General features: G+C 39.4%; 3 protein-coding genes across 7 annotated transcripts in view; all 3 read left to right on the forward strand.

Moving 5' to 3' along the window:
- Paip1 (poly(A) binding protein interacting protein 1) overlaps positions 1 to 738 on the forward strand; it is a 49,058-nt gene extending 48,320 nt beyond the window's left edge. The window contains exon 10 of the mRNA XM_013018511.1: positions 459 to 738. Coding sequence (XP_012873965.1) covers positions 459 to 552 — 94 coding nt within the window. The 3' untranslated portion in view covers positions 553 to 738. The remainder of the gene's footprint in view (positions 1 to 458) is intronic.
- Positions 739 to 7,079: 6,341 nt separating this feature from the next.
- On the forward strand, positions 7,080 to 34,096 carry LOC105987332 (chromosome unknown open reading frame, human C5orf34). Of its 5 annotated transcripts, none has more exons than XM_013018550.1 (13): positions 7,080 to 7,383; positions 9,203 to 9,434; positions 9,582 to 9,671; positions 14,075 to 14,715; positions 15,466 to 15,564; positions 17,520 to 17,643; positions 20,093 to 20,184; positions 23,033 to 23,102; positions 23,965 to 24,135; positions 25,948 to 26,042; positions 28,187 to 28,282; positions 32,297 to 32,337; positions 33,777 to 34,096. In XM_013018550.1, exons 2-13 carry the CDS (start codon positions 9,240 to 9,242, stop codon positions 33,959 to 33,961), a joined length of 1,899 nt encoding a protein of 632 aa, XP_012874004.1. In that variant the 5' UTR covers positions 7,080 to 7,383; positions 9,203 to 9,239; the 3' UTR covers positions 33,962 to 34,096. The 5 variants fall into 5 exon arrangements, with proteins under 5 accessions (XP_012874004.1, XP_012874005.1, XP_012874002.1 ...); XM_013018548.1 differs by having other exon boundaries at positions 7,082 to 7,383; positions 33,768 to 34,096; XM_013018549.1 differs by having other exon boundaries at positions 7,082 to 7,327; positions 33,768 to 34,096.
- Positions 34,097 to 35,813: 1,717 nt separating this feature from the next.
- On the forward strand, positions 35,814 to 44,486 carry LOC105987336 (chromosome unknown open reading frame, human C5orf28). Its single transcript, XM_013018561.1, has 3 exons — positions 35,814 to 35,943; positions 39,993 to 40,378; positions 43,528 to 44,486. The coding sequence occupies exons 2-3, from the start codon at positions 40,067 to 40,069 to the stop codon at positions 43,861 to 43,863; spliced, it is 648 nt and encodes a 215-aa protein (XP_012874015.1). The 5' UTR covers positions 35,814 to 35,943; positions 39,993 to 40,066; the 3' UTR covers positions 43,864 to 44,486.
- The last annotated feature ends 20,244 nt before the right edge of the window (positions 44,487 to 64,730 follow it).

A 64,730-nucleotide genomic window follows, 5' to 3' on the forward strand; every position in this document is an offset into this window, starting at 1 on the left:
GCTGTAGCTCAAGTGGTAGAGCGCTCGCCTTGAGCTGAAGAGCTGAGGGACAGCGCCCAGGCCCAGAGTTCAAGCCCCACGACCGACAAAAAAAAAAATAATGAAATAGTAAATGGGGAAATGATTTCACCAGAGGAAAATGGTATGTCTGAAATTATGTTCTAGTTACAGTGTAATTGTTTATTGGGAAGGTTCAAATTTATGATAAATCAATCTTCAGGTCCAAGTATACATATATGTCAAATCTTTGATTAGTAACAGACTCCTCCGACAATTCAAATATTTGGTTTTCAGAGGACTGCCTCTTACATTCTTCTAGAATTAGCCTTCTGTTTACTATAGTTAAGTCAAAGGAAAGTCACAAAATTGTACATGTCTATATGTATATAGCTAAACACCTTAAGGCAGTTTCTGAATTGAAAAACATTAAACTCATTCATATTTGGTTTGTTTTGTAGATATTTGGATGATATTGATGATGAGATGGACCCAGAAATTGAAGAAGCTTATGAAAAGTTTTGTTTGGAATCAGAGCGTAAGCGAAAACAGTAAAGTTAAATTTCAGCATATCAGTTTTATAAAAGTTTAGGTATGGTGATTTAGCAGAATACAGGAAAGCAAGAAAATATGTTACACTTATACCAAATTAAGGATGTTGAGTTATGTTACTAATGTATGCAACTTTAATTTTGTTTAACACCATCTGCCAAAATAAACTTTATTCCCTATAACTTAAAATGTGTATATATATAAAATAGTTTATTATGTACAGTTAATTCCACTGTTTTGGCTGCAATAAAATCGATTTTGAAATAAAGGAAATGTTGAAAGTAAATTTTGCTAGCTGGGTTAGATGCTTATCCTTTAAATTCTCCTTTCCTTGAGAGAAAAAGTCTTAGCCTGGAAATACATATTACTGTGAAAATGTAGCATTCTTTTTTAGATATGACTTACAGCTTTTAGTTTGACATTTGTGTCTCAATTGAATTTCAAATACTAATCATAATCATGAATACCTTTAGCCGTAAAGTCTTGGAATATATCAACAACTGATTTACTGATATAGATGTTAATTAATACCAAGGGCTTTTGAAATGTCCTAAATATAGGGAGGGGAGGTGGAGAACTTAGAACTCCCACCCAAAAACCAAGACTTTGCTGAAGACTTATTCCAATTCAAGAATCATTGTTTGTTTCACCTGACTAACTTCATGATCCTCAGCCTTAGAATGTTACCTGCTTTATTTATATGGCTTTCTCATTTTTTATTTTGTAGCATGGGTTGCATTAACTTTTTTACTAGAGAATTTTACTAGATACTTGTCCATTCAAGTTTTCATCTGCTTTATAATTGATACACCTTGAGGATGTCTTTTCTAATACTTTTACTATAATGTGGTACCACCTCGGCCCTATGTAAGTAATATTTTTACCTAATGTCAAATCTTTTTCCAACTAACTTAAAAATAAAACATGTATAAAAGGGTTGCTTGTAAATATGCATGTAAATAGTTCTGTTAATAACCCATTATTTTACATCTGGTACATCTGTGTCTGCTAATGCTGTTAGCTTTCTCAGTTTTCTGCTTGTTTGTTCAGTCTGAATTAAAATAGATTTTGAAAATAAAACAGTAGTTTTCTTTCCTCTTAAGTTTTTAAGTGGTATTCTGGTGTTTTAAAGAATTATTGTTGAACTTTGTATGAAATGAATTTATTTGAATGTTTAAATTCAGAGAAACCATAGGATAGGCAACACTAGGCTTACTGAATAAATGTTTACTTCAGTAGCAAATAAATCTACACAGGAAAATGAGTAAATATATGACATTGTAACCTGAGAGTATTGTTATTGGAGGTTTTAGAAGTTAGAATAGTTAGAATATTTTTTTCAAAATGGGTCCTGAAACAACGTAAGCTATTAGCATAACTTGTAGTTATGCTAATAACAGTCCTTATGTTAGATGCACACTAAGAAATGCTAACTCCATATGCTTTAGACTGTTCAGTGATCCTCACATCTCAGCCTCCTGAGTAGGATTACAAGTATGAGGATTACAGGTGTGAGCTATGGACAACTGGATACATTTTATTTTATTATTTATTTATTTTGATGCTGGTACTGGGGCTTGAATTCTGGACCAGGACAGTATCCATTAGTTTTTTGTATTTAGTTCTGGTGCTCTACCACTCCAGCCATACCTCCACTTGTAGCTTCTTGCTGATTGATTGGAAATAGTTTCATTCCTGGACTGGCTTCAAACTGCAATTTTCAGATTTCAGCCACCTGAGTAGGATTACAAGTGTGAGCCACCAGAAGCCAGCTGTGTCTTGTAGGAATTGGGTAATACAAGTCTCCAGTGAGCAAGGATGAGTGCCAGTAAGTACCACATGTATTCTGGCAACAAAGTACAAACACTGGTCTTGGCAGTCATGCCATCAGCTCAGATGCTGTCTCTGCCAGTCCCTTCCAGCCAAAATCTACCAGGCATCCAACTGAAACCTCAACATATGGGTTTGTGGCGCGGTGGAATACATATTCCTAAGGGAAGTATTAGGGTTAACTCAAAAAGAGTGTGTTGGAACTTCAAGGGCTTTATTTAGGTCATTTGGTCTAAAACACAGGAAGGTCACGAGATTGAGAACTGTTAGAAAAAATAATGGTAGGTGGGAATTGGTGGCTCACACCTGTAATCCTAGGTACTCAGGAGGTAAGGGAATTGCAGTCCGAAGCAAGAGTCAGGACAGAAAAGTTAATGAGATTCTTCAGTTAATCACCAGAAATCCGGTAGTGGTGCTCTGGTTCAAAAAGGTAGAGCACTAGCCTTGACCCAAAAGAGCTCAGGGACAGTGCATAGGCCCTGAGTTCCAAGTCCTATGACCAACAAAAAGTAAAATGCTAAGTCTATACTTTCTTAAATTTTATATGTAGGAGGGACAGATGAGTGAGTTAAGTTGGACTCTTTTTTTAAATCAATTTAGCGAGAGGAAACTGTTTGGTACAAAAGTAAAAATGTTGATGACTGAAAGCTTAAATTTAAAGGAAAAAGCATCTCAATATCAGGACAATCGAGCTGGCTACAAAGTCCAGGAGTCATTTTCTTGCAAAGTTTAATATCTGTGAAATGCCATCAGTGAAATCAACTGCTTCATTACCAGTGACACTTCAGAATTGCCTCTATTCATTACTGATACCTAGTTGCTAAACTGCCCTTGACTCAAAGCAGCACCTTTTTTTTAAAATTGTGATTAAGTGATTACATAATTTCCCAAATTTCACAACATTGTGGGATAGTGATGTTCAGTTAAAGTCACAAACACATTTTAACTTTCCTGGAGCAAATTATCACAGTCTATAACATTTATGAGTTCTATGAGCTTTGCGATACAGTTATTTCTTCCACATTGGGTGGTATATACATTTGTTTTGCATCAGCTGTTCCCTCTTTCCCATTTGTTCCCTCCCTCCCATCGCTGCCATTAAGTTGCTTAGTTCATTTTGATCAATGTCCTGTGCAGCTAATGGGTCCCGCTGTTGTATGTTTTTCCCTGATTCCCTCTAGTTCTGTGTCGTCTTCTTGGTGTACACATATATACCATACAAGTGATCAGCAGCATGGGGTTATTTAATAGTGGTTCGACCAGATGAGTGAAAGTTCTTTGTTTCTTAAGTCCTATTTTGTCTTATCACCTAACATTTTGGATTTAACATCCACTTATCAGGGAGACCATATACCGTTTGTTTCTTTGCTCTTGGCTTACCTTGCTCAACATGATTTCTTCTAGCTCCATCCATTTCCATGCAAATGTCATTATTTTGTCATTTCTAATGGCTGCATAATATTCCATTGTGTATAGATACCACAATTTTTGGATCCATTCATCTGTGGTGGGACATCTGGGTTGTTTCCATATCCTAGCTATTGTGAACAGTGCAAAGCAGCACCTTTTTTAAAGTCTTGTTACAGGACAGCATTCTACTCAGAAGTGGTCACTTTAGAACTTCTTGGGAATCCTTGAGCAGAAACTAAAACCTGATAAAAGATTCTCTTCCCAAGTTCTTTGTAGAGTGTACCATATTCCAGTTCTCTTGGTGTGTGCTTTTTGTTTGCAAGTCTATAGATGATTTTGCCAGATGAAGGCTTGCGCAGGGTGGTCTTGGGTTGACTAGACTTCAGCAAATGTCAATAATGTAAGCTCATATGCTGTTGCCTGGGTGTCAGCCTGGCAGATATCAACCTTGGTGAGCCCAACACTACTATTGCATCCTAACAGCCAAAATCATGTATCTGCGTAGGTTTGTACCACTGCAGATTCACAATTACCTTGAATCAAGCACTCAACACTGCCAGCGATCATATTTCTCTATTCAGTCCTTTTCGAAAAATTGCTTTATACTCTCACTCTATTAACCCCATCATCACCTGATTGCTTCACAGGAAAATTAAAAGCCAGACATGTACACAAATACATCTATATTTGTCTCCTGTGTAGGAGGCAATGCTCCTATTAAGACCAGTAATTCAGTTTGTGCTAGATCCCTCTCCTCTAACTTGTTCATGAACTTTTACTTGGTGTTTGCATTTTTAAAAATCTGGCTCTTAGTATTACCTGATGAACATGCTATTCTCATCAAATGGATTCTGGCTCCCATATTTCTCCTTAATTACCATCCTATATCTGTTTCATAGGCAGACCTCTCAAATGTTACTCTATTTTCCAAATTTCTTTATTTGCTTTTCAAATCCATTGTGACTTCTGTATTATATACATACTCTCACTAGATTCATTACTGACCTCTATATGTCAGCACAGTAAATCCAGTAGGGGATTGATTTTTGTCAGCTTGTCCTCTAGCAATATGTGACAACAAAACTTAAACCTAGCTATACAGAACACAAGCAGTGGCTTTTTTTGTGTGCTGTTCCTCTTCAATGCTTTTGTGGGTTCTCTTTCTTTCCCTAATCTGTAAGTACTGTTCCTTTCCAGGCTCAGTCCTAAACATTGCAATTTCCGAACATCACACCATTCTAAGACTTTTCAGAATCCTGAAACTTCAGTTAGCAAATCACAATCAGTAAACTCCGGGCTTACTTCAATCTCTTGATTCCAGATTTTATTTTTTTTGCCAGTCCTGGGACTGTACACTGTCTTTAAGCTCCTTTTGCTCAAGGCTAGCACTCATCACTTGAGTTACAGCTCCATTTCTGTTTTTTTTCTGTGATTAATTGGAGATGAGTCTCACAGACTTTTCTTGGCAGGCCAGCTTTGAACGTCCTCAGACCTCAGCCTTCCTGAGTAGGATTACACATGTGAGCCACCAGTGCCCAGCTTGAGTCCAGATTTTTATTACCCATTTCCACCAGGTGGACTTACAAAATTTAAGTGTACATTACATCCTCTGTACTCCTCAGTACACTGCCACCTTTCGACTTGCCCCAACCAGAAACTGGCATTTTAAACTCACTTTAGGTCCAGGTTTAATAATCCCCAAGAATAGTTGTGCTCCTCATTACTTCTTGGGGCTATGCTCTTTCCTCACTGGTGAGAGTCCTGAGTTCCAGCTGCTATTTTCTTCCTGATCACTGGAAAGCCAAATGAATGCTCCATATCTGCTCTTGAGATCTACATTCCATTCAACAGTTTGGGGAATCAGTCAAAACTACAAATAGTATCACAAAATCCCTCTGTGGTAGAACTGTAATAGAACTTATGAAGTTCTTAGATAGTAGAAGAGGGAAAGTGGAGGCAGAATAGAACTAAGCACTGTATAGTACAAATATGTCACAGTTAAAAGAGAATATGGTTGTCTAGGGATGTCTTTACACTTTATGTATAATTGATACCAATTTTCAGCCTTTTGTTTTTGTTTTGCCAGTCCTGGGGCTTGAACTCAGGGCCTGGGCACTGTCCCTGAGCTCAACTACCGCTCTACCATTTGAGACATTTGTTTATGTGATACTGAGGAATCAAACCCAGGACTTCATACATGGTACATTAAACTACATTAAACCACATCCCCAGCCAGGCTTTCTTTTTCTTTTGAAATGAAGTTGAATTGAGCTTTAGATGTCTTCCTACCCCTTGCTACTATCACCTATAATAAACAAATATACTTTTTTTTAACTGTTAAAACAGTAACGAAACACTTGGCCACACAGAGACTTCATCTCTTCTTAATTTGGTATCAGAAAATATGGCTTAAGTCCATAATTCATCTACTTGGCCACACAGAGACTTCATCTCTTTTCTTAATTTGGTATCAGAAAATATGGCTTAAGTCCATAATTCATCTAAAATGATCTGGCCCCTGACACACTTGATCCACACTCCAGGCTTCTCACCCCCTTCAGGCCTCTTTCAAGCCGGAGGAAGGAAAACATCTTTTCCTTGGATCTCAGAGCCCAACAGAGGCCTGAACCTTTACTTTTTTCTGGCTAACACCCACTTATAACTTCAGATTTCAGTGGAAATATTTTCTCAGTCTGCCTTCTATATGCTCCCACACATTTCCATATTTTATCTTAAGAACTCTTACGATAAACTGTGACGAAAGTCTTAACACAGTTACTCCATAGCTCCCATCTTCACCCCCAGGGAGTGTCTTCCTACCTCGCTTCATCCCAACGTACTTTGCCTATAAGGTATCTGTAAATAATGGTTCAGTGGTAACACATTAATACTGTTAGTAGACAGTTCCTGGCACCACCTTAGGAAGAGGCCTCTATTACTGGCCATTTGGGGGGAAAAAAAGCTCACTGAAGTACAGCTGTTGTTTGGTTTATTTAAACATCGCTCGGCCAAAATCCACCCCCGTGGTTTGTGCCCCATAGCAATCAAAAGACCGGTTTTCACCAAAAGTGATTAACCAGGTTCCACCTTTTCCCATAAGGCACCGGAACGAGCACTCGGAACCAGGAAGAGACCAGGGTCTATTCTGTCCAACTTCCGGACTCTTCCACGGCCAGGCGCGGAGGGGCGGGGCCGGGCCGGGGCGGGGCCAGGGCGGGACTTCCGGACTTCGTTTTCCGGAGACATGAGGCGGCTGCCTCCGTGACCCGGGAAGTTTGAGCTGCCTCTGTCGGCCTGGTCTGCGCGTCCGGCTCCAGCGTTCCTCTGCGGTCGCACTTCACCCATTTGACAAGTTCAAGAAGTAACCCTGGAGCAGGATTTTCCGGCAGATCTACACCCGGGCTGTCGGTTCGCCTGGCTCCGCGCTGCGGCTCGCTAGGCCTCTGTGGAGCTGCCCGGCGGCGGGGCCCCGGCCCACCGCGGCGGGCTGTGGGGAGAGCCACCGCGGACGCGGGCCTTCCGGGGCGAACCGTACCAAGTACGCACAGGAACGCTGCTCTTGAAATACCAGGTCGATGTGTGTGTGTCATATAGGTATATGGCCGTCTATTCCCAAGAATTATTGCCACCAGTATTGAATAGTTATTGCTATTTAACAAGTATGTAAGCAAGAGTTAGAGCAGTTAGTATGGCCCAAGTTGTGGGACATGACCTATGACTATAGTACTAGAGGTAGAGAAAATTAGAGAATGGCCTTAGACAATTGTAGGAATTGAAGATTTGATCGAAGAAGAGGTAAAGACAGCCATATTCAAGAGAAACTAAGTTAACAAGACTTGTTCGAGGGGTATCTAGGTAAACAGTGTTGCTAACATTGACTAATAACATTGCAATGTCTTTAAATTAGCAAACTCAAGAGGAGCAATAATTTAAAAGAATTATCCTTTCATCACTTGATGGAGGTTGTTGCACATTTATGTATGTCAGTCATGGGGCTTGAACTCAGAGCCTGGGTGCTGTTCCTGAGCTCTTTTTGCTCAAGACTAGTGCTCTACCACTTTGAGCCACAGTTTCTGGTGGTTAATTGAAGATAAGAGTCTCACAAACTTTCCTGGCCAGGCTGGCTTTGAACCTCAGTCCTCAGATCTCAGCCTCCTGAGTAGCTAGGATTACATGCGCTTGGCTTTATTGCACCTTTATAATCTGTTGAAAATTCTTTTAGGTTTCAGATGCACATCTGTGAGTAAGATAGGTAAAGTTCCTGCTTTGAGTTTATATCCCAATGGGAGAAGACAAAAAGCAAGCAATTTTGATAATGGTAAATTCTATGGGAAAAGATTTTAATCTTTTGGATTGGAAGCAATTTAACTTAGTTTGTCAAGTTAAGTCTTTTGGGGACTGACAAGGAGAGAGCATAAGTCTTTGGAAAGACATTTTACCCTCTCTTATTAATGATGGCTAAAGTGTGAATGTACTTATGAAAGATGAGAAAGGATCTTTTTTTGTATATTTTTTATTGTAAAAATACTGTACAGAGGGGTTAAAGTTACATGAGTAAGATAATGAGTACATTTCCTGTTGACACTGTTACCTCCTCCTTTGTTTTTCCCCTATGGTCCCTTCCCTCCCCACTTCCCCAACTCCTCTCCTCCACCTCCCAAGTTGTAAAGTTCATTTTCAGCATAGTGTCTTGTACATCTCATTGTTACAATGGGTCAACGTGTATCCTTATTTCAGCATTTTATTATTTCTCTTCCCCTCATTGTATATGCAAAAATGTATATGCAAGATACAGGGCACTGGAATCAAATCCAGTGAAAACAGGTTATACCAGCGGGGAAGAACATACAAAAGAAACAAAAAAATCACATGGTATATTATAAATACATTAAAAACAACAGCAAGAAAGATAAAACCACTTATGTTCCTATCTTGGGGTTCATTTCGCTTAGCATTTTCTTGTATGGTCATATGTACATAGCTTTTAACCTTTTCTGCTTGTCCTAGATGTATACTAGTTATTGCAAATAAGGGAAACCATGGGAAGAATCTGTTTAAAGAACATAGAAAATTCCGTTGTGACTAAAGTGTCCAGAACAAAGAGACAGAGCTGATCACACTCAACAAAAGCTGAATTTTTTACTAACAACTAGTCCAACTAACCCAGTCCAACTAAACACAGTAGACAAAGGATTTAAGGAGTTAGGAAATGACATTTGGAGAGAGAGAGTCAGTTTGTGTAGCCTTTATAACTTCTAGATAGGAGTTTGATTTCCTTAGTGCAAATGTTAGGTATTAGTAGGTTAAGTCAAGGATGATATGACCTTTGTTTTAAAATATCCTTTGTTTAACCTGATATGGTTAATTTGAGGAGCTCTTGTACATTAAGAACTGTCTGTATTCTTTCCTTCAGTCTTTGCCTTGGAAGGCCATCTTACCCTGTTCTAGTAATGGCAGCTGAAGTGCAAATGGTACTTTATGAAGATGATTCTGTGCAAGTACAGTATGATGATGGTTCCACATTGCAACTTTCTCCCTGTGGCTCTGAGTTTTTGTTTGAAAAGTCACCTCCTGTTTCAGCACATCCTTTAGAACAGCCAGAAAGAATTCGTCAACGGACACACTTTGTTATTAGCACTTATAGAGTAAGTAATACCATGCAAACTACTGATTTAAATGCTAAGATATTGTTGAGATGGTTTAGAATAAGAAAAGTAGTATTCTGGATTGCTGTCATTCTAAACTAATTTTCAAATCCTTTTACCTTTTTAAGATTACATTTCTTTTCATAGGAGCAACTACAGCGAGCCCTGGATTTTCGAAACTCTTCAGCAACTTGCCCTTTTTTATCTGAAAGCATAGTACCTTCTGAAAGAAAAAAGGTGATTAAAAATTGTTTTATAAGTACTATTTGAAGATAAGTGATTGGAAACATGTAGCTTAATTAAGGTTTAGTTCTTACCCCTCTCCCCATGTCCCCTCTTCCTCCTGGGGAACTTGAGAGTTAATAGTTGGTGTAGAAAGCATTAACTTGGGGGCTGGGAAGGTGGCTCAGTGGTAGAGTGCTTGCTTTGCATGCATGAAGCCCTGGGTTCAATTCCTCAGCACCACATAAGCAAAAAGCCGCAAGTGGCGCTGTGTCTCAAGTGGTAGAGCGCTAGCCTTGAGCTGAAGAGCTGAGGGACAGCGCCCAGGCCCAGAGTTCAGTCCCCACGACTGGACCCAAAAAAAAAAAAAGCATTAACCTTGTGTATTTTACCAGACTAAGGTACACAGAAGCTATATGGTTCACCTCTGTGCTGTTTTTTGTTTGTTTGTTTGTTTAAGTTGGTCACAGGCCTGCCTGAACTCTGAGCCTGGCCCTTTCCCTCAGCTCAATGCCCTAGCGCTTGAGCCATAGCACTACTTCCAGCTTTTTCTGCTTATGTGGTGCTGAGGAATCAAACTCAGGGCCTCATACATGCAAGACAAGCGCTCTACCACTGAGCTACTGTCCTAGCCCCCTGTTGTTTTTTAAAAAAAAGAATTATAATTAGATTTCAGATAGGTAGCTTTTTCATTCTCAGAAATCTCAGAATTAGGCAATTACATGAGCATTTTCAGTAACTTGTGTTTAATTATTTGTTAATATATAACTAGCATATATTTAATTATGAGAGGGATATGTAATTATATATAGATATAAAATTTGTTTATATTTTATTTTGAACTTTGATAAATAATAATAGCTGTCTTTTGTTTTGTTTTGGGTCCAGTCGTGGGGCCTGAACTCTGGGCCTGGGTGCTGTCCCTCACCTCTTCAGCTCAGGGCTAGTGCTCTACCACTTGAGCTACAGTGCCACTTCCAGCTTTTTTCTTTTTGCTTATGTGGTGCTGAGGAATCGAACCCAGGGCCTCATGCATACAAGGCAAGCTCTCTACCACTGAGCCACCTTCCCAACCCAATAGCTGTCACTTATTGAAAGTGTACTATGTGCCAAGAGCTAGGAATAATATTTAGAATACTTAAAAGACTGAGGTAGAAAGACCAGCCTGGACAGCATGGAAAACCCTAATTCAGAACAAATAAAAATTATTTAGTAGTACCATTATAGTATAGGCACCTACTGATAAGAATAGATGTCTAGCCTCTCAGAAGAGATATTGGCTGGATTTCATCCACTGTCTCCTCCCCACTTCCTGCTTTCTTTTCCTTCCTGCTTTGTTTTTGTTCTGGTCCTGGAGCTTGAACTCATGCCCTGGACATTGTCCCTGAGCTTTTTTGATTGACTAGAGCCCCAGATACCACTTGTGGCTTTTTTGATGGTTAATTGGAAATGAGTCTCATGGGCTTTCCTGCTTGGACTGGCTTTGAACCTCAGATTGCAGCCTCCTGATTAGGTAGGATTATAGGCATGAGCCACAGTTGCCTGATTTATAATCCCCTTTTAATAGTCAGGAGAGTTTACCTGATTTTTCTATGGAAATCTTCTAAGTAGTAGCATCAGGATTTGAAAATTTCTTAGTGTCTGTTTAACTCTGAAGACTGTTTTGATAGTAGCGGGGAAACCCAAGGCCACACTTGTGTTATCTATAGTCCCAGCCCAATTATCTTTTAACTACTTTTCTGCTACCATTTTTGGTAGCAGATGCTTCTTGCCTACTGAGTAATTTTCTATTGCACTTGTATTGTGACTGTTGGTCAATTTTGTGTTGTTGTGACTAAATTCCTGAGAAACAATTTAAAGGAGAAAAATTTATTTTGGTTCACAGTTTAAGAGGTTTTGGTCTTTTACTTGGCCCCATCACTGCGGGTTTGTGTTAAGGTAGGGAGTAATGCAGAACAAAGGTGCTTAGCAAGTAGAGATAGTGAGAAAGGAAGGGTGTATCCAGGCACAAATTACTCCCTTCACAGTAAATCCATAGTTACTTATTTCCTCCAGCCTGTCATAACTGATTCCCAGTAACCCATTCATCTGTTAATTACTCAATTATTTATGATCCATTCATCTTTCAAAAGCATTATCAGCTAGGATCCAAACCTTCAATCCCTGAACCTTTTGGGGCACACTTCATATCCAAACCATGGGCAAAGGAGCCATAAAACATCAAAACTGTAACTTGGTATAAAGGAGTTTTTAATCTATTGTGTCTTTTTGGTAACTTTATCCATTCAACTTTATTCATTATTACTGATGCTGCAATAGGGTCACTAGTGTAACTCTAGAAGAGAATGTTAATAACAGTGTAACTCTAAAAGAGAATGTTAATAACTGACTATCCTTACAAACCATGTTTTCAATGAAATAATTACTGATTTTATTTTTAATATCCTGACATATAGCACTATAAATTTAATAGGCTCTCTTAACAGTAATTTGGTGAAATTAAGGTTTTATATAAATGGAAATTGAAATGTTAAATTGTTGGCAAAATAAATAAAAAGGACTGTTATGGACCAAGAACATACTTGTAATCCCAACACTCTAGAGGTAGAAACTGGAACATTGTGAATTTACAAATTCTAGACTAGTCTACACTACATGTCAATACCGTTCTCATATAAACAAGGACTGAGGTTGTAACTCTGTGGTAGAGTACTTATCTATCATGCCCAAGGCCCGAGTTCAGTCTTCAGCATCCACCCACACAAATGTTAGGTAACATGGGCACTATTATTTGTTATGATCTGTCTGTTGTTAGGATCAATTGACCTTTGAGTTTTAAGTTCCTCTTTAAACTACATGGAATTTATTTTAGTTAGCAGTGTGCCCAGTACTGTCTTGGCAGTGGCCCTGACCTTCTTTTACTCAAGGCTAGCACTCTACCATATGAGCTACAGTGCCACTTTGGGCTTTTTCTGCTTATGTGGTACCAAGGAATCAAACTCAGACTTCAAGAATGCCAGGCAAGCACGCTACCATTAGGCCACATTCCTGGCCCCTCATACGTGCCATGGTTTTTGTTTTTGTTTTTTAAATTTTGTCAGTTGTGGGGCTTGAACTCAGGGCCTGGGCACTGTCCTTAAGCCTCTTTGTGCTCAAGGCTAGCTCTCTACCATTTGAGCCACAGCACCACTTCTGGTTTTTGATTGGAGATAAGAGTCTCAGGGAGACTTTTCTGCCTTGACTCTGGCTTTGAACTGAAATCCTCAGATCTTCCTGAATAGCTAGGATTACAGGTGTGAGTCACTGGTACCCGGCTTATATGTGCCATTTTTAAATCCATACATAAGATAACTCTCCAAGATAACATTTTTCAAATGCTGTTCAATAATTCCAGTACTGTTTAATAAGTAATTTTCTTTCCTCCTTTGATTTATAAAGCATATGTTATATGTAACATTAAGATAGAATAATGTTTTTGTGTTTTCTGAGTTACTCTAGATGTAAATTTAATACTGATTGCAAGTTACTTAAAGTTCTGATTGCTTTTACTATAGTAAATACTTTATAATGCACATTTCCTTGTTATTTCTGTTCTTCCTCTTCCCTTCTACCCCCCAAAAAATCAGGCTTGAACTCAGGGCCTGAGCACTGACTCTTTGTACTCAATATTAGCCTCTACCACTTGAGCCACATAGCACTGGCTTTTTCTGAGTACTTTACTGGAGATAAGAGTCTCCTGGATTTTCCTGCCCTGGCTGACTTGGAACTGTAATCCTCAGATCTCAGACTCCTGAGTACTAGGATTACAGGTGTGAACCACCAATGCTGGCCTTTGTTTTTGTTTTGTTTTGGTTGGATGTGGGGCTTGAACTCTGGGCCTGGGTGCTGTCCCTCAGCTCTTTAGCTCAAGGCTAGCACTCTGCCATTTGAGCCATGGTGCCACTTCCAGCTTTTTCTGCTTTTGTGATGCTGAGGAATCGAACCCAGGGCCTCATGCATGCAAGGCAAGCACTCTACCACTGAGCCACCTTCCCAGTCCCTAGAGAAGACTTTTGGGTGAAGGGTTTAAAAAGCCACTTAACTCTTCTTTTTTTTTTTTTTTTATTGTGAAAATACCATACAGAGGGGTTACAATCACATGGGCAAGATAAAAAGCCACTTAACTCTTACTCACTGAACACTTTAAAACAAAAATGTTTTAACAATTCAGTGTAATCAAGATGTTATTTTCCTTTTCTCTCTTTTTTCATTCTGTGTGTTTCAAATCTTTTTCTCTAAGAAACAATAATATGCAGACTATTTTTTTGTATAGATAGTAAAAACACAAATATTTAAGAGCTTTCTTATACAGTATTTAAGTGTGGAAGATAAACTGTTATCAGAAAACCTTCACCGTGTCTTTTCTCCCCTCAATTTAGCGTATCTTCATTGACATCTCAGAAGTAAAATGGCCCAGTCTTGATACACATGGTAACATGACATGTTTGGAGAGCGGCACTGTGAAAATAACATCTTTAGATGGTCATGCATTCCTTTGCTTACCCAAAACTCAGCATGAATTTACAGTACATTTTTTGTGCAAAGTTAGCCAGAAGCCAGACTTATCTGTAGTACTGTCAGAAGAAAATAATCAAGCCCCCAAAGATAAACTAGTTGAAAAAGCCAGCAAATTCTGTGCACATGGAAGTTTGTCACAACAAAGACTGAAGAATAAAGAAAATGAACTTTGTGGGCAGATCTTAAAATCCAAGGAACCTTTAGCAAAGACAAGTTATGTAAGTGGAACTGAAGGGGAGGAGTTGTCCTTGCAGAGAAAACACACATGTATATATACATGGGTAAGGCAGCACTGGTCTGTATCCTCCTGTCCAGAAGAATGGAGATACCCTTTGTCTTTAGCATTTCATTTTCATAATAAAGTTAGCAGTATGTCTAAAATGGATGCTGATGTCACTGCAAGTAGAATTTTAACTTGTGATCTTTCAGAAGAAAGAAGAAAAGAAGTTTCTGTTCTTCCCAGGGCCCTGCTTCTTAGTTGCCCATCTCCATACTTACACAGGTAATGAGGGAATGAAGCTTTTATGAAGGCCAGTCTACTAAAGCATACTTCTCTTTCTGAATCATTAGGTTAAAGCTCACTTAATTGACATACATCTTTGTTATCTTAAGTAATTTCTCTATCAAAGGTGTTACTAAACGTTCCTTACTTCATATTTGGGAGAGGCTACTCTATACTAAGTACTTTGCAATCATAGATTGCAATCAAAGATACTGCTTTCTGGCAGCATGTAGTAGCTAGTGAAGATCACTGTCCTTGAAAGGATTATGAAAGTACCTTATATGAAGTGACAGGAGCCTATGGAATGTTTTCTTGGAGAGAGATCACAGGAGGACTATGGCTTCTCACTAGAGCCTATGACCTAGCTTGTTGGAACATGGATCTGACAAAGCTTTCATTTGAATTTAGATTAAATTTGAAAAAACCAGTAATGTCTGATTTATGTGATCATGGTGAAGTCCAATAATAAGATTATTAAAACACCGAAAAAAGACATGGAAAAATAAAACTTATTTTTAAATTTAATTAATACACTTTGATTTAATGAGTTAAGCAAGAAATAATAATTTGGGCTGGAGATGTAGCTTAGTGATAGAGCACTTTCCTACCATGTGGGAAGCCCTGAGCTTAATCCCCTGTACCACAACATGGAGAAAAAAGAAAAGAAAAATATTATATTGACACCATTTTGTTGATTTTTAATGGCAGTTGTTTTTAGTAATTAGAATGCTTACATTTTATCTTTCATAGGTGGAACTTTTGTGGTTCACTTATACAAAGACAGACTGATGAAGAATATTCCTATCCTGAACTAGTGAAAGTAGTTTGGCATAAGGGTATCACATATAGGTAAGGCGCCTGTGTTGAAATAGGAGCTTTTAGGATATCACAGAAGGAACAGACAGACTCACCATAAGACAGTTTTTCTAGACCTGCTGTGCTATATTTTGTCCTAATTTTACCTGTCTCAAGACCGTCCTTGTGATTCAATCACAGCCATACTTACAAGACTTATAATTAGCTGCAAAGCTAGTAATAGATCAAATTTGCTAGTGAATGTAGTGTTTATATTGGTTAATAGGGTTTCTTTTTTTTTTTTGCCAGGCCCGGGGCTTGAACTCAAGGCCTGGGTGCTAGTCCTAAGTTTTTAGCACTGTACCACTTGAGCCACAGTGCCACTTCTGGCTTTTTTTTATTTTTTTGATCATGGGGCCTGAATTCTGGGCCTGGGCGCTGTCCCTCAGTTCTTCAGCTCAAGACTAGCACTCTGCCACTTGAGCCACGCTGCCACTTCCAGTGTTTTCTGCTTATGTGGTGCTGAGGAATTAAACCCTGGGTCTCATGCATGTAAGACAAACCCTCTACCACTGAGCCACCTTCCCAGCCCCATCTGGCTTTTTTGATTATTAGAGATATGAGTTTCATGGATTTTCCTGCCCAGGCTGACTTTGAACTGTGATCCTCAGATCTTAGCCTCCTGAGTAGCTAGGATTACAGGCATGAGACACTGGAGCCCATCTATATCAGTTATTAGTCACATCACACCAGTTATCTCCTGAGTATGGCAATAGAGAAGTTAGATAGCCACTTCACTGTGCCTATATTATTTCATTGAATTATCATCACACCTTAACAAAAGTATCTCTTTAGTGACTGTAATTAGTATTGGCTAAATTGAAAGTTTCATTTCCATAAATAATGCTAGAAAAAGCATTCTTAAATTTTCCTTTGGTGATGTGAGGGAAAGGACTCTTTCCATAAAGGTCTACCACTCTGACAACATGTTTTTCATATATGATAAAATTTACTTCATTTTTTTTTTTTTTTTGCCAGTCATGGTGCCTGAACTCTGGGCCTGGGCGCTGTCCCTCAGCTCTTCAGCTCAAGGCTAGTGCTCTACCACTTGAGCCACAGCACCACTTCTAGCTTTTTCTGCTTATGTGGTGCTGAGGAATCGAACCCAGAGCCTCATGCATGCAAGGCAAGCACTCTACCACTGAGCCACCTTCCAAGCCCTTCATCTTTATTTTTTTTTTCTTTTGTCGGTCGTGGGGCTTGAACTCTGGGCCTGGGCGCTGTCCCTCAGCTCTTCAGCTCAAGGCGAGCGCTCTACCACTTGAGCTACAGGCCACTTCCGGTTTTCTGGTGGTTATTGGAGATAGGAGTCTCACGGTCTCTCCTGCCCGGGCTGGCTTTGAACTGCGATCCTCAGATCTCAGCCTCCTGAGTAGCTAGGATTACAGGCGTGAGCCACCAGTGCCCGGCTCCTTCATCTTATTTTTATTTTGATGAATATTATCTGATCAGAGGCATGGAGGTATTGTGCCTTTGTGTTCGTTTGGCTTTTACACAGTACATACAATACTTGCCTTGATTTACCTGGCTCTTCCAGTTATTTGTAATTTTCTTTTAGGAATGGCTTAATCTCATCCATCAGGTATCGATTATACTAGTTTCTTTATTAAAAAGAATAGTTTCATTTTCAGATTGTGGAAGTGTTGTATTTAACTTCTACATGACAGACATTGCTTTGATTTATGCACTAGCCCCTGTGATTGGTAATGAGGATATCAGGAAGATAAGACAAGATCCCTTTTGTGTGTTCTGTTTTATCTTTTGCCTTTTGCCTCCCCACAAAATGTGGCTAGCTGGGGTCAGATATGAAATTTATTTCTCTCGATAGGCAAAAGCAAAGTCTAATTGTTTAGGCTTCTTTTAAAAAGACTGCTTTTATATATATTTTAATCTTGGGAAAAATGTTACTTAAAAAAGAAAGCATACTAATGTTCATTTCTTTACCTAAGGCTTACTCATGAAAAGGTGAACTCAGTAGAGATTTTTCCTGGAGATGGATCTGTTTTCAAATCAGAAGGAACTTATTATGGAAAATATTTTACATATTATTCTGGTCAAGAAGGATCAGAAGAGGTAAGAATTTGGGTTTATCATTCACTTTAAATTCATTATCTCTAATATACTGGAAATTTGCTGTTTATATAACATTACTTCCTATTCCTCAGTCTGGAAAATTACAATCTTATTGTCAGCTTTGGTACCTGGGTAATTTTTACTATATTCTCACCCACTATTACCGGTTAGCCTGTGCAATCTCTGTTTAAATCAGAGATTAAATTTCTTTTGTCATAATTGAAAACCAGAAGCACTAGTTTAAGTCAATATACTTTTTTTTTTTGTCATGGGGCTTGAACTCTGGGCCTGGGCACTATCCCTTAGCTCTTCAGCTCAAGGCTAGTGTTATACTACTTGAACCACAACACCACTTCTGGCTTTTTCTGCTTATGTGGTGCTGAGGAGTCGAACCTAGGGCCTCATGCATGCAAGGCAAGCACTCTACCACTGAGCCACCTTCTCAGCCCCTCAATATACTATTTTTTTTTGGGGGGGGTCCGGTCATGGGGCCTTAACTCTGGGCCTGGGCACTGTCCCTCAGCTCTTCAGCTCAAGGCTAGCGCTCTACCACTTGCGCCACAGCGTCACTTCTGGCTTTTTTCTTTTTGCTTATGTGGTGCTGAGGAATCAAACCCAGGGCGTGCATGCAAGGCATGCAAGGCAAACACTCTACCACTGAGCCACCTTCCCAGCCCCTCAATGTACTATTTTTAAGTTAATATCTTCACACCTAAAAACACATTTTCTCCCACTATGTAATTGTTTATATATTTTTTAAAACATCTCTTAAACTGCCTCTACTTTTAAGGCAGTGTCCATAACATTCTACTGCTTTGCCTTGCAAGTTAGAACCGAACAAATATGTCCTTTCTGTTAAAGACAGAGTATTTGGGTAATTAGTCACTACCAGAAGACTAAAAAGGGACCTTTTTGTTTGTTTGTTTGTTTGTTTTTTGTGGTACTGGGTTTTTTTTTAACTACAGACAATTTCAAACATATATATATAAAAGTAGAGAGACAAATATAAGAAGTAACTCTGTGGCTCAAAGTGATAGTGCTATCCTTGAGCAAAAAAGCAAAAATGGCTAAGCCTCTAAAGAATCAGTATAGATTAAAAACCTATAATATTTGAGATATATATTTTACTACTGGTATTGGAGAATGCAAATTAAAATAAAAACACACATAACAGTTTTCCTTAACCAGTTCCTATAATATCACACTTGGGAGAATTTGAAGCCCACTTGAGCAAGATCCTGTCCCCAGAATAAATTGACTTAAGAATATTTACTGCTTGCTGGACAAAGTACAGGGAAAGGAGAAGAGCTTCCATGTTGTTGATTGGAATGAAAATTGGTTTAGCTCATGGAGGACAATTTGATTACTTGACATAGAATTGATCACAAAGTTTTTAAAAATGGTATATAACCATCCAATATTGGATCCAATAGTTAAACCTGTGATTTTAATCTAAATGTGTCTGACTTCAAAGCCTGTTTTCTTCCCAACTAGAAAAAGTGTGTGTTGCACTCCCTGTGCTTAAATGAGATCTCTACTGTTTGTTTACCCTCACTAAAACAAGCCATTTAATATTGCAGAATTATTTTGAGGAGTAATGAGGTCTTTGAAAAAAATGAATAAAATAGCACCTACCACACAGTGTCTGTGCTATTATATTGTGAACACATCTTTGAATCCCATTGGAATTACCTGAAAATAAATCAGAAAGTCGGAAGAGAAGGCCAGATGTCAGAAGAGAAGGCCAGAGGCAGAATCATGTGAAACTAGCAGATTTGAAAAGGAGGAAATTCAGAAGGAATAACAAAAGTATCAAATGTTTAGTATCATTAAACTGAACCTGGGCTGGGAATGTGGTTTAGTGGTAGAGTGCTTGCCCTGCATGAAGCCCTAGGTTCAATTCCTCAGTACCACATAAACAGAAAAAGCTGGAAGTGGTGCTGTGGCTCAAGTGGTAGAGGCTAGCCTTGAGCAATAGAAACTCAGGGACATTGCCTAGGCTCTTAGTTCAAGCCCCAGGACTGGCACAAAAAAGAAAAAAAATACAGAAAAACTGTGCCTGTAAATAATAAGTATTCCATAAACTAGCAGTAATTCTTCCATTAATAAAATATAAAATGATAAATTTGTTTTATTAAAATAGTTGTTTTTAAAACCTATATAGCCCTTAAGAAGAAAGAATAGCTTGTGATGATTTCTTGTTAATGTATAGGAATATTAACTTGGTTAATACGTTTGTTTACACATAGACAAGATTTAAATTGAGCATCAAATTATAGGCTATTAGAATGTAACTTTACAGCAGCTGTATGTTAAATAAAAGTGGGATGATAGAAAGGCATCCTGTCCATTATTAAGATAACTACTTACCTTGTCATTATATAAGTACCTATGTCAACAATAGGTAATGTTTGAACTTGTGTTATTTTCATTTTAAACTTATTTTCAGAGAGAAGAGAAAACTTATTCTGTAAATAACCTTCCTCCAGATAGACCAGGAAGTCTATTCTCTGTATGCTCTCTTATTAAGCAGGCAACCAGGTAAGTTCTTCACATTCAGCTGAATCAAGTGTATATCTGAAAACTTTCATACATTTCTTGGAGCTAAGGATAGGCTTAAGAATAACACATACAGCTGGGTGCTGGTGGCTCATGCCTATAATCCTAGCTACTTAGGAGGCTGCGATCTGAGGATCAAGGTTCAAAGCCAGCCCAGGCAGAAAAGTCCGTGAGACTCTTATTTACAATAAACCACTAGAAAACTGGAAGTGGTGCTGTGGCTCAAGTGGTAGAGTGCTCGCCTTGACCTGAAGAGCTGAGGAATAGTGCCCAGACCCAGAGTTCAGGCCCCATGACCAACAAAAAAAAAAAGAAAAAAAAGAAAAAGAATGACCCATACCAGGCTCAGAAGGCTAATGTAAGAAGATTGTTAAGTTTGAAGCCAGCGTGAGCCACATAGGAAGTTCAAGACCATGTTGGGCTACAAAATGAGACTGCTGAAAACAAAGGAGTTGGCAGATGAATTTAAATATATGTTTTTGGTAAAAGTCAATCAGATTTTCTGGTCTCATAATTCGTAAAATAATTTCTGCATCATTACTAGAGTATCTCTGGCTTTAAATTTTAAGTGTAGTGAGGCAAGTGTAATGATCAAGTCTGAGAGAAAGCTTAGGCAAGTGTGCCATCATTATTTTCATTCAGATTGGAGGTTGGATGACATATTGAAGTTCTCTTTATCCTCTTCAGTGTGATAAAGATTTGAGTGTACTGAGGCAGTACATGCTTTGTTTCTTTTCAGTTCATATATAGTAAGCTTGTCCTATCTGTGGATTTATTACATGCAATTTTTCACAAAATACAGCAAGATAAATAAGGAAATAAATGAAATTTCAGTAATAAGAATTTAATTCCCAAGCTCAGGTTATAAAGCTCATTTAGTCCCTGTGTTATCAGTTGTTTTTAAATCCCTGTTGATGATCTGACTGCTTTTTTGCCCTTAATTTTGTGAAAATACGCTTTGCACAAAGCAAATGATGCCAGAAAAGCATATAATGTACTTAATTTAAGTAATGAAGTGAAAATTTTGATTTGCTGAAAAGCATCATGTCTTTAGCAGAGTTGGGCAGCCTCGTAGGAAAAATGAATCAAATCTGAGGCCATACAACACTGATCTCTGCATCATGAGCGTTGGTGTGTTTTCCTCAATGGCATTCTCCTTGGAACCACACGCTCAAAGTCTACTAGCCTTTATTTTTTTCCCCTGGAGAGTGAAGGACTGAACTCAGGGGATTGTACTCCCCAACCCCTTAAAATTGTTTTTTTTTTGTTTTTGTTTTGTCCATTGTGGGGATTGAACTAGGGACCTTTGCACTGTTCCTGAGCCTCTTTGTGTTCAAGTCTAGCTCTCTATCACTGGAGCCACAGCTCCACTTCCAGTTTTTGAGTGGTTAATTGGAGATAAGAGTTTCACAGAGACTTTTCTGCCTGGGCTGGCTTCAAACGGTGATCCTCAGATCTCAGCCTCTTGAGTAGTTAGGATTACAGTACCACCAGAACACAGCTTTAAAAATGCTTTTGATTCATGTGAAGCACTCAGGAGAATGAAAACAAATTGTTGAATTAAATTATTTTTATAAAGTATGTCTAAACAGTTTCCAAAACAGATTTGGAGGAGTAGATTTGAAGCATATGAATAGGTTTGAAGGATTTCTTAGCAATAGCTAAAGTCTTTAAGCTATGTTTAAACCCTTAATATATCACCTCTTCAAAAGGAGCACTTGATGGATAATTGAAATACACTTATGTATGAAGATGGCATTAAGAATGGCAGTGAAAGGTGAGAGCAGAGTCCGCGCGGCGTCTGGATGCTGGGCGCCGCATTCCTCTGTGCTGTTTCCTTAAAGAACGCTGTGCTGTGACAGGTTCTAGATGGAAGCTTTTCAGGATGGCTCGTTTCTTTTTTTTAAGTTTTTAATATTGTTTTTCTGAACATAAATGTAAAATGCACTCTCATTGTACCGTTTACAAGTGAAGGGATAGAAAGTAGCATGTAACACTCCACTTCGATAATTCCAGCTAAGGTTTGACGAGATAGCTGATACATATTTCTGGCATATTTCTTTTTTAAAGAGTAGTATGGTAGGGTTAAAAGTAGAATGGTTAAAAGATATGTGCTACTAAACTTTAGAGCACGAAAACCAAAATAAACACTAGATGCAGTGATGGTTTAAAAAAAAAAAGAATGGCAGTGAAAGCTGGTGATCAGTAGTGGTTTGGGGAGGTAGGGAAAGAGAGGTTATTCTGAGCCAAACAGAATATATGTATGTCTGAAGTACCATGGTGAGACCCTTGGTGCATTTAATACACACTTTTTAAAAAATGACAGAAAATAAAACAGGCTCTGTCAGGGTTGAGTGTCAGAGATAGGGGATTGGGCTAACAAAGGGGTGAGTGAGGATGAATATAATTAAAGTGATTTATTTGCACTCATGAACATAGAATAATGAAACCTATTGAAATTGTATTAAGAAGGAAGGAGACAGATAAAAAGAACAATAAAGACCAATTGGGATACATTTGTAAAATAGACATACAGAAATGTTATAATGAAACTTCTTTTATACAACTAATGTATGCTAATAACATACAATAAAAACGGAACATCTGAAAATTCTCATTATGGAGTCATTTCATTGCTATGAGTTAGAGGAATAGCCTCAACTAGATAAAATTAGCAGAGGGAAACAATACTAGTTTCCTTTCTGTGCTAGAGAACTTGTGGATGAAAAGCTTTCCCAAGATGGATTTCAGGGCAGATAGTGACTTGCCATCTAAAATGTTAATAGTATTATTTACAGTTGTGTAAGAGGTATTATTTTCATGTTAACAGAATTCTTCAACATTGTGCCAAAGTAAGGCTCTCTCTAAGCCATAACTATCGTGTATGCTGCTGGAAAATGGTATGTTGAAATTGTTTCAAGAACAACTTTTAAATTATCCTTTAAATTCATACTTCTAAGTTCAAACTATATTTCATATATGTGAGAAGTTAATTTTGGTAGCATTAATACTGATTTATTGAGAAAAATAGCCACCTAATAGAGAAACTGAAAAATCAGGGTTTCATTTTTTTTTTTTTTAGTCCTGTGAATTAAGCCCAAGGTACTGCGCTTGCGAGCTATACCCTCAGCTCTTACATTATACTTGTACTTTATGAAGTTTCCTGATACTATACGGAGTTCCCAGCCCCTGCCATGTTGAGCATGTTAGGTTTTAAACCCAGGACTTCAGGCATGCAATGCACATACTCTGCCATAGAGCTACACAGTCAGTTTTTAATTTGTTGTTGGGGTGTGTGTGTGTGTGTGTGTGTGTGTGTGTTTTAATTTCTTGTGCATGTCCGGGGGCTTGTACTCAAGGCCTGGGTGCTGTGTGTGTGTGTGTGTGTGTGTGTGTGTGTGTGTGTGTGTTTTAATTTCTTGTGTGTGTGTGTGTGTGTGTGTGTGTGTGTGTTTTAATTTCTTGTGCATGTCCGGGGGCTTGTACTCAAGGCCTGGGTGCTGTCCCTGAGCTTTTTTGCTCAAGGCTAGCATTCTGCCACTTGAGCCACAGCGCCACTTCCAGCTTTCTTTTTTTTTTTTTGATGACTAATTATAGAGTCTCAAGTCTCACAGACTTTCCTGCCCAGGCCAGCTTCAAACTGAAATACTCAGATCTCAGCTTCCTGAATAGCTAGGATTACAGATAAAAGCCATGGGCATCCAACTTTTTTTGTTAGTAAGTAACTCTTCTTCCTTGCTATTTTTATTTTCTTGGTTTTAGGTACCTGGGATAGTTAATACCAATACACTGCCGGTGCTTTTAAATGAATCATTCATACCCAGCATGGGAAGATTTCTTGCCTACTCTGATAATAAAGTACATGCTATCTTTTTAGATGGTATTACTCTAACCCTAAATTGGAATTTTAGCTCTTCTATTGAAAAAAGACATGTGAGTATACTTCAGACTGAAATCTGTTTTTTCTGTACAGCAAACGTGTGTGTGTGTGTGTGTGTGTATGTGAGTATACTTCAGACTGAAATCTGTTTTTTCTGTACAGCAAACCTGTGTGTGTGTGTGTGTGTGTGTGTGTGTGTGTGTTGGAACTCAGGGCCCCAGCTTTCTTGCTTATGTCTGTTCTCTATCTGTAATGACTCCAACTGGGCTTTCTTTCTGGTTAATTGGAGTTGGAGTCTCACTGATTATTCTGCCCAAACTGGATCTGATCTGTGATCCTCTGGATCTCAGCCTCCTGAGTACCTAGGATTATAGATACAAGCCACCAGTGTCTGGTTTTTTTCTTTTTTTTTTTTTTTGTAAGCAATAATTTAATCTGCCTTTATTTGAAGAATCCTTTTCATGTGTAAAAGTGTGATGTTAATCTTTTCTTTGGATTCCTCCCCTGAGTATACCTTTCTTTAGTCAGTCTATTGCTGGGCATAGTTTTATTTTTTTTTTTCTTTTTTTTTTTTTTTGTCGGTTAGGGGTCTTGAACTCTGGGCCTAGGCACTGTCCCTCAGCTCCTCAACTCAAGGCAAGCACTCTACCACTTGAACCACAGCACCACTTCCAGTTTTTTGAGTGGTTTTATTGGAGATAAGAGTCTCATGGAGTTTCCTGCCAGGGCTGGCTTTGGACCATGATCCTCAGATCTCAGCCTCCTGAGTAGTTAGGATTACAGGCATGAGCCACTAGCCCCTGGCCAGTGCCTAGCTTTTGAAGCATCTTTTGTGTGATTGTGTATATATGTGTGTGTATGGTTGTCTTGGAGTTTGAATTCAAGGCCTAGGGTACTGTACTTTAGGTTTGTTTTCTTTTTTGGGTCCAGTCGTGGGGCCTGAACTCTGAGCCTGGGCGCTGTCCCTCAGCTCTTCAGCTCAAGGCTAGCGCTCTACCACTTGAGCCACAGCGCCACTTCCAGCTTTTTTTCTTTTTGCTTATGTGGTGCTGAGGAATCGAACCCAGGGCCTCTGGCATGCAAGGCAAGCGCTCTACCACTGAGCCACCTTCCCAGCCCTTACTTTAGGTTTTTTACTCAAGGTTAGCATGCTACTACTTGAACTACAGCTATATTTCAAGATTTTTGCTGCTTAATTGAAGATAAGAGCTCACTGACTTTTCTGCCCATGCTGGCTTCAAACCTTGTTCATCTAAGATTTTAGCCTCATGAGTATCTAAGATTATGGGCGTGAGCCACAGGTGCCTGGATAATGTTTTGAAATGTCCTCTCAAACATATACCATTTCTTTGTTGTAAAACATTCAAAATCCTGCCTCCACTCTGTTTTGAAATATATAGCATATTAACTCAGCTAGTTTGTCATCTACAATCTGAAATATATTTAAGTATCAAAACCTGTCAAGAGGCTTCACTGGTGTCATTGGATATCCTAGCAAAAATCAGAAGAGTGTGACACAGTTACATTCAGAAAGATAACACATTGTGGCAAAAGGAATTAGTATTTTTACTCTCTCATAATTATCTGTATGAGTGGTAGTTAAATGATATTGATAGACCATTTTTAAAATTTTTTTACAAGCTTATCTGCACAAAAGTTTTATTGTGATATTTACAATGTACGGATAACATACCTTAATTAAATTCACCTCATCTATATTATTCTCTTAACTACCTTTTCTTCTCCCCTCTTTTTTTTTTTTTAACAGTTTTGGTAAGTATCACTGTGCTCTTTTTTAAAAACATATATAATGCTTATACTTTCATTATTAGAATCATGAAACTTAGCTTTTCTTGTTTCTTAAGGCACAGCAAGGTCTCAACTTAGGTTGGTGTAGGTTAACTTTTCCTGATGGACAAAATCAGTTAATTCCAATTGAACATCCTGGAGCATATGAAAGGTACTGAAAAAGATTTTGAAATTTATTTTTATCAATGGGTAGAGGACTATCTTTGAGCAAGAAAGCCAAGTTAGAGTATGAGGCCCTGAGCTCAAACAGTAGTAGTGGCACAAGTTTTTTGGGGGCTAGGGATATAACTTGTCATAGGATCTTTACCTAGCATATAAGAGGTTTGAGCATATAGATTTGATCCCCTGCACCAAAAAAAAAAAAATTACTTCCATGTTTTACTTGACAGAGAGGAAGCATGTAAATATTGCTTAAATGTTTTGTGCATATATTTTGTTCAGAGTTTTCGTTTATGCTTGCAGTTAGCATAAGTACATAAATCAGGTTAACTTTAATTGTTTGCTTATTTTCAACTAATGTATTGCATACAAAACTAATTTGCTTTGAAATTTTTCAGTTTGGTCTGTTAGGGACTTAATCCTAATGCTTAGCCAATTTACAAAGTTTTTAATAACAAATGACTAATTGTATATATTTCTGTTAAGTGACAAAAATTTATAGCTGATGATTATTCTTAAAATGGGGAAGAGTCTTGAAATTAGTTTTTATGAATATTCCTTTTCTGTTTGGTTCATGAAATTTATTACAATAACTCTGTGGTAATTATAACCTTTTAGTGATTATACTTCACAGTGTTCACAGAAGAATTTCTTTTTTTTGCTGTTGTGGGCTTTGAATTCAGGGCCAGGGCCAGGGCCAGGCTCAAGGCTAGTAGCACCCTACCACTTTGAACCACAATGCCACTTCAAGTTTTCTGGTGGTTAATTGGAGAGAAGAGTGTCAAGGACTTTCCTGCCTAGGCTGCTTTGAACAGTGATCCTCATATCACAGCCTCCTAAGTACCTAGAATTACAGGCATGAGCCACTGACACTTAGCTAAGAATTATTTTTGTTTTTAATGTTTTTTTTTTGGGGGGGGGCCAGTTGTGGGGCCTGAACTCTGGGCCTGGGCACTGTCCCTCAGCTCTTCAGCTCAAGGCTAGCACTCTACCACTTGAGTCACAGCACCACTTCCAGCTTTTTTCTTTTTGCTTATGTGGAGCTGAGGAATTGAACCCAGGGCCTCAGGCATGCAAGGCAAGCGCTCTACTACTGAGCCACCTTCCCAGCCCTTAATGTTTTTTATTGTAAAAATAAGAATTACTTTTTTTTTAACCTCTTAAGTTAATCTTTCTATTGAGCTTTATTGTTTTTGGTCTAAATGCTCCAACATTCAATTGTTATTTTGAATTGTTTGCTAAAAAATGTAGTGTCTTTAGCAAATATTACTATTCTATATTCAGTGGATTATATTTATATAATTATACATATAAGCTAAATTTATGTATGTGCATTAATAGGTACTTCCAAGTTTAAATTTTAGGTAGCAAATGCTTATATAATTTTTACATGTAAAGACATTTTCATGATAAAACATAAGGAAACTCATATTTTGAAAAACTAAAAAGTTAAACAACTAAATTTGAACTTTTAATGAAATTGAGGTATTATTTTTGTACTGCTCTTAAATATTACCCTTATTAACTATAAATGTAAACGGATTAATTTATTCTAATGAATAATGAGGGGAAAAATCTCGCTTCTATCTAGTGAAAAATATTTAGAAAACTACCTAACAGTTTCCTCCCCTCAAATGTCTTTCCTGGAGTCTTACTCCCAGTTCTCCTTTATCTCGTTATACTAAAATAAATCCTTGCTTAAACTTAAAAAAGAAGATAATTTTCCTCTTTTTTTTCACATTGTGATTTTTGTTTTTTTGTATGTTTGTAGAAAGCATACAGGTTCATTTTTCAAATACTTTTTCTTTTAAAACTCCTTTTTGTAATTATCAATGCTTTTTTATTTTTTTGCTGACCTAAGTCTCCAACTCAGGTCCTGAGTGCTGTCCCTGAGCCTCTTTTTGCTCAATGATAGCTCTTTACTGCTTGAGCCACAATACCATTTCCACCTTTTCTGAGTAGTATAATGGAGATAAGAGTCTCACAGGACTGGCTTTGAACCACAATCTCAGATCTCAGCCCTTTGAGTAGCTAGGATTACAGGTGTGAGCTACTGGTGCCCGACTTATCAATGCTTATTAATTACAAATTAATGAGTTTCAATGTCAGCTATCTCTTTTAACATGTTCCTTCTAGATATGTGACAGCAGTGATATCTTGGTGCAGAAGACTGACCCAGACTAGTCCAAGACAGGAGCTTACACATCAACCATCTGTTCAAGAAGAAAATTGGTAAGTGTATTTCCTTTAAACTTAATATGCATAGATAAGCCAACCTGTAATTTACAAATTATTGTCAAATGATAAACCCTAAAATACTTTTTCCAAGAAAACTTTAGTTTTAAATACATTATATTTCACACGTGAAATGTTTTCAATAGCTTAAAGCTTGAGAATACTGATTATTTTGAAAGGCAGAAAACCTTCCATTGAAAGTTTTACAGAAAATAAGTGGTTCTTTTTATGTGTTTATTTGTTTATTATTGCTGATCCTGGGGCTTTGAACTCAGGGCCTAAGTACTGTCCCTGAGCTGCTTTTACTCAAGTCTAGTACTCTACCACTTGAGCCACAAGTGCCACTGCCAGCTTTTTATGCTTATGTGGTGCTGAGGAATCAAACCCAGGGCCTCATACATATGAGGCAAGCACTGTACCACTGAGCCACCTTCCCAATCCATTTTTTATGTTTAATACAAAACTTCATGGGGGGGGGGGGCTGGGAAGGTGGCTCAGTGGTAGAGCACTTGCCTTGCATGCCTGAGGCCCTGGGTTCGATTCCTTAGCACCACATAAGCAAAAAGAAAAAAGCCACAAGTGGCGCTTGGCTCACGTGGTAGAGCACTAGCCTTGAGCTGAAGAGCTGAGGGACAGTGCCCAGGCCCAGAGTTCAGGCCCCACAACCGGACCCAAAAAAAAAAACTTCATGGGGAAATTTAAAGAGGAGTCTTTGTATATTGAGGGGAATAAAATGTTAATATAGTTTGGGAAAAAATTTGAATTTTAAGTAATTTATTACTCCACATTAACAAATTATCAAGGCAAATATATTATTTATTTATTTTTATTTTTTTGTCAGTTGTGGGGCCTGAACTCTGGACCTGGGCGCTGTCCCTCAGTTCTTCAGCTCAAGGCTAGCACTCTACCACTTGAGCCACAGCGCCACTTCCTGCCTTTTCTGCTTATGAGGTGCGGAGGAATCGAACTCAGGGCCTCATGCATATGAGGCAAGCACTCTACCACTGAGCTACCTCCCCAGCCCAAGGAAAATATTTTAGTCCTTGCTTTGTGCATTTCAGTGTATAAGGCACTAGGACTGGGTTGAAAAGGAGTAGTTAGGGGCTGGGAAGGTGGCTCAGTGGTACAGTGCCTGCCTTGCATGCACGAGGCCCTGGGGTTGATTCCTCAGCACCACATAAGCAGAAAAGGCTGGAAGTGGCACTGCAGCTCAAGTGATAGGGCGCTATCCTTGAGCTGAAGAGCAGTAGGACAGCGCCCAGGCCCAGAGTTCAAGCCCTACAACTGACCAAAAAAAAAAAAAAAAAAGGAATAGTTAAGGGAAATAAGACATTGTAGAGAAGAAGTAAGGACAGAAGTAAGGCTCTTTTGGTCTGTGGAAAAAGAATGTGCTTTTTAGTAAACATAGATACCTGCTGGGATGTTGTGAGTTGTGATGGATAGCAATAGTTTTGTTTTTTTGGGTCCAGTAGTGGGGCCTGAACTCTGGGCCTGGGCGCTGTCCCTCAGCTCTTCAGCTCAAGGCTAGCACTCTACCACTTGAGCCACAGAGCCACTTCCGGCTTTTCTTCTTTTTTGCGTATGTGGTGCTGAGGAATCAAACCCAGGGCCTCAGGCATGCAAGGCAAGCGCTCTACCACTGAGCCACCTTCCTAGCCCCAGCAATAGATTTTGTAATTAATATATGAATTCATGTTTAATGAAAATAGAAGTTCTTGAATAGAAAAATGAGAGGAAAGAAAGTAATTAAGGAAACTAATATCACAGAGTATACTCTGAGTATGTTGGGAAAGGGATACTTGCACTCTTTTAGGAACTTTTTTTTTCTGGACCCATCTGTAGGGCATTGTGCATGCTATGCAAGCTAATTTAGGAAGCCTAATTTAGGAACATTTTAACTAAGTTGTGAGGCGACATAGGTGCTGGTGGCTTACATCTGTAATCCTAGCCACTCAGGAGGCTGAGATCTGAGACAATTCAAAGCTACCCTGGGCAGAAAAGTCAATGAGACTATTTCCAGTGGAAGTGGTGCTGTAGCTCAAATGGTATAGTGCTAGCTTTGAGCAAAGAGCTTAGGGACAGTGCCCTGCCATGAGTTCAAATCCTATATATGACCAAAAAAAAAAGCAACCAACCTGATTATTATTTCTTATAACAAATCAAATAAAACTAGTAGATATTATTTAAACATCTCATCTCAAATACCTAAGGATCCACCTTTCCACATGCCTCATGGCCTATTCGGGACAGATTTCTTGTTTTTGTTTTTTTTTTTTAAATTTTATTTTATTTTATTTGAACATACTGTACAGAGGGGTTACAATTGCATGGGCAGGATAATGCATACATTTCTTACCAAGCATTGCAGCCTCCTCCTTTGTTTACCTTCACATCACTTCCCAGCCTCCCCCCTCCCCCCGCACCGACATTGTAAAGCTCGTTTTGGACATGACAACTTGTACTTCTCATTGTTGCAACAGGTCCACCTGTATCCTTAAACAACTGGTTTGGGACAGATTTCTTTAGCTTGACTAACTTACACAGAGTAGGTGGGAAGAAAAGGAAATTATACATAGTCATGAAACATTGCTTGGCATAGTTTTAAAATCATATTCTCTTTCTGTAAAATCAGAAGGGATAACTTTCAAGACATACTAGAAATGAACATGTAGATTGGTGATAGTAGCTGTGGGTAGAAGGCTCAAGGACTAGCATAGAAACAAGATAAAATTCTTACAAAACTAAGATATCTCCACTATGATCTGTCTTCGTGTCAGAGAGACTAAAAGGAACAAACTGCATAGTACAAACAGCTACCTAAATTGTATTTCAAGGTGTTTTTCTTTCTTACAATTATTAATTTACTGGTTAAATTTTTCTTAAGTTTTGTGAATTTGCTGAGTGCTGGTGGCTCACACCTGTAATCCTAGCTACTCAGGAGGCTGAGATCTTAGGATCATGGTTCAAAGCCAGCCCAGGCAGGAAAAGTCTGTGAGACTCTTATCTCCAATAAACCACCAGAAAACCAGAAGTGGTGCTGTTGCTCAAGTAGTAGAGCACTCACTTTTAGCTGAAGAGCTGAGGGACAGCACCCAGGCCTATGACCCCATGACCGACAAAAAAAATTTTTTTTTTAATTTTTTTAACTTTTTGTTTTTATGCAGTACCAAGGAATCAAACTCAGGGCCCCATGTAGGCAAGCACAGTACCACTAAGCTACATTCCTTGCCCATGATTTAAAAAATGTAATAGCTGGGCACCAGTGGCTCACACCTATAGTCCTAGGTACTCAAGAGGCTGAGGTCAGAGGATCTTGGTTTGAAGCCAGCCCAGGCAAAAAAGTCCCCGTGAGACTCCTATCTCTAATTAACCACTTAAAAAACAGAAGTGTCACTGTGGCTCAAGTGGTAAAACACTAGCCTTTACCACAAAGAGGCTCATGGACAGTGCCCAGGCCCTGAGTTCAGTCCCAAAAACCAAAAAAAAAAAAAAAATTAGTTGAAAAAAGTATAGGTGATATTTCCTAAAAAGTTGATTCATCATATGAGCCATTAAAGATTGTATTATTATGCCTAGTGTTATATAAAAAAGTATTTTGTAATTAAAGAATCAACAGGCTTTTGGAGCTCAGTTATACCCAATTTCTTCTCCTATAGATGGTTAAAATGATGAAAAAAATCTTTCATTTATCATTCATAGGCTGGAGTATAAGGAAGGTTACGAGCTGTGCAATAGACTTGTAGTCTATTGTAGTAAAGGCAATAAAGCAGAAAAGTCACACTATGACTATAAACTGTGAAAAAGACTTCTTAATAACTTGCGTAAAGAGATGTTTCTAGACCTGTCCTCATTAAGTTTTCAGTTAGCCATGATTTGAAGTTGTACGCCATTGCTCATTCTTATCAAGCTTCTGTCCTACCTTTATAAAAACGGAAGTCAAATATGCTTATTTGAAATTCTATGAATATAAAAGAATCAGACAACTATCATGAATCTGTCTTTTCTTTATAGGTCTGTTGCTTCTGAACTTGAAAAGATACAAAAGTTTAACCGTATCCTTTAAATGGAATGTCTTGGCCTCCATAACTCCTCTCTTTGAATTCTAGACATCTACACCTACTGACTGTACATGAACATTATTAGCTTTTTCTTGCCCTGAAAAAACACATGAAAATAATATATAAGGTGAAAAGATTCTTTCATTTCAGTTTCAGACCATCCTTTTGGCAGCGCAGAGCAGCTGACATCATGGCAGGCAGGAGGAAGAGAGAAAGAAAATGCTATACTGACTGGCTTTCTCCTTGTTCATCTTTTGTCATCTGTGGGCCAACAGCCTATGGAGTGGTGCACCCAGGGCAGGTCTTCCCCACTTAGTCCTCTCAGAACCTGCCTCATAAGCATATTCCGTGGTATATTTTATTAATCCAATCAAGTTGATGATGAAGATTAAACATCACAAATGCTAATCCATGCTTACATATTTCTGAGCTTGAGCTATAAATAGAGGCTACATCATGTTAATGTTTAGTCTTTTCTGTGTTTATACTGGACCAGAAACACTGAACTACAGTTAAGATCTGCTTTGAGACTTTCTTTTTCTTTTTCTTTTTTCTTTTTTTGTTGGTTGTGGGGCTTGAACTCTGGGTCTGGTTTGCTGTCCTTGAGCTCTTCAGGTCAAGGTGACTGCTCTACCACTTAAGCTACAGCGCCACTTCCAGTTTCCTGGTAGTTAATTGGAGAGAAGAGTCTCAGAGACCTTCCTGCCTGGGCTGGCTTTGAACCTCAATCCTCAGATCTCAGCCTCCTGAGTAGCTAGGATTACAGGTATGAGCCACTGGCGCCTGGCTTGCTTTGAGACTTTTTTACTCCTAAACTAAATTATAAGTGTTGAATATGTATTTCTTTTTCTTCTTATGATTCCTTTTGGTCTGTACACTCACTCTATTTTTTTATGCCTCTTCTGTACTACTTGAATGACAAGCTAGTTCTGCAACTGAACAAGTTCCTTTCACCTTACATCTTTTCAAATTAAAAACTAAAGACACCATACTGATTGGTTGCAAGATAACCTCTATATGTTCCTTTTTATTTTTCAACAACTGAAGATTAAGAAATGGCCCTGAGATTTTTTTTTTAGGTCTGAGGCCAGGACTCAAACTTGGTACCTGATAGTTTGACTCATTAGCTAGCACTCTACCAACTGAGTGATGCCTCCAACACTGACTCTGAGATTTTAAATTTTCATTTCCTCACCACACCAAATCTCTGTCAAAACACGCAAATTCTCTCCTCCTTCCCGCTCCTTTAAAACTGTATTTCCTCATCTATAATGGGTAAGTTCCATAAATTCTGAACTCTCAACGCTTTATTATAAATCCAAGATATCTTTGCAATTGAGAAAGTTATTTTCATATGAAGGTCAGACTTTCTGAAGAAATAGTATGTAAAATGTAGAAGAAAGCTCCTTAACAATGTAACTTAGTGCTGCTAGAGAATAGTGGCATCCTGAATCAGATTTCTAATAAAAAAAATGAACAGTGTTTTGATCATTCCAAGTCAAGATCTTCAGAAACATTGCTGGAAGAAGTTAATGAAAGGAGGGTATCAATAGCATTGAAAAAAACTTCTGAAATCCTTCAGGATATTGACTGTCTTCTATCAAATTCTAAAAGGTAAAAGAGAAAAAAAAGGAATTATTACAATGTGTTTAGATCTTAAGGACATTGTTGTAAAATTACTAGTTAGCCAAGAAATTACATATAGCACTAATATTGATTGACAACTGTAGTGTTTTTTTAACTAAACATGTAAATTATGTATAGACATTTATACATTTATTAATAAAGAATATTTTGAAATTTTGAAATCTATGTCAGATTTGTTAGAAAAGAATCTATACAATTATAAGTCTTGCTGGTTTTGCCTTGTGGAACATTCATAGCCTTAAAGTTTCTTTCTTTTTGTTGGTTGTGGGCCTGGAACTCTGGGCCTGAGCACTGTCCCTCAGCTCTTCAGCTCAAGGCAAGTACTCTACCACTTGAGCCACAGCACCACTTTCGGTTTTCTAGTGGTTTATTGGAACTAAGAGTCTCATGGGCTTTCTTGCCGGGGCTGGCTTTGAACCACAATACTCAGATCTCAGCCTCCTGAGTAGTTAGGATTACAGGCGTGAGCCACCGGCACCTAGTTTCCAAGTTTCTTTTTTAATATGCAAATTGTACATTTGGTCATTTGCTCTATAGTCTATCTGCAATAGGACTATGGAAAGAGAACTATATCTCAAAAGAAAAACAGACCTAGATGGCTTAGTGGTAGAGTGCTTGCCTGGCATGCATGAGGCCCTCAATTGATTCCTCACCATCACAAGCAGAAAAAGCCAGAAGTGGCACTGTGGCTCTAGTGGTAGAGCACTAACCTTTAGCTAAAGAGCTGAGGGACAGTGCCCAGGCCCAGAATTCAGCCCCCATGACTGTCAAAAACAAAACCAGACCTAGACCATAGTGCAAGCTACATTACTAAGCACTTCAGAAGAGTTATGTTTTATTTAAACTTTCTCATGAATTAGATACCTTAATTTCTTTTGAACATATATACTACTAAATTTGCAGAGGAGGAATGAGCTCACGAAAAGTGCTGTATACTACACCTTTGCCTGTGGAACCAAACATCTAAAAAGATTTGGTGATACCAAAAGCTGTCAGAAATGTTCTAATTTTCTATTTTCTCTAAAAGAGCTGTCTGGCTCTTCACAGAAAAGGGAAGCAACAAAAGAAACAAGTAGAATGGATGGATAGTAGATCGGAAGTAGTTAACATCCGAGTTAAGTAGGGAAAATGCTCTCTTCGGCTCTTCTGTGTGCTCTTGCACATTTCAGGCCTCTATATTTCCAAACAGAGAAAGCTTGAACTCCATAAAGTCATTCTGTAGCTTTGCTTGGCATACTCAGAGTACTCAGTATGTGTTGTATAAATGATTCAGTGCCTTTAGGCAGTAGACTGATTAAAAGAACCATATGGACTGGGAACATGCCTAGTCAAGCCAAGGCCCTGAATCCAACAAAGAAAATAAGACATGTTTTCATGTCTTGCCTTAGATGTGCCTTGTTTTGAGGAACGTGGTAGGAAGGATAAATAGTGTCCTGACTCTTTGGGCCTCCTCTTTTGGGGCCAGTGCATTCCATGAAGCTAAATTCTCCTTGATGCTAAGCTAGCGCTCAGTCAAAGGAGGGACTGCCCGTAGGGGTCCAGTTGCAGCAAACATACTTAAGCACAGTTAGTTGCTTCCCTGTGAGCTTTTGTGGACAGTCAGCAGTCACGGTTAGGTGTCCTAGCCATGTCTTTGCTGTGATGGAGACGTCCGCCAGGGGGCGGGGCGGCGCGGCAGGTCGGGGTGGGGGGCGGGGCGGGCGGCGCGGCGCGTCCCTTCCCGGCGAGCTGAGCCCCGGGTCTCCTACCCTGGAGGGCTCGCGGCGGGACGTGGAGACGCACCGAGGCCCCGGAGGGCTCGCGGCGGGACGTGGAGACGCACCGAGGCCGTCGCGCGCCGCGCCCGGCTCCTCAGCCGAGAAGCGAAGCCTCGGCTTGGAGAGCAGGAAGCGAACCCGGCACTTTCCACTCTAGCCTCCGGGTCGCCTTTCGAGGTGTGGTGGTGAATACAAGGTACTGCCATCAGCCCGAGCCCAGATGAGGCCTCCTTCCTCCCCGTGGGCCCAGCGCGATGGAGCCCGTCAGCGTCTCGATGGTGGCGGAGTCTCGCCTCTCTGGCGCCCTTACCTGCGTCTCTATGGTGGCGGAGCCTGCGCCTCTCTGGCGCCCTTACCTGAGTCTCTATGGTGTGGGTTGAGGGGCGGGACTGACACTGAGCCGGGCCGCACAATGGCTGGGAGGGCGAGGGGGCGGGGACACGGTGTCCAAAGAGGCGTGGCGTGGTGTGTCCTGAGAGCCGAGCGTGACTGGGAGCGTGACCCGGAGCGGGCGCGTTCCTCCTGCGTGGTGCCCGCCTTCTAGATACTTCTGTATCTAAAAGGTACAGCCCTCTTCTGGGATCCTCATCTGTGGACTGGCTCTGGCCTGGGCAGGGCGCAGGCTTGCTGGAGGCAGAAGAGGAAGTGGCGCTGTGGCTCAAGGGGTAGAGCGCTCGCCTTGAACTGAAGAGCGCAGGGACAGCGCCCGGGCCCAGAGTTCAAGCCCCACGTCCGACCAAAAAAGGTAGCAGAGCCCTTGGCACCTGGGCTCCCAGAGACCTGAATGCGATGGCACTGGACCTCTTCCTGCAAACCAAGGCTTCCTGCCCCGGTTTTATAATTGGCATTCTAAAAACTATCGCTTCACTGCAACCTCAGGAACCATGACAGAGAATTTGCTGAGATTTGAAACTTGCTGAAGTTAGGAATTGATTTATGGTGAGAATAAGCACTAAACATTAAAAAAGTATAGTTTCAGACATTGATAGGGAACAATATATAACACATAATGTCCAGTGCGGGTGTCTATGGGGTTAAGGAATAACCACGTTACATACTTTGAAGCCCCATAGTTGATTGCGTTGCTATAATGGGGCTGGGAGTTGAAAAAAGTTGGACCGTTGCAGAAAGTGGCTCTTGCAACAAGCACAGAAAAAAATATGATTTGAGTGACTGTTAGGTAGAGAAGTCAAATAATATTCCCATGAGTATTTAGTTAGTACTGGGAGGATTGTCTAGGGTTGTAGCTCAGTGGTATGATGTTTACCAAGGCCCTGGGTTCTGTCCCCCAAGCAGCTTTAATTTTAAACATTAAAATAACAATTAGAATTAAGAAAAATATGTACTCTCATAATCGAAGTTTATAATATAAAAATAATTTGTGAAGGTGGCTAAGTGGTAGAGTGCTTGCCCCTCATGCATGAGGCCCTGGGTTTGATTCCTCAGCACCACATAAGCAGAAAAAGCCGAAGTGGTGCTGTGGCTCAAGTGGCAGAGCACTTGCCTTGAGCTGAAGAGCTGAGGGACAGAGCCCAGGCCCAGAGTTCAAACCCCACGGCCAGAAAAAAAAAAAGAAAGAAAAAGAAAGAATGATTTTCAAATACTTTTAACTGAGGTAGATGAAAAATGAAAAAAAAAAAAACCAACAAAACCCCTCCATTACCCTGTCATGAATCCTTTCTAGCAACCTCAGGACTTACTATTTTTTGTCACTGTGACAAATGCTTAGAAGGAGGAATTACTTGTTTGGGATCACAGTTTCAAGAGAGTTCAGTTCATTGTGAGGGGGCAAAATAGTTCGCAATTGTGGCTAGAAACTTAGAAATAGCAGAATAAAGGAAGGGGCCTGGCAAGATAGAACCCCAAGAACATGCACCAAGAGACCTATGCCTTCCAACTCTCCTTATAGCCTAACTTCTATTACGTGTATTCATAAATATTTCATATTTGTTTATTCCTCAAATTTTGAGTTATAAATGTCCCATGTTCCCATTTTTTCCTTGTTTCTGGTGTAATGAAAAGAGTTTTAACATTTTTCATAAAACAGCCCCATTTTTCATCAGTCTTCAACTGTTCCTTTGGATAGGCAATCTTTTCACCTGCAAAGGAATGTAATTTTCCTTTCCTCCCATATGTAATGATGTGTTTTCTTTCCTTTTATCCTTCCCTCCCTCTTTCTTTTTCAGGTCCTAGGCCTGGAACTCTGGGCCTGGATGTTGTCCCTAAGCTCCTTTCGCTCAAGGCTGGCACTCTACTACTTTAGCTATAGTACCACTTCCAGGCTTTTTCTGTTATTAATTGGAGATAAGAGTCTCACAGAATTTCTTGCCCAGGATGGCTTTGAACTATGATCCTTAGGTCTTTCTCCTGAGCAGCTAGGATTACAGGTATGAACCACTGTTGTCTGACTCTTTCACTACTTTGACTAACAATGTTATAGAAGCTACCCTTTCAAGGTAATAGTCCTAATTTTCATCTTTTGGTTTCTAAACCAAGTGGTCTCATCATTGTTGTTAAAACTAGTGGTTCTTTTTTTTTTAACTGTATTTTTTTTTTGTCTTTTCTTTTTTGGTACTGGGGATCAAACCCAGGACATTGCACTTGCTAGGCAAGCGCTTTGCCACTGAGCTACATCCCAGCCCTTGTTTGGGTTTTTTTAACTGTATATTTTTTTTTTGTCTAAACTAGTGGTTCTTGATGTTTACTGAATGTAAGAATTACCTGATGTATTTTTGCAAGTATGTACATCAGCAATAGATAATATATTTTACCAAATGCCTTTCAAGAACTGTATTTAATATGCAATTCCTAATACATAACAGATATAGTGTATGATAGTTTCTCACTGAATCATTCAACAAATGTTTATTTAGTACTCACAATAGGGGAAGTCTTTCCTCTCTGAGCTTTTTTCTTCCTGAAATGTTTCCAAAGCATAAATACTTGAAAGGTAGGCTACTCTTGTTTATTATCATTATAAAGGTGATGTACAGAGGAGTTACAATTACATAAGTCAGATAAACATCACATTTGTTTTTGGAGAATGTCACCCTTTTCCTTACTCTCTATATACAGTTGTGTAGTTCATTTTCATTTATTTATTTATTTTTTGGGTCCAGTCATGGGGCCTGAACTCTGGGCCTGGGCGCTGTCCTTCAGCTCTTCAGCTCAAGGCTAGCACTCTACCACTTGAGCTACAGTGCCACTTCTGGCTTTTTTCTTTTTGCATATATGGTGCTGAGGAATCAAACCCAGGGCCTCATGCATGCAAGGCAAGCGCTCTACCACTGAGCCACCTTCCCAGCCCCGTGTAGTTCATTTTCAATATAGTGTCTAGTGAGGATCACTGCTGCATTTGTTTACCCTTTGTTCCTCCATTTCTGTGCCCCTCTTTACCTACCAAAGACAGATAAAGGAAAAAAAACCAGTAACAAAGAGAACCTCTTATTTCTATTTCCTGGGGTTCATTTTGATAAAGATTATTTTGTATGATCAGATTAATCTCTTCTTTTGACTGCAAAGGTATTACTTGTGCTCCTATGTAAGGTTAATGTCTTCCAGCTAATTAGGCCACTGCATTTTTTTCCCTTTTTTTTTTTTTTTTGCCAGTCCTGGGGCCTGAACTCTGGCCTGCATGCTGCCGCTTTTGCACAAGGCTAGCACTCTACCACTTGATCCACAGTGCCACTTCCAGCCTTTTCTGAGTAGTTTTATTAGAGATAAGAGTCTTCTAGACTTTCCTATCAGGTCTGGCTTTGAACCATGATCCTCATATCTCAGCTTCCTGAGTAGCTAGGATTACAGGTGTGAGCCACCAGCACTCGGCTTTTTAACCTGTTAAAAGTGATGATATATATTCATAGAATGTACTCTGCCTATTTCTACTTGAGACCTTATTGAAACTTTTCTTGTGGATAAGTACATGTGTAGTTGTTAATTTTTATAAATGTTTATATACATACGTATTTATACCTAAATGTGTATATATAATGTATTTATGTGTATATATGCATATGTTTTATATACCTATATATTTAATTAAATATATATATTTAATGATAGGCAAACATCCTATACATTGTTTTTTATCTGATTATATTATGTATAACCTTGTATAATATTACAATGAGACTATTTTATTCTTCTGAGTCTTAATGAATCATTTTTTTGTCTTGAAATATGTTTCATGTTGATCGTAGCACTGCTGATTTACTGGTATTTATTTTTCTCTGCTTTCTATTTTAGGGTGCTGTGGCTGCCAACAAGAATGGCCCCTGCATTCCTGCTGGCTTTTCTTAAAAACTGATGTATTGTTTAGGATGGCATCCGAGACTGAGAAGACTCGTGCTCTACTCCAGGCTTGTAGCACTGAATCTATTGTTTGCAGCATTGGTCTGGGGATATTTTGCCTGGTAGCTGACAGACTTCTTCAGCTTCCCCTAATTCAGCAAAGTGACTGGCTTCGTGCACTCTCGGACAATGCAGTGCATGGCATGATTGGCATGTGGTCATGGGCAATAATCACTGGAGTCAAGAAGAAGACTGACTTTGGAGAAGTCATTTTAGCTGGATTTTTAGCCTCTGTTATTGATATAGACCACTTTTTTCTAGCTAGATCTCTGTCTTTAAAGGTAAGGAGCATGTTTACTTTTCTCTGTTATCTATCTATCTATCTATCTATTCTCATATTGATCTTCACAGCCTCATTTAGAGTTAGAGAAAATTAATCTTATTTTAAAATAAGAAAGCCTGTTCAGTCATCCTTTTGGAGTATTTAATACTTCCTTACAGATGCATACAAGCATATTGCTAATCATATTATTTGTCATCACCAAGTGCTGGGGATACCTATAGAGTAAAGTCCCACTAATTGTGTGTGAGAAGTTCAGTGCTCACTTACAAAGAATGTATTAGCAAATTGGTTTAAATTAAACTGGCAGCTTCAGGGCTGCCCTTGTTCTTTCTGTATCACTGCTTCTTCTCAGAACTACACTTCAATTTCTCCACTTATTCTTTATGCTTTATCGTCAGTGAGAAGCTTTTACGTGTATCACAAGAGTTGTATAATTTGATGCTGGTGATGTACATCTTTAATTCTAGCTACTCAGGAGGCTCAGATCCAGAGGATTATATTTCATAACCAACCTAGAGAGAAAGTCAGCTAGACTTTTGTCACCAAAATAACCAAGCAAAAAGCAGGACTGGAGGAATGGCTCAATAGTAGAGCACCAAGTGAATGAAGAAGATTGAGACCTCGAGTTCACACTCAAAAGAAAAAAAAGTTGAATAACTATGATTTTTCAGTTCTGGGGAGTGACCTAAATAGATTCATTCCTCCATCGCCTCTTGGAACCAAATCTGTGCATTTCACCATACCACCTGGAACATTGCAGAATTTCTTTGCAATATCCAGCTCTTTAACTCTTCAATGACTTGACTCATAAATAAACTAAACTTAAAATGGTGGTTCAGGGGCTGGGAAGGTGGCTCAGTGGTAGAGTGCTTGCCTTGCATGCCTGAGGCCCTGGGTTTGATTCCTCAGCACCACATAAGCAAAAAGAAAAAAGTCAGAAGTGGCACTGTGGCTCAAGTGGTAGAGTGCTAGCCTTGAGCTGAAGAGCTGAGGGACAGTGCCTAGGTCCAGAGTTCAGGCCCCACAACCAGACCCAAAAAAAAAATGGTGGTTCAGATAATATTTTCTGAATGTCAAAAGACTTGTCTAACTTTCTGCGTGTATATGATTTGTAAACCTCTCAGAAAAGAAATACAGACTCACAAAGCAAAGATTCTTGTCCGCTTTTTAAGTCTCTGGCCTAAAATAGTACTTGGCTTACCTTCAAGATGTTCAGTATATATTTGCTAAATGAATGGTAAAGCATTACTTCTTCCTCTCATGTGTCGTGTCAGATATTTTTCAGAAGTTGTTTTAGGCATTCAGAAAATCAGTAAAGAATCACTTTAAATTAAATTTAAAATTTAAGATAAATTTTATTTGTTTTCTTTAAGAAGAGGCATCATTGCATTTTAGGATTATAAGCATGTATCTATGTACTTAAAGACATAAGTAGACACAGAAACACACAATTAATAAGGAGCTTCACATAGCATACTCCAAGATAGACAAGTGGACTAAGTATTATAAAAAATTAGCTGAGCATAGGATGGGAGAATTACAATCTTGATAAGAGGTTTTCAAGATCCTGTATCATAAAACAAGCCTGGTATCATGATGTCTATCTTGTAATCTCAGCAAAGCAGGAGGCAGAGGTGGAAGGATTTCCTTTCTGAGGCTGAGCCAAGGCAAGTCAGGCCTTGAGTTGAATCCTCAGTACAAAAATTATTGATTACTGGGCTGGGAAGGTGGCTCAGTGGTGGAGTGCTTGCCTTGCATGCATGAGACCCTGGGTTCGATTCCTCAGCACCACATAAGCAGAAAAAAGCTGGAAGTGGTGCTATGGCTCAAGTGGTAGAGTGTTAACCTTGAGGTGAAGAGATGAGGAACAGCGCCCAGTCCCAGAGTTCAGGCCCCACGACCGACAAACAAAATACAACAAAACAAAAAAATTATTGATTACATAGATATTCATAATTTTATATTTTCATTGTGAAATTGGTCTTTTAGTGGATTTGAAAAGTAATATTTAATGCTTTGACTTGAATTAAATGTGTCATTTTATTATTTCCATTTGCATATCACATGTTTGATCCTTCATTTTGAACTTTTTTGAATTTTATTTTTGGTGAGTTTTTAGTATATACTATATAACTTAACCCATTGGTACGGAGTGTGTATTGTAAAAAGGGGGAAAATTTTTTTTGGTAGAGATCAAGGAAGTTTATTAGTAAACAAAACATAGGAAAGATTACCAAAAGAGAGAGAGAGAGAGAGAGAGAAAGAGATAGTAACTTCAGCCATGGGTTTAGATATACCTGTTAACAGATACAATGATGTTCTAACATCAAGGATATTTATGGTGAAAAGTTGGTTGGGGGTTTCACCCTAATTTACCCTAGATGAGTTACCCCACTGTGTTTGGGACATGTGGCATATTTTATCTTTTTTGTTGTCAGTCTTATCAGTTGGGCTCACAAATTTTCAAGATTGACCTGTTTATATGTCAACACATGATGATATGGTACCTAATAAACATCCCTCCAAACAATGAATATGTTTTGCCCAGAAGATAGGAGTACATTTTTAAGATAAATATTTGTCTACGCAAATAATTTTTGAGCCTTACCTGGATGACAGGCATACACTACTACACCCACTATTTTTTTGGTCTGGTGTGGCCTCACCTCGAACCATGATATTCCTAATTGCCACATCCTGAATAGCTAGGATTACTGGCATGAACCACTGGCGCAAGACTGCTTACGAACTTTTTATACAGTTTCTCTACAGTGACATATTAACTTGGCATTTCCAATAAATTCTGGATATGCTACTTACTAAGAAACAGTTATAACATTTTGTTTTTCTTTTTCTTTTTTTGTCGGCCGTGGGGCTTGAACTCTGGGCCTGGGCGCTGTCCCTCAGCTCTTCAGCTCAAGGCCAGCGCTCTACCACTTGAGCTACTGCGCCACTTCCGGTTTTCTGGTGGTTTATTGGAGATAGGAGTCTGACGGTCTCTCCTGCCTGGGCTGGCTTTGAACCACGATCCTCAGATCTCAGCCTCCTGAGTAGCTAGGATTACAGGCGTGAGCCACCAGCGCCTGGCAACATTTTGTTTTTCTAAGAAGTAATTGACACAAGCTACTCTTCTTCCCCTGTCCACAGGCTGCTTTGACTCTTCCACGAAGACCTTTCCTTCACTGTTCTACTATGATACCCATCATGGTTCTGACTCTGAAGTTTACTATGTACCTTCTCAAGGTCAGAGACTCATGGTGCTTTCTTCCCTGGATGTTATTTGTATCCTGGACTTCACATCATATCCGCGATGCAATTCGTCATGGCTTGTGGATATGCCCATTTGGAAAAACTTCTCCTTTGCCATTCTGGCTTTATGTAATGACAACATCATCTTTACCTCATATATGTTCACTTGGTATGTATGTAACAGGGACCAGACAATTGATATCTTCCACACAAGGAACTCTCATTAATGTCTGAGAGAAGGGATTCAGAAGACACTAATGAAGGGTAGCCAATACTGAAGTGACATTTTATAAACACATTTACATTGATAACTTTTTTATTATTGCTGAGTCTACTTGCTCAGCAGGCATGTATAGTTTTTTAAAAAATTATACTTGTTACAGTTCTAACTTCTTTCAGATATGTCATTTTGCTACAATTCATTTATTCCATGATATATTTTTATTGCTGCTTTTGATTATCTGGGATTACTAGAAGTTTTGCTAGAAAAACATAGAATTAGTTGTCTTGAAGTATATCTGTAAGTCTCTTTCCTGATGAGAGCTCACTTTTGGGATGACTAATTTGGGATGACTATTTTGACTCACAATTTCTTGAGATAAATCCTGAATAAGATATATGATGAAAAAAAACATATATTTAAGTGTGTTGGCTCTGAATGAAATTTAATTTGCAGAGTGCTTTATGAAATCCAATTATTGACAAAATCTGTTTCAAAGCACTTCAAAACATTCATAAAAGACAATAGCTAACATTAGATATAGTTATGACTTTAGAAATCAGTTTAGGTAATAATTATTATAATATGTTGGCTATAGTTACATTTACTGAAATAGTATTTGTGTTGCTTTTTGGCAGTATTGAGGTTTGAACACAGTGTTTTATACTTTTTTTTTTTTTTGTCGGTCGTGGGGCTTGAACTCTGGCCCTGGGCGCTATCCCTGGGCGCTATCCCTTAGCTCTTCAGCTCAAGGTGAGCACTCTGCCACTTGAGCTACAGTGCCACTTCCGGTTTTCTGGTGGTTTATTGGAGATAGGAGTCTCATGGTCTTTCCTGCCCGGACTGGCTTTGAACCGAGATCCTCAGATCTCAGCCTCCTGAGTAGCTAGGATTATAGGCATGAGCCACGAGTGCCCAGCTAAGTGTTTTATACTTTCTAAGCATGAGTTTGAGCCATGGCTACAGCCCTTTTTGTGCTGCTTAGTTTTGAGATAGGATTTTACTTCCTGCCCAGGCATGTGCCTAGACCAAGAGCTACCATTTGTAGGCTGGAATGACTAATTGCTTACCACCACACCCAGCTCTTGGCTGAGAAGGGGGTCTCAAATGTGTTCCTGTCCTGGCACTCAGATCTCAGCCTCCTGAATAGCTAGGAATACAGGGATGAGCCACTGGTGCCCAGCTAGAACAGTTTTCTTATTGCTAAATGGATTATAGTGTTATGTTTTACAATTTATTAGATTTTAAATCTATTGATTACCTTTCAAAAGTAATTGCTATATAAATTTGGTTGCTATGTTAGTAAATACTATATAATGGGAATAAATTTGGAGATATTTAAAAGTCATCTGATTTAAGAAATACATGGAAATAAGATCAATATCTTATTAATACCTTATTAATAACTTTTTCTAAGTTTTAAAAACTTTATTTTTCTTGCTCCATATTAAGCAAAGGAATATTATTAAATCAGATGTCACATTGTCAGTTGAGGGCTTGTCTAACTTAGTGTGTATGTGGGTGCCATCCTGGCACTTAAACTCAGGACCTGGGTACTATCCTTGAGCTTTTTTGCGGAAGGCTAGTATTCTACCACTTGAGCCACAGCCCTACTTCAAGCTTTTTAGTGGTTAAGAATCTCACGTACTTTCCTCCCTGGGCCAGCTTTGAGCCGAGCCTCTTCAATAATTAGGACTACATGTGTGAGCCACTCTTACTCAACGAATAACTGAAAATTTTGTGGAACGCCTCAGTTCCTATCCCTGTCATCAGAAATGGCCCTTCTCCCTAAATGGTCCTTGAAAGCTGTGATTGTAATTTCTAGGGAACCAGCAACTTAGCTCCCAGTTCATCACTTCATTCATTCCTAGAGAAATCTGTGTCCATGTTCATCACTTCATTCATTCCTAGAGAAATCTGTGTCCATGCAACACTGTATTTGGAGTTGGCTACATATCTTCTCTGTACTCTTGACATCTGGTCACTTAATGTTCCTCCTGGCTCTCTCACTGACCCAACTTCCTAGTTGCTGTTTTCTTGAGCTGAATCATTCCTACTGGCTTCCTGAAAACTTCTCCCAAATATGAACTATTTTCTTTTATCCCCAAGCGTCCCCAACTGGAAACAGATGAGTCTGCTGAGATGATCTAATGTAAGGCCTCAGACCAACAGGATGACTTAGGTGAACTTTCTTGAAGAGCAGAAGGCACAGGCCACAGAGTGTGAAGAACTGTCAAAGATTAACAGTTTCAACCTATGCATAAACCCAGAGATACATCTCCAGTCAGGCCCATGGACATCTGTGGAAGGATGTTTTTCCTTTTCCTTTTTCTCTTTTAGAGACATGCCTTGAATTCAATAGCTTCTTCATTACTGGGATGACAGGCACAAGCCACCGCACCTAGCTTGAATAAATACTTCTTGTACAGAGTTTCGTTGGTGGACTTTGAATTTCCCAAAGCTACAGCGTGATGATTGAGATTGTTGAGCCTGTGCCCTGCCTCCAAATTGGACAAGCCCAGTGATTGCCAACCCTACCTTTATAATTTTCAAGAGAAGTTCTAGTACATTCTGTCTTTCTATTCTGTTCTGTTTTTCTTTCATGTTATCTGTGTCCTTAATATTGGCATATACATAGTCTGATTTATGAGTGTAAGGCTCACTGGCAACTTGCACAATTTTATGGCAAACAGGCAAACATCAGGTGATAGAATAGATGATACTTAACCTCTGGAAAAAGGTGGCACTGTTTAAAAGTACTCAAACCTGACTTATGTAACTTTACCCTTTGTACATCACCTTAACAATAAAAACTTGTAAAAAATGTGTGAAAATCTTCAGCTAGGCCTGTGTGATATTTTAAGTACCATATCAATTTAAGTGTAAATAATGGTGTGTGTTGTGCTGCGTATTAAAATCTCCCTTAAAGGCAATCTTGTCTCTCTAATAGCCTATTTCATATAGTTACACCAGAAGTAAAATAGAAATAGTATAAGGATGCTAATTGCCTAGCTTAAGTCAGCAACATCTTGTGATCTGTGAGGTGTATTTTTGACTTTTACTCCTTGTGCAGGGTAGTTTGACTGCAAGCACTTAGCTTTTATTCTGTATATTATGTCATCTTTTATGATAAGTATGCATGCATTTATATTAATAAAACCATTTAGAAATATTTGCATTATCTTTCAGAAGTTGTACAAAGGGGTTGCCATTCAACAAAGCACTTTCTGAGCACAATGTGTGTCCCTTTCAGCGTTCCCTCCCATCCCCCACTCATTTTTATTTTCTATGATGAGTAAAGTTCTCCAGCTATGGGGCAGCTTTCTCTGACACCAGGAATCTCACTTCACTGCACCTCAGGCAGGAGCTGTTTGTCCTGTTTGGCAGGGAGCTACTGAGAAGTTAGTGTATCCACATTGGATTCAGTACACCAATTAGACACACATAGCCACATCTATTATAATTTGTTGTTTTATCAAAGTCCAGCAATATACCATGACCTAACTCCAACTCAGGTGGTTCATAGTGATTTCACTGATCTGAGAGACTCCTCCTAAAAATTGATTCATAACTAATTTGCATCTTGTATAAGTCCAAGGCATTGTCCTCTGGATCTGCTTGATGTTCCTGCACTCTCTAGGAACAGTGATTATAATGAAAGGGCTTTTGGAGCATTTTCCTCTTTTCACTTACTTTACATGACACTATTTAACTTACTGCTTCCAGGTGTGGCCGTTCCAAGCCCACCAACCTTATAACTGCCTGATCAGCAGAGGAATGTCAGATGCAAGCCCCCAGCAACTTATATGGTGATTCTCCTTAGACTTCCATACTTCCAAAGAAAGCCCTCACCTGAATTTCCAGGCCCTTAATGTAGTATTCATTGACTTAAATTGAACACTGCCCAGATTCCTAGGTCATCAGTATTGATAATTAAACACACCAATTAAAAATTGGTTGATGATAAAGCATAAACTGGAAGACAGTGGTGGTTATGTAACAAACTGTGTGCATGTAACGTATTTTAATAGCTGTGGGAAAGTATTTATGAGATAAGCACAAGGCCCCCTTTACGTGCAGAGGCCCTGTTTGTCTTGAATCCATGTATAAAGGCCGCAGTTCTTTTCACCTGGACTTCCTCAGCTGGTTGCCCTGCATCTCTAACAATAGGCTCTTAGTGTTGGGTTCAGTTCCCTGATAGGTAGAAACTCTGGTATTTCTCTAGATTCTAAGCTAATTGATCTGAGCTGTTTTTCTTCAATCTAATCTCCAAAAAGGGTGGCTTGGGCCACAGTCCAAGCCTTCTCGGAAAAGTTCTGCCATTCCTGGATGTGATATCCCTTCTTCCTTCTCAATACATCAATTCCAGTGAGACTGATAAAAATGAACCTCAGAAGATGTTTGAAAGAATAAATGCTACAAAAGAGTGAGAAGAGGACTGGGAATGTGGCTTAGTAGTAGAATGCTTGCCTAGCATGCATGAAGCCCTGGGTTTGATTTCTCAGTACCACATAAACAGAAAAAGCTGGAAGTGGCACTGTGGCTCAAGTGGTAGAGTGCTAGCCTTGAGCACAAATTGGCTTATGGACAGTGCCCAGGCCCTGAGTTCAAGCCCCACAATGGACCAAAAAAAAAAAAAAAGTGACAAGAAAGTGGAAGAATGCCTATTTGGCCCAATAAAAGAGTATATGTGTGCATCCTGTATATTTTTCTGTTGAAATACGTTACCACACACACAGATATACACACAGAGATAGATTTTTTTCCTACTGTTTTGAATGTTTTCACTTATAGACCAGAGGTCTTTTCTTATAGTATCTTTGTTTTGCAGTGGTGGGGATTGAACCTGGAGACTTGCACACTTCTAGGCAAGCATTCTAGTATTGAGCTACATCACAACCTCCTAGTATATTATTTTTTTCTTGTTGCACTGTAGTCCATTATATGGGAGTGCCATAATTTACTTCCTTAAAACAGTATTCATATATTTTTAAATGTTTTGCTATTTTAATGCTCATGAGATGCTTCTATTTATGTCTTTGCATATATCTACTTACATCTGTAACATAAATTCTATTAATATATCTTCATTTTAAGCTGATAGGTATTGTCAAATTAACGTTCTAAGAATTTGCATTTACAGGGGCTGGGAAGTTGGCTCAGTGGTAGAGCGCTTGCCTTGCATGCATGAGGCCCTGGGTTCGATTCCTCAGCACCACATAAACAGAAAAAAGCCAAAGTGATGCTGTGGCTCAAGTGGTAGAGTGCTAGCCTTGAGCTGAAGAGCTGAGGGACAGCACCCAGGCCCAGAGTTCAGACCCTACAACCAGACCCCCCTCCCCAAAAAAAAAGAATTTGCATTTACACTCCTACTTACCATGTATAAGTTAATACATGCAAAAGCCAGGCCATATGAAACACTTAGAGCTTTGCTAATTAGTAGAAAAAAACCGCACTTACACTTGTTTTTATTTATGTTTAAATAATGTTAAATGTTTAAAAATATTAGCCTTATTTTTGTGTTAAATCAGTGACTTCTTTTTTATTGATTACAAGGTGTCATTATATAATGCCTTTCCTTTCATTTACATATATATATATATATGTTTTTATTGTAAAAATACTGTATAGAGGGGTTACAGCTACATGAGTAAGGTAATGAGAGTACATTTCCTATTGAGCATTGTTACCTCCTCCTTTGTTTTTCCTCTACCATCCCTTCCCTCCCCTCATTTTTTTTTATAGAGTTTAATTTTTTTCATGATGGTAAAGGGTAGAAATGGGGGTAATCTCTGTCCTTCCTTCCTATCAAAAGATCATGCCACATTGTTACCTCAAAAGTTAGATTAACAAGAAAAAAAATACAGCAAATTTATCTGATAGAAACTTTACACAATATAAGAGTTTTTACAATTTACATGACACAAGAATTTTTTAAAAGCATGCATTTAAAAAAAGAAGTTATGCAAATACTTGGGAAGCCATAGTGTTAACCAGGAATAAGAAATTCTATGAGGGAAATTCCCTCCCTGGGCTCCAAGTTCAAACTCTTCCTGTTAATTTGTCCTACCTTTTTTCCTCTCTGTTTATTTTGGCATTCCTGATGTCCAACTCATCACATGTTTAATTGGAGTGTAAACCATACAACTACAGCCCTGAAAAGAACCTCTCTTAGCACTCCTAAAATCCCGCCCCCCCACAGATCCTGTGGCCTTTTTTCTAATCCCCTTTTTATAAATCTCCTGTGACTATTGTTTTATATAATCTTCCTCTACTATATTTTTCTTATTATCTGTACAGTATAGAAAACAATCTAAGAAATTCAAATGTAAAGTGCAATTACCAGTTATATTAATAGAAATATTCAGAGGAAGTCAAGGTACTAATTGTAAACCTTTTTTCTCACCAGTATGATGAAGTTACATTTTTTTTTTGAGTTATCCAACTTAGTATTTATTCTTTAAAAGCTGAGCATCTACTATTTGCTAAGCACTGGGCTAGGCATTGGGTTGATTGAGGTTTGAAGTTAAATTATTGTAATAATACATAAATAATGATTTAGAATTTGTATACAGTATGAATTATAAATAATTTTTAAATTTTCATTAAAATCTTGTCATTTTATAATTATATATTATGATACATATAAACATGTTACAAACAATGTGGGCGGGATGTGGGGCTTGAACTCAGGGCCTGAGTGCTGTCCCTCAGCTCTTCAGCTCAAGGCAACTGCTCTACCATTTGAGCCACAGCACCATTTCCAGTTTTGTTTCACAGCCTTTCCTGCCTGGGCTGGCTTTGAACTCAAATCTCAGCCTCCTGAGTGGCTAGGATTACAGAAGGGAGCCACCAGTGCCCAGCCAAAAATGCATTTTTTAAAAAGTCAGAATGAAAGTTTCTAAAAGCATAAGTTGGTACCACAGTCAGAGGTCAGAGTAGTAAGTCATCACCTGCTGTGAAGCAGAATCATCCATGGAGCTTTTATAGAATATAAGTGATGGCCCACTTTCCTAGAATTTTGGCTTTTAAGTGCTAGGGGATGGCTATATTCATGTCAATAGCTTTTTCATTTTTTTTTTTAACATCTCCCAAACAACCAGGTTGGATGCCTAACAAAGTCAGGCTGAAACCTTGCCTGAAGGAAAGAAACGGGAGAGAAAACGACACCCTGAGTACCTCTGAGGGTGGGGCTACCTGGCCAACTTTCCCTCCTTTCTCTGAACCCAAGGACACTTTCAGCTTCATTTCCTGATCTCCCAGTCTCACCAGCAACGCTGCTCAAGCCAGTGGGGCAGGAATGCAGCGGACAGGGCTGACCCTCCTGGCCTTGGCACTCTGCGTGGCTCTTCCAACCTCAGAAGGTGAGTCTGGGTACTGGTCACTTGGGTCTCAGAGGGAGGGGATTCTCGGGAATTGTATGGAAGGAGAGGTAGGGCAGGAATTGCTCTCTTCAGGGAAGACTTTTCTATTCATTTCGGATCCTTTTCAAGACAACGGCACAGGTTTAGATTCTAGGCCATTCATTTCAGAAAGGAAGCTCATTTTAACATGAATTCTAGCATCAGGCTTCTAGAGGATGTAGTATCACTTTGAACTGCAGCAATGTTTTTGATGACAGCGTGTTACGCTTTCTCTAGCTAAAGTTAAAGCTCTTGCCTGCCTACCTGCCTGTCTGTTCTCTCTCTCCCTCTCCCTCTCCCCTCCCCCTCTTTCTCCCCAATGTACAGATTGTGGAAGCAAACATAGACTGCATCTTTTAAGTTTCCTAAGCAAAGTTAGACCTAAAAATGGAAACTTTAGTCTGGCCTTGAGAAAAGGGAATAGGAATCCAGCAGTGATACTCACTCGATACTGTGTTGGAAAAGAACTCTACAACTTGCAGGGGAAGGGGGTCAGGAGAGGAGTAACTGAGAGAAAATGAGGGAGAGAAATGTGCTCATTACCTGACTTATGTAACTGTAACTGCTTTTCAATTAGAAAAAAAAGGAAGTATGATGAAGGAGATTGAACCATGTCAATTATATCAGGTAGAATTAAACTTAGGAGTTGCTGGCAACTTACCACTTGACTAATGATTCCTTTCTTGTTATCTTTTCTTAAGCTTTACCTTGAACAGATTCTCTGAGTCTAGAACATAGGTGGAATATAATTGTGTGTGAACTGCTGTTTGAAAAGTTGAGCCAACATTTGAAAAAAAAAAAAGGTTTCACATGAATATATTCATGTATGCACACACCAATTGGATTTATAGCTTCTCCAAAAAGTTGGATCTGGAGGTTGAGAGCTGTAGCTCAGTTATGAAGCACTCAGCATTACCTAAATTTGATTCCCAGTACTGAAAAATAAAGTAAAAATAAGTCAGATTGGACTCCAGTGGTCCTGCTTATCCTGAGGAGAATGAGAGGTAGACTTGGCTCTCTCTGCCCGTCTACTTTGAGGTTCGTTGTTGTCCCTGTAGATATTTTGCTGAAGTCTTCTATATAATGCACCAGTGCACCAGGGGTAAGTAACTAAACAGAGGAAAATAAAACTTGGATAATCTCCTATTAATTTTTATCAATCTGTATTCTATCAAGATAAAGACACATGTTTGTCTTTTATGTCTTTGTAACATTTTTCAGAGAAATTCATCATTGAAAATTTAGGACTTTGCACTGTTTCTCCAAGCTCTGCTGGCTCAGGCTTTCCTCCTAATTTTGGCAACTCCATCAACTTGAATTCTGTTGGCACAAAGCTCTGAAACAAAGGTGCATCCCTTCAAACTCCCCACAGTAGCCCTATTCCAGGCGAAGTAGACAGAGCGGGTAATGGGGAAGGAGGGAGAATGCTTTACCCTCAAAAAACCTCACAAAGGATTGGGTGCTAGGAGAGAGGGTTGGAAGCAAAACACAGAAGGGTTTGAAAGGTGCAGCCTGTGATAATCAAGGTCCAGCAGGAAGGAGTCTTTGGTGCAGTCTTAAGGCTTTGCCTAATACAGATTGGCACACAAGAAAATCACACTGACAAGCTCCAAACTTCTGCCATTTAAAAGGAAACCATGTTGGGCCAAAATAAATAAAGCTAGGTCTGAGAACAGCTGTGTGGTACTGAGGGGCAAGACAACTGCTTTCCTTAGCATGCTCCCATTCGTGTGTGTGTGTGTGTGTGTGTGTGTTTGTGCATGTGCACACAAATCCCTGCTTGTGCCAAGTGCTCTGTGAGTGGCACTGAATGATTCAGGTCAGATGATAAGGTGTGGAGCTGGAAAAGGGGACTGGAGACACTTGGCAGTACAGGGTAGAGGACAGGTGATCTTAGCAATTGCTGCAGATTGGAGGAGAGGATAAGGAAATTACCTGTGCCAGTTCAGGATTTAAGGAAATTCTTTTTTTTTTTCTGCAGGCAGAAAGCTATTTCATCTCTTAACAGTGTCTTAATTGTGTTCTGTACTAATCAGTAAATAGTTGACTTGATCCATAACTAAAAGTGTTGGATTTTATCTGAAGCTCAGACACACTTAAAGCTGCTGACTTGACTCGGAGATCTCAGTGCTGAGTCCATAAACATGCCTGTCATCCAATTTCAGTGGCCCTGAGTCAGATTGTTTAAATACACAGCGTAAGGCTTTGTGGGCCTGGCTGTTTTTAACTGTGCATTAAAAATGAAGGCTGCAGGGGCTGGGAAGGTGGCTCAGTGGTAGAGTGCATGCCTTGCATGCCAGAGGCCCTGGATTCGATTCCTCAGCACCACATAAGCAAAAAAAAAAAAAAAAAGCCAGAAGTGGCGCTGTGGCTAAAAAAAAAAAAAAAAAAAGCCAGAAGTGGCGCTGTGGCTCAAGTGGTAGAGCGCTAGCCTTGAGCTGAAGAGCTGAGGGATAGTGCCCAGGCCCAGAGTTCAGGCCCCATGACCGGACCCAAAAAAACAAAAAACGAAGGCTGCATTTATGTCCATCAGATACAAGTTCTCAGACACATTCTCAGAGCCAATAGGATGACTCCTGAATCAGAGTTGCTCGCATTCTGAAGGCACACCTCATCTTTTCTTTCAACCACAGGATACCTGATGGAGAGGTTTGGCAAGAATGAATATACATTTGTGCTTAAAAGCTGCTCTGTGCTGGTGCCTGAGCTCCCTGCTTGCTTTCTGTTTCTCTCAAGGTGTCTTTTTGCTATGCATGACATCCTATATTCCCTGAATTCTGTATCTTTGTTGACTTAAGTGTCCAGATTTTAGTACCCAAATCCAAACACATATAATGTTACTATAGGTTATTTTAAATGTCCTTTTCTATATCCAGAGAAACTGTGGTATAATAGCAGTCTTCTCAAATATGAGTAATATTTGGGTCCTTTTTAAGGAATCACCTTAATAAAAATCTATTGATTTTTATTTTATTATGTTTCTTGATATACAGAAAGCCAAGCACAAATCCTTTTATAAATCTTTTCTGTAATTATAAAACCAACATCATTTTAAATTTTAAATAAAAAATCCACTACAAAGCCAGGATGATTTCAACATATTAAGCACATATAATAGCTAAGGATTAGCTGATACTAAAATCACTATTCTGAATATAAATGTAGCCCAGTGGTGGATACGCAGATATTGAGTTTGAGTCTAATATTAATAATACCACGTATATACAGAATGAGAAGTACATATTCTCTCTGCTTTTGTCTGAACCATGATAACTTAACATGCCTTAACATGAGTGCATTATGAAATTTACTCAGTTCTTTTCTAATTAGCCTGAGACAATTACATTCTTCTTTCTTTCCCTCCCTCCCTCCCTTCCTTTTTTCCTTCCTTCCCTCCCTCCCTCCTTTCCTTTCTTTTCTCTCTCTCTTTCTTTCTTTCCCTCTTTCTTTCTTTTGCTTTCCTTCCTTCCTTCCTTTCTTCTTCTTTTTTTCCCAGTACTGGGACTTGAGCTCAGGGCCTGGGCTTTCTTTGTTCAAGGCTAGCACTTTACCCACTTGAGCAACAGCTCCACTTCTGGCTTCCCTCCCTCCCTCCTTTCTTCCTTTCTTGGTTAACTTGAGATAATATTCTTACGGACTTTCCTGCTCAGGCTGGTTTTGAATCAAGATCCTCAGATCTGACCCACCTGAGTAGATAGAATTACAGAAACGAGCCACCAGCTTCTGGTTAGACAATTAAGAGTCTTATTGAACTTGGTAGCTACCCTAGCATAAACACAAAGCAAAATCCCATGGTCCTAAAAGTACTCTCTTAACATAGTCTTCCAGAAGATCCAGAATGTCTAACAAAATATTGTGATTGAAACAGCATAGTGAAATTGTAAAAATTGTCTGATGAGTTCATGGACTGTGAGATCACATCTATGATCTCCTTTTCAGAAGTCTATGAAACCCCATTTAGGAAATGCTGATACAATGGAGAAAGTGTAGTAAAGTCATTTTTTTTCACAGTTATATTCCTACAGAAAAGTATTAAGTATGTGGATCACCAGATCTTGATTTAAAATTGCCATTAGAAAGAGGTTACTCACCTTGCATTAATAAGGAGTAAAGCAGAAAGTATCTGACCCAAGTTACTTCGTGCACTGTCCTACAGCTTGCACCTGTAAAGGCTACATTCCAGCCACATTTACATAAATTCTTTTTAATAATTTTATTATGACTAAGGTGTTGTATAGAGGGCTTACCATTTCATAAGTCAGGCAATGAGTACTTTTTTATAATGTGCCCCATCCTTTGCTTTCCCCAGTACCCCCTTCTACTCTTGCCCATAAGTCACATAGATCATTTCCCACATAGTCAATACTGATTAGCATGATTGCATTTGTTCCCGTTCCTCCCTCCCTTTTTGCGAATCCTCTTTACCTCTCAAAAGAAAAAAACCTAAAGCAAAAACAAACACCACCACCACCAACATCATCAACAACAAAAACCCATGCATCTGTTTCCTGAAGTTCATTTTGATAAATAGTATTTTAAATGTGCAGAAAAGTTACACTTTTGGGCTCCTCCCCTCAGACTTCATCCTTTAGTTTGTTTGTGTGTTAATACCTAGAGTCCTGTATAGGTTATCATATCCAGTTAAGATCTAGCTTCCCACATGGATATGCAAGTATCTTAACCATATCCTGAATTGTAATGATCTGGGTAGAAGCCCAAGAGTGGTATGGTATGTTTGCCTCATAGGGAAGTTCTATGTTTAGTTTTTTGAGGAATCTCCAAACCACCTTCCAGAGTGGTTTACATTAATTCTTTATGCACATTTGTAGCTTTACCCACTGTCTCCATATTTACTGTCCTATTCACATTGTTTTTCAAGTCTCCATCTCAGATGCCACTTCCTTGGTAAAGATTTCCCTGAGTTTATTATAATTGATTTTTGCCTCTTGGTGTTCCAGAAGGCTCATTCCATTTATCCTAAGCCTTTGTCACACACTGCCTTATGTTAAAAGTGTTATTTCACACTGACTACAAAGAAGAAAAATAATCTCTTGTTTTGGTCAATCATGGAGCTTGAACTCAGGGCCTGGGAGCTGTCCCTGAGCTCTTTTTCTCAAGGCTAGTGCTCTATTGTTTTGAGCCACAGTGCCATTTCTGGAGTTTCAGTTGTTAATGGAGATAAGAGTCTCATGGGGACTATTTCTGCCCCAGTTGGCTTTGAACTATGATCCAGAGGTCACAGCCTCTGGAGTAGCTAGAATTACAGGCATGAGCTATAAGCACCCAATGAAAATCATCTTTTATAATGGAGCATAGACTAACATAACCTCAACCATCAGCGAAGCCATCAGAGAAAAATGATCAAATATAACTCATGTATTGAGGGTTAGTTCATGGAATAATCACATCACATGCTATGCACAAAAACATTAGAGCCTGGCCCACATTGGCCAATGAGTAGAAATTACGACGTTCTGAGCATCTGCTGACTTGCTTACCAATAATTACAAGGCTTCTACAGATTCTTTAATTAAAACAATGCTTTTTGGTGCAGAATCTCACTGTAGAGCTCAGGCATGTCCAGAACTCTGGATCCAAGTGCCGCAATCTCCCAGGGGCTACCAAAGCAGACTGATCAAAATATTCTAAACATGTTCAAATTGTGTGTCCTGGATAAAAATCCCTTGCTTATATGCCCGGGATAAAGATCTTTTCCTTGTGAGAGTCTGAGGGAAGGTGGTCTGTGGTCCAGGGAGGATGGCCTTTTTCAGGACCAGAGTCCTTTCATGTAGTTTCCTCTGCTGTGAATTCACTTGAAATCTGCTGCCAGCTGCTTCCTCCTTCTGAAACACTCATCTCAGTATCTGCTTTTCAGGCCAGCAGGGAAATGCATCCACTGATCTCAAAAAAATCATTTTAAAGGAAATTCCAATCTGGATCTGTACCTCTGCGGTACCAGCTGTACCTCTGAGAAGGGGCGGGGAAGGATGTGAATGTGCAGCATTGTAGTAGAATCCCAGATCCTGGCTTGTTCATGTCTCTGGGCACTGCTGTTTAATCAAGCCGACTCTACAGCGCTTCTCTTTAATTTGCAATATTTTCCATATACTTTTTTCTTATAGGCAAATCATCACAGAGGTCCATGTTTATGTGAACTACAACTCTGGAGATAAAGCAAGTTATTTCCCATGTTATTACTGGCATTGTGCAATGGTAGCATCAAAGTTGTCCTTGTGGGGAGATTTCTCCTCCTTAATCTTTTGTCAGTTTGTCTCTCCATGCAGATAAATGTATCATCTGAATAAAAGCAAGGTAACTGCAGAAGCAGTGTCATATAATCTCCTTTTTTTATACCCCTAAATCTCTCTTATGTGGAAATTCTGGAGTCATCATTGAAATCAAAGGAAGTAGTAAGACCACTTAAATGAAATAAGTCAATACACAAAAAAACAAAAATTACCTGGTTTTCTTCTTTGTGGTAGCTAGAATGTGCCTGTTACTTACAGAAGTAAATACTGGGTGGTATGCAAGTGGTTAGAAATGAATTAAATGAAGTATAATAGACTCTATGGAGAGCTGAAAGAGTATAATTCTCTAGAAGACAAAGTCAAAGCCCAACAAATAAGCACCAAGAAATGGGTACTTGCAAGCAGGGAGGCGGAGCCAAGGGGAGAAGGGCAGACAAATGGAGGAGGGGAGAGAGGGTAGAATGCAGCCAAGAATTCATCGTATATACCACGAAATTAAGAAAAGGCAAAAGGGGAGTCAAGGAGGATGAAAATGTCGAAGAGGGCGACAGCTCAAGATGCACTGTATTCACAAACTGCTTGATTGAATGGCATTCCTTAGTACAACTACTAACAATAGCCTCTTGGGGGCGATGTCACCTAACAAAATTCTAATGGCCTTCTCCAGTCTCCCTTCTAAACTGCCCCAACTCTTCAGAGTTGTTTCTTGGCCTTCTCTTTCTAACTCTATCAGGAGGATATCAGCCCTACCTGCCATTGTACTAAATGCTGAGCTGCTGCTTGCCTTTTGAAATAGTTCATCTGGCTAAGGTCCAGGGATCTCCAGCTGAGCTAGTCCTACCTTTACACATGACACATAGAAGCCAATTACTATTAAGTCAGTCCTGTCGTTTTTCTAGTTACAATTATTGCTTGCATTGATGTCAGTGTTTGGTAACTCATATTGTTTAATACCGAGATTTTATTTATGACTCTTCATTCCCACTATGATTCTGAAATCTACATTTCATATTTTAAAGTTCCTTGGATCACAACTAATAGCAGTGGCCTCTACACAGCAACTCACATATAGTGAGATATATGGATGAATGGATATATAGGTATGTGGAGAAACTCAATCCCTGGGTGAGATATTAAAAGAATGACTTGGAAGTAACAGCATAGTACATCTAGAAAAAGAAGCCACATAGGAAATCAATATATTACTAAATATAAGGACAACCAGTGTTCTCATGTCATTAAGTTAATCATTTCAAAGAGTAAAATTCCATGATTTTCAATGTAGTCACAGAACTGGACAATCAACACTACCACGAACTCCAGTACATGCTCATCACACCCACAGGAAATCCTCTGTTAGCACTCATTCCAGTCTCTTCCTCCCAGCTTCCGGTCACCATGAATCTACTTTCTGTTTCTCTTTTTTCTTTTTTGGGGGGTCCGGTCGTGGGGCCTGAACTCTGGGCCTGGGCGCTGTCCCTCAGCTCTTCAGCTCAAGGCTAGGACTCTACCACTTGAGCCACAGCGCCACTTCTGGCTTTTTTCTTATGTGATGCTGAGGAATTGAACCCAGGGCCTTGAGCATGCAAGGCAAGTGCTCTACCACTGAGCCACCTTCCCAGCCCTACTTTCTGTTTCTCTACATTTGCTTATCTATATAAATAACATCATATGGTTTGTGACCTTTTTATGTAGCTTCTTTCCCTTATAAGTTCATGGACTTTGGCCTGGGCGCTGTCCCTGAGCTCTTCTGCTCAAGGCTTGCACTCTACCATTTTGAGTCACTTTGCTACTTGCAGTTTTTGAGTGGTTAATTGGACATAAAAGTCTTTCTGGGACTTTTCTGCCTGGGCTGGCTTTGAACAGCGATCCTCAGATCTCAGCCTCTTGAGTAGCTAAGGTTACAGGTGTGAGCCAGCAGTGCCAAGAAAGTTTTGGAACTTTTAACAGATTGCCAATACGTGTGTGTGTGTGTGTGTGTGTGTGTAACAGATTGCCAATACGTGTGTGTGTGTGTGTGTGTGTGTGTGTGTGTGTGTGATTCTGAGGATTAAACTCAGGGCCTTACATTTGCTAGTCAACCTCTCTCTTACTAAGCTATACTCGGAAGCTGGCTCAATACTTTGCTGTGTTGACTATTTGTTTACTTGCCTGTATCCCATTCAACAACTAGACTCACAAAGATAGAGATGTAACTTGTTTATTTCAACATTTCAAGTGTAGAGTTCAAGGTTAATCACAGAGTGGCCATTCAACTAAGGTCTTCTGAACAAATAAATGATGCCCTTTCACTTCCAGGCAATCTAGTTGATAGGTGCTTAATATGACTTCAATATACAGTCATATGCATGGCAAAATAAAGAGTCCCTTTGGATCTAGATTAAAGGGAAGAAGATCTTTGTAGCATGAGAGAGTCTGTCTGCCCTGGGAAAGGTAAACATTTTCCTCATTGTGCTGCTTCAGACTTGAATGACAAATAAGAACTGAGACTAAACAAAGCTACAAATACTTGTATTTCAACCACACCTGTTACTTAAAATGCATGCTTTAGAAGTTATGAAGGACTTCTGTATATATAGATATAATTAACCTATATGTATTTCATTCTCCTGAGAGAGAAAAATCACACTTGGCTGAAGCTAGGTTATTTGTTGTTGATCTGTATCTCAAACTGAGATAAAATTCCAAATGGAGTATCATGGTGCCTACTCAGGGTATAAGGGAAAGGAGGAATAGGTGACAAGCTTTCTTTCTACAGAGAAAGAGCTATGAGTTTTCTGGTATAGATCCTCCGTAAAGTTGAGAAACAAGAATCAATAAGTTTTCTTAGGCCCAGGGTAAGGTGAACCTAGAGCTTCCTATATCAGCACTGACAAGAATCTTGCCACATTACACTTGACCTAGTCTAAGGCAACAGGTTCCTTGGTTTAGACCTCCTCTGTGACATACACACCTAGATAAATATTCGGTTATCTTCTTCCCCCAATGTAGATAGTTCCTTTGGCTTGTATTCTGTTGATTCACGAGAATTCTGACACCTTTAAATTGAGTGTAATGTCTACTCGGTCTTCCCTAAATGGAATTAAGCCTGGGGCTGGATTTGAACCGATATCCTCAGATCTCAGCCTCCTGAGTAGTTAGGATTACAGGCGTGAGCCACTGGTGCCCGGCCCTAAATGGATTTAATTTAAAAAAAAAAATCTTTTGTGTTTCTGTTAAGGACTTGCGGTTCCATGTACTTGAATCCTTCCAGGAAATTTTGGATGTTTAAAAAGTGATGAGTATAGCTTGACTTCTGGAATTGAAACCCCTTTGTAGAACTACTTAATAAAAATAAATATCTATTGACCATTTTTGTGTGGCTCTTGAAGGATGCTGTAAATATGCCGATGGACCTTGTCAGTACAACGTTTCCTGCCTCCCCTGGGGCCCTCGCGATCTCTGTCTTCTTCAGTGGACTGTGTGAGGCATGCCCACCATACTTTTCATCTTATGCCGCCTCTGTCACCGCCCACCTCCCCAGCATATCACTAGCTACACTTCTTCAAAACAAATGCTGTCACTTGTGTTATTCCTTTTGTCGAAAGTTACATTTTATCCCTCACAGGTAGAGCCCAAGTTCCAGAAGGTCTCTAGAGGCATGGTCCTACCTTACGTTTGCACTAACAGAGCCCTCCGTGAATCTCTGGGCCTTGCTTGGATGGATCAACAATCTGTTTCTCTGGAATCTTTGAGATCAGAACTGAGATAGTGTTCCATAATCCATGAGATTTATTATTGTTGTTGTTATTATTGTAATTTTGCCAGTCCTGGGCTTGAACTCTGGCCCTGGCTCTATCCCTGAGCCTCTTTGTGTTGAAGGTTAGCCCTCTACCGCTTGCGCCACAGCCCCACTTCTGCTTTTTCTGAGTATTTTATTGGAGATAAGAGTCTCATGGACTGGGGGGGAGGGGGGAGGCTGGGAAGGGATTGGAAGGGTAAACAAAGGAGGAGGCTGCAATGCTTGGTAAGAAATGTATGCATTATCCTGCCCATGCAATTGTAACCCCTCTGTACAGTATGTTCACAAATAAAATAAAATAAAATTAAAAAAAAAAAAAGAGTCTCACGGACTTTTCTGCCTGGCTGGCTTCGAACTGCAATCCTCAGATCCAAAACTCCAGGTGTAAGCCACAAGGGCCCAGCTAATCCATGAGATTTACTAAATTCTCTTTCCTTCATTCAGCCGTACTTCCCATGGCTTCCAGCTGTTGCACTGAGGTTTCGCATCACGTTTCCCGAAGGCTTCTGGAAAGAGTGAATACATGTCATATCCAGAGAGCTGATGGGGACTGTGACTTGGCTGCTGTCGTGTGAGTGTTCTTCAGCAGAAATAGCTAAAATTTGATTATTGTCATGGCCAACAAACAATTGGGTCAAAGATTGCCTGAAACACGACCTCTAGATCACCCATACAAGGATGTAAGAGGAATAACTAACTATCTGTCCTTCGATCCCTTTGTGGCCTGAGCCCCACATTAGTCCTTCAGCTTCCCCTGATACAATGTGTGGCTAGCACTCACTCCCTTTGATCACCAGAAAATGCTATGACTTTTCCTAAGGGACACAATGGAGATTCTGAGTATGAAACCAAAACAGCAAACAGAAGATAGTTCTGTTAGTATCATGGCTTTCACTGGAACTTTTTGTTGTTGTTGTTTTTTCAGGCAAGCATGCAGTGGTTGTCCTCTTTACTCTGAATTTATCATAAGTTTCCAAAGCCAGTGCAGCAGTGCTTGTACCTGGCACACAAGTGCCACACGCAATCCAGTTGTAAAAGCCCCTCCCTGCTTTTGAGTGTTGTTGGGTGGTGAGCTCTCCCAAATTTCCGATCTCTCGTTCAATGGCTGGAGGCTGACAATAACAGTGCTGGATATGGAGCATAAATGATTTCTCTGTGACATGCCAGGAACAATCTGTGACTGAGAGGACATAGTTCACCTGGCACCACACAGGGGGTGAATGGCAGACAAAGGATGTAAACACAGCTGTCTTTGTTTAGAACACTGCAGATCACCTAGAGGTAATGGTGGGATTAATCATAAAATGTTCTCCCAAAAGGCTACTTCATTTGAGTGTGAGGTATCACCCTGGCAGATTGGTTTAACACTGTGTATGGCTCTGGGTGTCATTTGGTTCCTCTTTCTTTGAGCTGCACATTATCTCATTGTTTATGTCTGAGCTTCTGAATGACTCAGAGCCTCCTTCTTCCATCTACAACCCAACAAATATCTATTGGCCAGGGATTTTGGATGGCCAAGTACCATTCTACAAGCTGAGAGTGCAACATAAATTGGATGAGCTCTGTTCTGTGCCAGTCTCTAGGAAACTGTTGATCTAACAAGGCTCTTTAGAACCTTCTTTAGAACCTTTCTGATGATGTGAATAATCTCTGGGATTTGACATCCATTTTTTTCCTTTTCATGGGAATCTATCCACTACTCATTTAAACAAATTACTGATTCATCGTTTTTTCAGAGACCACTTCAAAGACAGAGATGGTCGAGCAACTCATCCATCAATCAAATGTCCCAGAGCAAAAGAGATGACATCTATATTTAAATATAGCTAAAACTAAAAGAAGTAGGGCTTAGCTCAAGTGGTAGAGGTTGTTTGTTGGGGAGAAAATGTGAGGTTATTAAAGTTATTTAAGAATCATGAGTTTTTTAGAAGGTATTATTTCCACAGCAGAGCCTCTACTTATATCCATTGGATTATATCTAACTACCCTCTTGTGGGGAAAAAAAAAAGCAGGGAATTGACTTTATTTCTTAAGAATCAAAACCCTGTCTTAAAGATTCATAATGGAGGGGCTGGGAAGGTGGCTCAGTGGTAGAGTGCTTGCCTTGCATGCCTGAGGTCCTGGGTTTGATTCCCCAGCACCACATATGCAAAAAAAGAAAAAGAAAAAAAAAGATTCATAATGGAATGGGTTGGTTCCTAGGGGAGGGAGTGTAGAAGAAGCTACTGCTTCTTCTACATTCTTTACTATTACCTTATCTCTTTTCATCCTGATGGGATGGAAGTGGGCTACAAACCTCTGTCTTTATCTCCTCACCCAGTTCTCTCCTTTTGCCCCAGTGCCAATCTCCTTCCCCACCAGTGCCAATCTCCTTTCCTGAAGCTATATATATCTATTATTTTAATAGTCCTAATCTTGAGTCCTAATCTTTCTGGTTTAGCTTTGGGCTTAAGTGTATGTGCATGTCAGTGAAGTCTACTCAGATTCTTGCATTCACTACAAGGAGAGGAGTTTGTTTGAAAGCGATGGGAGCTTCAACTAGGTTTTTCTCTTGCTCTTCAGTGCTTCAGCCAGGCTTTCTTTCTTTCTTTCTTTTGGGGGGGGTCCAGTCGTGGGCCTGAACTCTGGGCCTGGGTGCTGTCCCTCAGCTCTTCAGCTCAAGGCTAGCGCTTTACCACTTGAGCCACAGTGCCACTTCCGGGTTTTTTCTTTTTCGCTTATGTAGTGCTGAGGAATCAAACCCAGGGCCTCATGCATGCAAGGCAAGCACTGTACCACTGAGCCACCTTCCCAGCCCAATAAAAGCAGATTGTTGTGAGAAGTTGCTTTGCTATTACAAGAGAAAGCCTGGGGCTGGGAAGGTGGCTCAGAGCTGCCGAGGTCCAGAGTTCAGGCCCCACGGCCAGACCCTCCCAAAAAAAGAACTTGAAGAATCTGCTTTTCTTCCAAAAGCATCTCAATCTGACTAGGGAACATACTGTCCTCTTACTAAGATTTCCAGTTCCTTCAATTTAGCATTCCTACACAGGCTGGTTTTATTATGCTAATGCTCAGTCAACATTTTTCTTCACATTCCTCCTATTTGGAGTCCCCACACTGCAGGATAAATTATTCTACTTGGGTCAGATGGAGATGTTGCAGCCTGTGCTCTCCCCTCTCCCCATCTGCTTTCTTCCTGAACAGCAGGGCAGGAAAGTCTGTGAGGCTTCTATCTCCAAAATAATGAGCAAAAAGCATAGATGGGAAGTGGAATGAATCATATGGCATAGGTAATTATAGTTTAAAAGTCTAATTCTATAGTGCTTTTCCCCTCTATTTTTCTGACCTTGAACTCATGTTATTACCCCTATGAAGTACAGGTGGGGCGTGAATGAAGAGAGGTTGGACATGGAAATTTTAGGCCAATGACTGATATTTATACAGACTAGTTACTAAATTTTTTTTTTTTT

Source organism: Dipodomys ordii, unplaced genomic scaffold (genome assembly GCF_000151885.1).
Source record: "Dipodomys ordii isolate 6190 unplaced genomic scaffold, Dord_2.0 Scaffold41, whole genome shotgun sequence".
Classification (NCBI taxonomy): domain Eukaryota; kingdom Metazoa; phylum Chordata; class Mammalia; order Rodentia; family Heteromyidae; genus Dipodomys; species Dipodomys ordii.

Coding starts and splice junctions, on each gene's coding strand:
- LOC105987332 (XM_013018548.1), top strand. CDS start 9,240: ATGGCAGCTGAAGTGCAAATGGTACTTTATGAAGATGATTCTGTGCAA. Junction 17,644..20,092: donor GTCAAGAAGGATCAGAAGAG/GTAAGAATTTGG, acceptor ACTTATTTTCAG/AGAGAAGAGAAAACTTATTC. Junction 24,136..25,947: donor CTTCTATTGAAAAAAGACAT/GTGAGTATACTT, acceptor TTGTTTCTTAAG/GCACAGCAAGGTCTCAACTT.
- LOC105987336 (XM_013018561.1), top strand. CDS start 40,067: ATGGCATCCGAGACTGAGAAGACTCGTGCTCTACTCCAGGCTTGTAGC. Junction 40,379..43,527: donor CTAGATCTCTGTCTTTAAAG/GTAAGGAGCATG, acceptor CCCTGTCCACAG/GCTGCTTTGACTCTTCCACG.